Here is a 59,592-nt window from a genome sequence, read left to right as displayed (position 1 = left end):
TAGACAACCTGATGTTATCGTTTGATGTCGTGCGTATGCAATGGGAATCTTAGTTTAAATACAAGCAAGGAGTTCAGAATTGTCTGGTAAAACTAACATTATTTTAGTGCGGCGTAGCCTACCTGCAAAAAAATTAGTAATTCTTTTACCGGAACGCAATTCCGGACCGTTACACGAAAAGCAGCAACTTTATCCATTAAGAGGTTAAGTTTAAAATATATTTAGGTTTAATTTGTTGGCAGTTAATTGGCTGTATTAGATGGCAAATTAACTTGGTTTCGCCATCATAAGCAAAACGTTTGTATTTGAAATATTTAAATTTAAGTTTGATACTGTACCTAAAAATACGAAAAACTGATAGATTTAAAAAAAGAGCTGAATTGTCAGATTGCTCCACGTTTGTTTGATGTTTTAATACAATTTGTTGTTTTGTTCACGATTATAGGATTTTGCGCAAAATTGAAAGCAGCGTTCTGTAAATTCAAAACAACATGGTGGTATGTTTTTAATATTGATTTAAATATCAAAACCTTGTTGTATAACAGTATGTCATCATGTGATTTAATTCTTTATGTTTGTATAGTTCTATATATTTCTAAAGTTGGTCCAGTTGCATTGTGTGAAAATGCCTGCTCGATCTTTAAAACAAAAGTATTAATATAATAATACTTGACCCACCCGCACCCTAACCCAAATATTGTGCATTGTGGTAGGATTCTAGACCAGCACATTGTGTTCATACCTGAATTAGTCAATTGAACTAAACTTTAGAAATTCAAAAATGAAACTCCAAGAAAGATAGAAGGAAGCATAAATATGATATTAATACTTGACCCCCACTCTCAATTTTTTGTCAACAGACTAAACTTGCACCCCCCAAAATGGATCTGTACCCCGATTTATTATGTTTTACACTAGTTGGGTGCTTGACCTTAGTTGCACCAGGTCATCCTGATTTTACGGTGCTGCACCTACAAGATCTCATCTAGATTTGCCATACTTTTTTTCAGATGTGCCAAACGCTAACCCAAATTATGTTAGCAATATACACCCCTGGACGAAAATATGGAACTTGGATAGACCAGAACCCCAAATTTGTAAATTTAGCTTATGTAACTAATTTAGCATTTTGGGTTGCCATGGGTAAGGCTAAGTCTCTTCACGTTTCTTGTAGCTTTATCTGACTCAAAGAAGCAGACCGCTAAATAAATCTCATTAGTTGATATTGCTCAGTGAGTATATATATTCAAAAATCTCAGTACACACAATCCCGTTTGTAAAGTATGGCAGATCTCGACGAGATCTCGCGGCTGCACGGCCGAAAATGTTGGGGTGACCAGGTCCAACTGAGGTCAAAAGTAGGGTTCCTCTCCGGGAATGTTTCGACGGGAAATTCCCGGGATTTCCCGCAAATTAACAATCCCGAATCCCGGGAAATTTTTTTTATAATCCCGGGTATTCGGCAACCTAGCAAAACTTTAAAAATATTGCCGTTTTTGACTAATATAAAGAAAAAAATAGTACCAACCATGTTAACGTCGTTGACTGAGTTGTTTTATTTGCGCTTACCAGCGGAAAAACCTAATTAAATTTATTCTAACAAAAAAATGCATCACAAACAAGGGTCCTGACTCGTATTAGAGAAGGTCTGGCGCTCCTTCAGTTATGAACAGATAAATTAATAAAAAAAAACGGTCTTTAGATACTGCTTACCACAACGCAAATTATTTGGGTTGGAATGCGGGTTAGAGTTTGGGTGAGGGTGGGTCCAGCGGTATAATTAATAATAAACATAATAATACTTGACCCACCAACACCCAAACGCTAACCCTCACCTTAACCCAAACAATATGCATTGTGGTATGCGCTATTTCTTTCTTTTGTTTTTTTGCATAACTTTCTATGTACATAAGTGAAAGAACACCCATAAATGAGCTTAATAAAATGTTTGAAGCTAAAATAAAAAAAAATGCCAACATCAAAATGACGTAATTTTATGTATAAATTTTTCGTCGGGATCCCGGGATTCCTGGGAAGTTTCATTTTTCAATTCCGTTTCCCGGGAGTGAAAAAATCCGGGAAAAAGAGGAACCCTAGTCAAAAGTGCACCCCGCTTTTATAACATATAGGAAAACCGGGTGCATATTTAATTTCCAGGGGTGCAGATCTAGTCTGTTGAGAAAAAAATCGCGGGTGCACTTGCCATACTTTCAATAGTGGCACACAATAACGTAACACAGGGATTCAAGCCATTGGTATAAAGCTGTATCCAGTAGAATAGCTTAACATAGAATCCCTGTAAAGCGCCAAAACCGCTTGCTTGGGTGTTGGTCATAGTTGGTGCATCCCGGTTACGTCTATTATGACGTCATACTGATGTGAGTAGTGGATACTTAATAAAGCTACAGTAAATATATATACTTTATACATCTTGTACACAACCTACCATAAAATGACCTAATTTAAGTAATATTTGTTAAGCTTGTCTTGGTGGTTGGAGACCTTCACATCCCTTACCGAGCATCCGGTTTATCTCCTAAATTTAAAAAGCTTCTAGTCCCTGGAAAAATTCAACATATCTTGTGCACTGGCAACTTGTGCACCCGTGACTCATTTGATTACTTAAAAAGTTTGGCAAGTGATGTTCATGTTGTGAGAGGTGATTTTGATGAGGTAAGGTAATTTAGTTTAGCATTATGTTATTAAGTGTGCAACAAGCTTAAAATAAATGTGTTGAAGTTTTATTCATTTAATAATATATATATATACATGATTTTTATGTTAGTTTAGCTCAGGGATGTCCAACCTTTTAGCCGGATGGGCCGCATTGCCACTTTAAAAATTTCAATAAATGGGTGACGTCATAAGTTACGTCATATATTGACGTCATGAAATAACTTAACTCATAAACAGCCGCTCTCCGAGAGTGAACTTGTGCATAAATATGCAAGTAAATATCGCCATGCCGTATCATGTCATGGAACGACACCTTTGGGCTGATATATTTCCTTAAAAAGGTTCGCAAAAACACACATTCAGAAAAACACCAATCTTACTTAGCAATAATGCTGCACAAAAGTGTTCGACGAATGTTGAAATGCGACATTAGACTTGTTAATAGTCTTAAAATATAAGATTAGGCTTACATCAAACACTGCGAGTTCTACACATTTTGATGGTAGTGAAAACAATTGTTACTGAAAGTGAGAATAAGTGGTGGGCCGCACATAAACAACAGGCGGGCCGCGGGTTGGACATCCCTGGTTTAGCTTTACTTAAACCCAGGTATTTAACATGAGTCTGCATTTACCCAGTATATATATTTGCATATAATTTATAATGTAACGCAATTATATAAGGTTGTGAAAGCTACTTCAATTTTGTAAACTAATTCCTATAAGCAACTACCTACAATGTATAAACCTGATTCAATTTATTACCAACAAAATCCTTTTTAGAATGCTAACTATCCTGAGCAAAAGGTTGTCACTGTTGGTCAATTTCGAATAGGAATGTGTCATGGTCATCAAGTGAGTACTATATCACACATAGGTCAAACAAACAAAATTGCTCAAACATGTCATACAAACATTAATTTATATATTTAAAAAAAATTGTTCAAAAAAGTATTTTTTTCTCACTTTTATTTTACATTATCTAGTAGTTAGAGTGCAGTTTCTTGATACTTTGTGTTCTAAACTCAAGTTTTGACAATACTCTAATTTACATTTTTGGTTTTAAATATAAAATAAGTACCTTTATCTCCAATACCATTTATAAGTGGTTTTAAACTAAAGCAAAATGTTTATTACATGTTATTTGGATTGGATGGTACAACTAGAGGTATTTAAAGCAGAATATTGAATCCCAAGGGACCTAAGAATTACCCTGCATAGTCAAATCTTAATTTGTTGGGTAAATAAAAATGCTTTCTCAATTTATGCTATTAACACGGAAGGCTGCTGTCATTTACATGGGTTACAAGTTTAAATAATTGCCTATCGCCGTGGTAGCACAATTGTAATACTTGCTTTAAATGTGATCTCATTCAGTAATATTGTCAACATTCTTTGAGGTCACCAATTACAATTTATTATAAAGTGCAATAAATAGTTTTGGACATACTGTGTTACTTTTATTATGATTGTTTTGTTTTTCGTGGATTTTTGCATACAATTCCTGCTATATGGACAAAATATTGTTTTTTTTACAATATACATATGTTAGCATTGTTTTAAAATTAATTGTTGTTTGTCTTTAAATGGGTTAAAGTACAGTTCACCCCTAAATAATACAGTGGTTCAACGGTTATATAAAATTATTTTTTAATTTCATATTTTTGATTTGCTATTATAAAATCTACTATACCTAGGGATTCTACTTTGACATTTCAAGCTACCAATGTCTCCTCTCTAACAATATCTTACATACCTACAATGGCTTATTGGTGTTTTTATATGTTAGATATGTCCATGGGGTGACACAGAAAGCTTAGCAATGCTGCAACGTCAGCTAAATGTTGACATTGTGCTATTTGGTCATACCCATAAGTTTGAAGCATACGAGCATGAAAATCATTTCTACATAAACCCAGGAAGCATAACTGGAGCGTTTTCGCCAATTTCAAGGTTTGTTAACGACGAGAGCCCTTCTGTGCATGCTGCTACAATATAGAAACCTAAACAAGCCTTAAAAAAACTTTAAGATATATCTCTTAGCAACCTGGTTACATCTGTCAGTGGTGCTTTGTTTCTCAAAATATTTATTTATAATACTTAAATAAATAAAAAATCAGTTTTAGTCTGCTGAAATATGAATTTAATTAACATAGTTAACCTGGTTTTACATCTCTACAACAATTTTAAACAAGATTTTTTGTTAAATTTTTAATTGTTGAATAACTTTAATAGGGAAAATGTGAATTACTTAGATCTTAGATGTAATATATCTGATAAAATTTGAACTAAAGTCCTGTTTTGTTCAGTGAGGTTATTCCTTCGTTTGTGCTTATGGACATCCAAGCAAGCACTGTGGTAACTTATGTATATCAGCTGCAGAACAACGATGTGAAAGTTGAGAGGATAGAATACCAAAAACAAACGTGAAATATCGCCATTTTGGTGCAGCAAGTGATCATTTTCGTGCAATTATTATTACTTTTTATCCATTTCTGTTGGCCGTTGTGGTGTCGTTTATCATTCAATTCTTTCTCACCCCCCCAAAAAAATGATTTAATGATATAATAATTTGCATCGAGATTTTGTATTGATTTTTTTTACTACGAAATAAGGCAAAAGAGCTCGTGCTATATTTGAATATTAGCACTAATAAATATTAATTGAATATTAGCACTAATGCTATTGATGTGGAGAGGCACTAAATATATAATTGTTACCCAAAATAAGCGTTTTACCCAGATTACAAATTTTTTTTGTCGCACAGAGCTGTTTGATTACATACATTGCGTTTTCTAAGTTTCTATAACATTGCCGTAGTCATACTATGAGCCAGTCTTTATTTCCAAATATCTTGTTGATTTACTTTTAATATGGTTTGTCGTATAGTGACTAATGCTGCTGCTGTTTCGATTTAATTCCGTTTGTTACTTATATTTTAAATTGGGTAAATACGAAATATTTTCAAAGCACCTATCCGTCAGACCGCTTATGATAAGTGATTGTTTATACATATCATTACAGCATGAATTGCTTCAATGTTCATGTTCATGTTGCTCTTCACATAATAAAAATAAACTTTTTAATGAAATTAACTTCTCATTTTTTACTGTATTATACTGAAATGTTTTGCAATGTTCCATAAAGTATGTGTTATACCCGGGGTGAGCGTAAAAATAATTTTCTAACCGAAACGATAATTTTTTTTTCGGAACGCATAAAGATTTTCAAATATTAGTTCACGAATCTACATCACAACGGTACGTCTAAAGCTAAAGTAAATAAATCCAAGGTTACCGTTTGATGAAGTGCAAATTCGCAACTGCAAACCATAGTTTTAATACATTCAAGAAGGTGGCGGGAAGGCCTGGTACAAAAGAACATTTTTTACATAGTACCTGCAAAAATTATTTTAGCGGAATGCCGTTCCGGCTTACCATCACCGCTGCGTAATAAGGAGTTGTTAGAACGACTGTATGTACAAACAGGATGCGGACCTTCTGAGCCTGTGCAACTCAGTTGGTAGAGCGGCGGTCCGATTATGGCCGAAGTCGTGAGTTAGATAGGCCTACAATATGTCCTCTTTTAGGAGGATTTGTCCTCTTTTCTTCAGAAAAGTTAATGGTCCTCCGAGGACGCTCAAAAATGCCCAAATATATCCTCTTTTTTCGCATTTCGAGTTAGTTGCTTATACTTTCAACAAGACTTCTAGGCGAGACGTTGTATTTATTTCCCAAAATTTACTGTAGCCATGAAACATGCTGAATTGCTGGTTTAAAGGTTTTCCAACAAATTGCCCGCCAGCCCTATCTTCTTGATTGTGATTGCAAACATTGTGCCAGAAAAATTGCAACCGAACCTCAACATATTTCACCATTTGCTATTACACTTTTACAACTTACATTTTGCCGCCTTAACAGTTTTAAAATTTGATACTGCGCTTGCGCACGTCGGACTCGGGACTCGGGTAGTTTTACGCGGTCTTACCCGAGTCCCGAGTCCGACTCCGGCAAAACAAATCGACTCCGTCGAGTCCCGAGTCCGACTCCGCAGCCCTGCTGAAAAATACCCCTTGACAAAATTTGAAACAACCGCAACCGTGTTAAGTTAATTAGTTGCATTAAATGCTTTCGTATTAGGTCGACATTAAGTTTACGGTATTTGCAGTTTTTAATATGCGTCCCGGATTTACGATTCTAAAAGATGGCAAGCCTACATATCATCGAAGGTATAATGGCCCTATTTAATTACAGTTTTGCTAATTTATAGATAAACCATAAAAGTTATCCCCTTTTCGAACTATTTTTTATCCAATTTTATAACAGGCTAGCAACAGCTACTTATACTTTTTTGCGGGAATTCATAATATTTTTGCAATATTGCCGTTGTATTGTGTATCGTCACGTTTTTGGAACACAATAACGCACTGTTTAATTTATGCGCTCGACATCACAGCCTTACAACTGTGGAGTAAATGCCCTCACGTACACGTTTGTCTAAATCAGATCGTATCGAGCACAAGCAATTTGTTGTGTGCCCAATGCGAAAGCCTCCTAAATTATCATCAGTTTAGCCAATTCAACCAAATAAAACTAAACATTTTCGCGCGACCAACAATACGCTTCACTATTTTCATGTTGTCTCACTGATATTTTATTGAAAAATGTCGAATTCCTTTTTGTAAGGGGGCCCAAGGCTTAGGAAAATTACCAAAGAAGAGACGCGACTGAAAAAAGGTTAAGAACCACTGATTTGAAGTGACCCACTTTTTTTGTAAAGTCAGGAGACGAAGTTGCAGCTGCCGGAACCACCATGGCTTTTCATACAGTGAAGCACCATAGCTATAAATCTAACGACTGCACCTCTTTTACTTGCCGGCAAAAAAATGTCCCTTTTTTGGGTGTTGAAAATATGATAGCCCTAGAGTTAGAACCTCGCCACAAAATAGTTGTTCTTTTAGTATTGCCTTGCTTGCACCACAATCCTGATTAGCGATGCACTTTAAAGCATCAGGATCTTTTGTGGTAATTTTATGCACAGATGAAATTTCTGTTTATAAGTTATGGAAAAATAAATTGACTATTTAACTAGATCGCTCGGGTACGCATTCACTATTTGGCGATACCGATGGGAGTCGAACCGGAACTTTATGAACCGGTTTTGAGCAAATTTGTTCCGAACCGTAACCGAACCTGAACAGTTTTTTTGTAAAATTTTACGGAGCCGAACCGGAACTGAACCAAATTATTTAAGGATGATCGTAGGCTATATCGATTTTTATTACTTTATTTTTCGGGTAAATATAGTCTCTTTCTTTTACAAATCGTTACACGTTTTTAAACGCAATATTGACATCAAAATGTTAGATATAAACATTTTTATCTCAGGTTGCCGTGCCAAAAGGCATCTTTGCAAATAATTAAATATTCCTCGTTTTATGAATTTGTTTTACTTGAAAAGCTTCGTGATTCTCCTACGAGTTACATTGGTTTTATGGTGCTCCATTCGGTATTTAGTGATTCTTCTATAGGTTACGTCGGGTTATATTGTGTTCCATTGGGTACCATTCGGTATTTAGTGATTCTCCTTCGAATTCCATTGGGTTTTAATGTGCTCTATTTAGTACTATTCCGTATTTAGTGATTCTCCTACGAGTTACATTGGCTTCTATTTGGTTCCATTCGGTATTTAATGATGCTCCTACGAGCTACACTAGGTTCCATTCGAAACCATTCGCCATAGTGATTCCCTACGAGTTACATTGGGTTACATTTAAAACCATTCGGTATTTAGTGATTCTCCTACGAGTACCATTGTGTTCCATTCGATTTTTAGCATGGCTTTTACGGCCTACGTTTATTATTGGCTTATATTGTTCCGTTTTGTGATATTGCAACCCTTGTTAGGTCTCATACGTTTTTTAAACTGCTCTCATGCGTCATGATATGCTTCAGTGTATGATTGGGAACATACAATACATATAAAGCAACAAAACATAAGGCAGAAAAATGTATAAAACCATAGGATTAAGACCAACGACACAATAGAGAAATAAACTTGTCGGAATAAGTCCTAAATTGATGGACCCAAATCGGCAATATATCGCCTGGAACTGTAGGGAGTAGGGGGGCTCTTTCTATTTGGTATGTAGAAAGTAACGCCAAAAAAAAAAAAAAAAATAACGAAAAAGGTACGGTCTACAAATACCGCAACGCACATTAATTGTGTTAGAGGGGTCAAGCATTATTATTAATAATAAATATAATATTATTTGACCCACCCCTAACCCAAATAATGTGCGTTGCGGTATTTGTAGACCGTTTTTTTGTGTTACTTTCTACATACCAAATAAAAAGAGCCCCTGAGGGGATATGGGACATTTGGGGACCATGGGTCTGACATTGGTCATATTGATGTTGACGTTTGGGTGCCATAATTTGAATGGTGCCGCTATTTTGGCACTGGATTGTTGCCCCTGTTTGTGGTTATTAGTGTGTAATTGGGTGGGGTTAGAAAACGGGTTTGGGTTGAAGTTGTTAGGGGAGTTAGTGATGCAGTGAGCAAGTCTGGAAAGTATGGTAGATCTTGCGGGTGCACGGCCGAAAAAATTGGGTGATCGGGGGTAACAAAGGTAAAAAAAGTGCACCTGGGTTGCATTTTCAAATTTCCGGGTGTACTTTATGATTTTCCGATGCACTCTGTTGCAAACATTGCACTGTAAACATATGCTACACAAGCGTTTTACATGGGGTGCAGTTCAGATTTTTTTGGGGGTGCACCTTTAAAACGTTGAAAAAAACTTCTGGGTGCACTTGCCATACTTTCCACAATTCAGTGGCTCTCAACCTTTAATGTGTTGTGGCTCCTTTCTATGGTCAGAACGCTTAACATAATTAATTTTAAAACTACTTAATATTATTAGTTTAGACCGCTATAAAGTTTAATATTTTTTGACATTCTAATATATACTTTGTTTATGTCATTCAAAAACATCTTAGATAAAATCTACACATCCCAACTTCATTTTGTCACTGCTGACAACCTTGAATATTTCGACAATGTCTGCAGTAAAAAGACTTGCAAAGGTAAGTTTAGTACAATCCTTTCTGTGGTAAGGAATTTAATGCATAAATATTTAAAGGGTAGTAGTAGACTTCATTTGGGTGCTATGTGTTTAAAAAATGTTGTTTGTATATGTATAACTTAAATTTGTTTGCCCCTTTAACTGTGTGTTGAAACATGTTACCTATCAACATGTTAGAAGTTAACCATTGGAGTAAGCACAGCACACAAAATAACCCTACTGAGATATTATTTGAGTCGGATGGGATGTGGATTAAATCTTCCCCCATTTGATAGAACCTTAAGTTTGATGCTGAAAGTACATGTCTTGATTTACCACAAAAAATGGTAATTGTTTTGCTAACTTTGTAAGTTTTGTTATATATGTTTATGTGTTTGATTCTTTCAAGCTGGGCTATGCTAAACCGCTTATTGCCAAAGAGCCTTAAACTCATTAATGTAACAGCATAAAACCTCACAAACGATATAAGTAAACCTACACGAGGATGGTACAACTTAATACAAGGTTTTGTTAAAAAAGGCTGGTTTACTCAACCAATACAAAGCAGGCTATGTCACTCAGATTGCCATACAAAGCCATTGTGATTATTACATATTTTTACATCATCCTAAGTGTGCATTGGCCAACTATTAGTTGAGATGTGAAGTAGAATGGCGTTTGGTAATGCACAATGTATAGCACCTGGCATAGTTTCAATTAATAGATAGAGCAGTTCAACCTTTGATTTTACAACTGTTTTATTATTGAATACAATATTTATTAGTATTGTAATGAAAGTAGGAGGTTCTTCTCAAATTTAGAATAAAGGTTTATAAAATTGGGAAGCACATTTTGTTGGACTATGTAAAAAATGAGACAGTGGTGAATGCCCCTTACAACCAAAACTAACAATGTAAAAAATATATAAGTAAACAAGTGAAACCATCAGCTAATAATTTCAATAATAACATCTATATACTTCTTAGTGTAATCAAGTATGTGTTTATCAGGTGATCCCATTTTATTTTATTTTGTGTATATAGATCAAATATTTCCTTGATATTTTAGGAACTAGAATTATTGAAGAAACAACCTAAAACTTTCCAACTTGAAGTGTGCAGTTCAAACTTTCTATTGTGGAATGTACTTCTACTTCCAGTATGTGAAGGATGTTGTTTATATTTTAATTTGTAAATATAAAATATAGTAACAAATGTATATGTTCCACAGTACGAAATATTCCTTTGGTTTTAGTTTTCTGTAAATTAGTTACTAATTGCTTTATATGGATTAAACTTTTATTTGCTTGCATCTTCTATAAAATAATAATAATTAAAAAATACATATGTATTGTTTGGTTGCCTAATTGAAATAAGGTCTGCCTGCTTGTTCCAATAATATACTACACATACTCATACAATATACTGTAGAAAGAGTGAAGAAATTGTATTGGAACACATTCAACCAAAATCAACTGAATATGCCAAAATGCTTATTTAAATGAAAAGATTGCAAAACATTATTTACAGTAAACAAAAAAATATAATAAGCCTGAACATAAAAGCTTTTGTAATGTTGTTTACAAATATTTAGGAGTAATTTACTATTAAGTTAACAATGCTAAATGCAGTTAATAAACAAGATATTTTGTTTCAGGAATTACCACCATACAACAAAGGTGCATTTAAAATTGATTTGACATTTCCAACAGATTATCCATTTAAACCACCAAAAGTAACCTTTAAAACTAAAATCTACCACCCTAACATTGATGATAAAGGTCAAATGTGCCTTCCCTTAATAAGCCCTGAAAACTGGAAACCAGCAACAAAGGCTGACCAAGGTTTGTGTAGGAAAACAAAACAAAACAAACTGTCAATTGTGTTTTCTTATTTAAAGTAGAGTTGTTAAACAAATATTTTGCATTTGCGTAGTGAAACTTGGTTTGATTTACCAGAAATTGACAAACTTAATTGTATTACTATTAGGAAAATTGATTTATTTTTTATTGTTAGTGCTAAATGCTGTGTTGGCCCTTCTCTCTGATCCTGAACCTGAACACCCTCTCAGAGGAGAGTTGGCTGAGGAGTACACAAAAGACAAGCAAAAATTTATGAAATCTGCAGAGGACTATACCAAAAAACATGCAGAAAAGAGACCTCGCTAAGAGTTGGCAGTTTACATTGGCTTTGCTTCTGCAACCTTTTTTGTTACATTTCCAAATGTAATATTGTTCTTGGCTTGTGAAGTCAACTGATTCTTATGTCTTACCGAATTTTTATCCTACTGTCTTGTACCTTTAATTAGGTTTATGTTTTTTGTTGTCTAGGTTAATGATTTTTGAAAAGGTAAAATCAATCACGTCAAATTCTGTTTTCGTAAAAAGTCAAACAATGGCCGCTTAAATTTCTGTAAGAAATATTGTAAACTTTGTAGCATATTTTTTATAAACTGTATCATAGTTTAATAGAAAATTGGAAATATTTTAAAATGGTATAAATATAAATTCTTTAGTTTTCGAAAGATACTATTTATTCAACATTACAACTTATTAGTACAAATTATTGCATATTTTAATACAGTTATAATGCTTAATGGTAAAATGCCATTGAATTTTATTTGTTGAAGATAACTTGCTCTATATTGCAAGACTGAATAGGGGTGATTTTTTCATGCACTAACCAAAAATACAAATCCACAAGTAAACTAGACGGGGTTGCGATTGTTGTTTATTTTGTCAGGGGGTATTTTTTAGGCCCTTTTCTTCAGTGGTTCAATAATTGGGTCATTATAAATAGAGTTGTTTACCAGGTTAATTCTTGTAAGTTGTAATATTATATATTAAACTTTTGTTGTTTTTTTAATTTAAGGCTTTATATTAAGTTGTAGTTTCCCTTGACATGTTTCTGCAAGCAAAAACAGATATGGGCCAAACAAGATCGACAGATTCGGCGAGTCTGCGATGGCTTTTCGGTGTACTATGGGCCAAACAATTCGCTTTTTTTTAACTTATGACTTCGATGCAAAAGGGGTCATTTACCAAGGGATACATTTTCAGTGTTGATCGTGTGGTAAAGAAAATACAATTTTGTTGATTTTTTTAAACAACATATATATTCAAAGATCAATTTAATTTTTTTAGTATATACTCTTAAAAAGTATGCCTAACAATTATTGCCTGTATTTACAACACCAAAATATTTATTATTTTAACAATTTTCTTAAAAAAATTTTATTTCTTAAATAAAAATTTAAACCTCCTTTTTAGACTTCATTTAAAATTATTGTAAAATTTATTGTTTTTTGTTTACAACAACTAAATATTTCATTTAACAATAAAAATTCTCAATCCAACCTATTAATAAAAAAGGTGCTATCGACTAAAAAATGTTTGACCCCCAACAACCATAAAACCTAGCAGCTTGCTTCCCAACAAAAAATTAATAAATAGATAAACAATAAGCAGTAAACACATTTTTAACCCCGAGTAAATATTTCATCAACAAAACAATACCCATGGGCGCAACCACAAAAATGTATAACCTCCTTTCGATTTTTTAAATCTAACTTTGAAATAGTACAACAAACAGTTATCTCATAAATCAACTTTTTGTAATAATTTGCATAAAACCACTCAATATTTTGGGTTATTTACCCTTAAAAACAAATAAGGGATTTGCAGTGTCATTTTTTTATGTTTACTAGCGATTAATTTTCAACAAAGAGTAGATTGACAACCAAAAAAAGATATATTAAAAAACGAAATCCTGTATTGCAGATATTGCAACCGCTAGATAGGGGTAGAGAAAACAACTAAGTCAGTGGGAAGAAGAGCAATGAGTGAAGCGATTTCCACCCATGATATCAGGTTATGTCACTCCTCTAAGTCAAATGCTGTATATCCACCATATTTTAGTTACATGGACGGGTGGAATATAGGGCTGTTACAGGATTCGACAAGTCGGTTAATTAGCTGGAGTCGGACTCGGGACTTGGGGAGTTAGACTCGAGGTTACTCTTTCCGTCGGAGTCGGTTTATTTTTCCTTTAAACCGACTCCTCAGAGACCGTTTCGGTCCCTCAAAACACCCTAATAAGTAGGGCCATTTTTATTTTAAACTAAAAAAAAATTTTAATTTTATTTTGATCAAATTTTAACTTTATTTTTAACCTAACGAAATTGCTTGTTTGTAGAGGCCACAGTCCTTGAATTGATGCCAGTTACCCAAACATAACATTTTGTCGATTTCAGACCCACAGGTAATATTTTGTCGCAAAGTCAAGGTGTTTTATGGATTATAAAAAAGTGCGTCGGGTTTTTTGACGATAGATTTAGCTTGCTTAGGCATTTTTGTATTACAGAATGTCAGTAGGCTATTCTTAAAATCCAAATGTTGATCTTTGAAAAGACTACGTTTATGAAGATAGTATTTTATGAGAATTATTTAAATACGTACATAAAAGTTACTCTGATCCAAGTGGGCATTGTGACATTTTTTCTGCTTTTATGGGTTAATATGGTTTAATTTTGTCGCAGTTCCTGATTTATAATGCTTCCACGACGATTTTTACAAAAATTACTCCCAAGAAACACAAAAACTTTGTCAAAAGTCATAATTTGACAAATTTTGACTTTATTAAAACAAATTAGGGGAAGGTTGCCCCAGATGGGACGTTGCCTGAGTCGGGACTTGGCGATTACATCGACGTGCCATTAAGTAGCGCCAGTTCTTAATTATTTTTTGAAGCGACCAAAAATTTTGAAGCGACCAAAACCACAACAACATTTCAGTAGGCTGACGGCGTTTTTACAACATATCCATCCAAAGAAAATAGGGGTGTTTTTTTGCTAATTTTATTGTTTTTATATCTATGTTATTTCATATTTGTTGAAGTTGTATAAAATTCATTTTTAACTGATATATGGTTAACTTACTAGGCTTTCTTATACAAGTAAGTTTTTTATATTATCTTGTTCCTATAAGCAGTCAGTATATCTTCTTTATATGGTAGTGTGGGGTGCGTAAGATGGGACAGGCTGTTCCCAAGTGAGGAGCTCATTTGTTACAACCTACATTTTGGGTTATTGTGACAAAAAATGGACTAGCCATTAACTCTTTTTAAGAAGCTAACATTTTGTTATCGTTCAAAAATTTTTAACTAACAAATTTTAATATAGTTAGTTTTAAATTTTTGATGTATGACGTAAAACATTTTACACATATTCCCTATCCATAAAGTACGTTAAGAAATGCACCTGGTTAAATGGATCACCGTATCAACATGTTTGTAAGAAATATTGCAAATGCAGGTAAAACTTCAGTAAACAAAAACCATACCTGTTCTAATTAAAACAAAATTATTGTTTAAAAGTCCACTAAAAAACAAACGAGCAAACAGACAAGATTTGGCCTAGGTCGTGTTTATTGAGAGATATCAAAACAGGCAGAATATTTGTATAATTTATTCAATGTAAAAATATAGACACAACACAACTAAAGTTCCGAGACAGTCACTCTTTGCCACGCACTTGTCCTAAAATATTAAATTTTGCTTACCACAGCAAATTCGTTGTAAGATTCTGTCAAATTGTTCTTAACAGGCTAGTTTTAAACTTATGTAAGTGTATCAGATGGAGTTAAAGTTGTTTTTAATGTTGGTGGTACAAATTGATCAATTCAAAACAACTGATTCTTCCTGTCCCATCTTGCGAATCACACTGTCTCATCATATGAAACTCTGGTTTACAAAGACGGGACACAACAACGTTTTTTCTAAGATGATTTAATAAAAAAGTTGAAACTCTAGAGGCAAAGTTTTAAGTGTATTTTAAGCGTTTATGGCAGAGGTATCAAGTAGGCACGATATTATTTAAAATTATTGTTATAACTCAGAGCTACAATCATTTGAAAAAACGTGTCCCATCACTGGCAACCTTCCCCTAACTTTACTTTATTGTAAATTTTAACTTTATTTTGACCTATAAACTTTTTAGAAACAAACCCCTAAGTGCTGAAAACAACTTTATTCTTTAATTCGTGGACAGACAAGGTCCTTAAATTTTTTTAACTTGATTGACTTTTTCGGGCCCTACTAATAAGTTAAACCCTAGGTATGATATGTTAATTAGATGATACTGCCCAACTGACTTATCCATGTTGTGGCAGTATGTCCCCGGAAAATGTTGGCAAAATTAGGTTGGTCGACATGTCAGCTATACTCGGAATAGTTTTATCATCAATTTAAGTAGGCCTATATGTTTTTGATAAACTCAAATGAAGTAACTTTGATCTTATTGTTGGTACCTAGTAATAAACTTATCTTTTCAAAAAAAAAAAACTTTATTAGGCCTACATTGTAGATATATATGCCTATAAATAGTTTCAATAGTTAGTTGTTGATAATTAATAAACATTCAGAAACTGGATGTTCCACTTTAAACCAAAAATACTAGGCCTGCGACGTCGGAAATATGGACGGTATAGTAAATCACAATTAGTCAAAAGCTTTTCATTTTGTCAACCCGCAATTGACCTACAACGCTATCATAATTAGAGTGTTTTTAACTATAGTGTCCCTTAGAAATTATACTCTTTTATTACTGATATAACGTTTTGACAAAGCAGGCAAACTACATCTTGCTTGTTGCATTCCCACCTTTCATAATCAACCTTTCTTTTTTGCAAGCAAAACAAGGCAGTTTTACTACAATGCAGACTATGACGCAATAATGGAGGTTCGGAGAGTGTGACGTAATACAAATTGATAAATGCCAATGATTCCGTTACAAATAACTTCTTAAACAGTGAAAATTAAAAAAAAAAAGGGGGGCTACTTGACGAAGTCTATGCGGGCCACGTAAATAGGTCTCGCGGGCCGTGCTGTGGCCCGCGGGCCGTATGTTGCACGCCTCTGAGTTAACTGATTGCTATTGACTATTGTACATTCAAGTCTCACGCTTGCTCGCATGTCTGTTTGAAATAAAAGGTTATTGGTCAAAATTACCAAAACGTTCCGCAGTTATCAAACGAGACAAATTGGTGTGCCGCGTTGCGCTGTGGAAAACTCCGGTAGAAGGTAATTAAGCTTGTTAAGACGTACAACTAAACCTCGCTGCGTAACTGCATAACGATGTGCACAACTGGGAAATATCCGTGTGGGAAGCATGGTTTGTAGCACACGCTACCATTGCATGTGGTCTATGCAAACATTATTTTCCAAGAAATGTTTAACCTTCATCCCAGTGGCATGGACTGATAATAATATATTACAATGTTGCCGTTAATGTTTTGTACTTGTAGGCTCATGCAATTTGTCTAAATGTTTTCACCTTGCTTAGTCGCTTATCAGAGACGGTTGCGTTTTACTATTAGGCCTATATTCAAAATATTTTGCGGTTTTTGTGTAATAGAGTCCATGAGACCATTTTATAGCGTAGTACGTATTGTCTAATCGAAATAACTACTGTGCTGGTTCAAACGCAGCCGGCGTTAGCATTTTTTCGGGCGGTCAATTACTGGCCAATGAGATTCGCCATATCATTAAGTGTCTGAAATATGTTTTGGCAACAACCTGGTGTTTCCACCATGTTTTATGTTCTTTTTTAGTTTTTGGTGCAGTTGTGCACCCGATTTAAACAACTTTAAGTGACAGTTTAATCATTTGTTTCTTTTAGATTAGAATATATGTTATCAATTATTGCTGTTTTTTCAATATATTATCAATTATTGCTGTTTTTTCAATCCCCCACCCCCAAATAAAAGTTAAATAATTGTTTCAAAACTTATTAGGATTTGAAGGTGTGGATACGTTATTCTTTTTGTGAATACTATTATTGTAGAATACCGTACCTTTGGATTACACTTTGGAGATACCCACTAGCCAAATAAACTATTTAGAATTTTTGCTAAGAGTAAGATTATTGGTAGCTTATCCGCGGTACAAACCTTTGATCGGCGTGAAAACGTCAGGTGGAAAACACAAACTTTCACTTTTACGACTGCAATGAAGCTGCCACATGATAACAAAAGTGATTGGTGGCTTGTGTCTCTTTGAGATTCGTACTCACTACTCAGCAAGAATTAAAGGCCGTCGTAAAATGCGTTTAAAACTATAACTATCTTTGCAAAGCTGAATTTTCTGATCTTGCGTGCATAAAAGGAAATTCACAAATCGTCTCGACGTATGTAATGACATTCGCTTGGTTCAATACAAAACAGAGCCGAATAAAAACAAACACCTTGGCGGAGTACAAAAATGAGCTTTGCAATGTCTACTAGTACTAAGTTACTTCATTTCAAAGTAAAATCACAGATTTATTAGAAAAGCATTTATTCGTGGACTTCATTAATGGCTGTATTTGTTACTAACGGTGAAGAAGTAAAACAAATGAAAACACGTAAATACAATTCAGGTATTTTTTACAAGCAGGGAGTCACGAGGGTTGAGAGCCTTTCAAAGTGAGCCACGAAACTTAAAAGGTTAGGAATTGATGATAAAAATAGATATTTGACAGCAGAAACAAAAAGTGTACAGGCTTACAGAAAGTTTTCATAATTGAATTTAACAAAGATGTCCCGGAGAGATGTTTAAGTTTCGGCTGTATGTGTTAGCATACTGGCGTCTGGCGTTGGAAAGCAGAAAGGCCTCCTTCGGGTTTGACACTGACAGTGCGATTTTTTCACGTATTAACGCGAGACTGCGACTGGTTCCTTTCAACCAAGTCCTGTATAGGAAATATTTCTACCGCTAGATAGGAATATAAGGCTAAAATTTGTTTTACGACAAGTTGCATTTTGTTTACAATTTCAACTGCCAGTTGAAGGCCCCTAGGTTGGCAGACCCCTAACAGCATCTACAAACCAGCCTCCTTTGTGTCTAAAATTAGACGTCTCTACAGTTTGTACTTTTTCAATAAAACTCTGGACAAAAAACGGTCTGGAACAAAAAAAACAATCAATAAAATAATTCGGGTAAAAACAAGATATGTACCAAAAACAAATTTTCAAGACAATTAAATTGACTTTAGCATGTTTATAAATAAGCTTGGGGGACAATCTAATGCACCTATGTGAAAAATCTCAACATTTATGAAGCCATAGATAGACACATTTAAAGTTAAATTTTGATAAATTTACAAACACATTTACTGCTTCTATGATTTCGATTGAGATTTATGTAACACTTGAATTGGTTATGTAATAGCAGTTGTAGCCTACATAAAGATCTAGTACAGCGTTGACATTAATTGTTTTGAATCCCCTTAAATACTTATATTGCATACTCATATTTATGACTTTTAAGGAGTCCTTGTTCTGGCTGAGTGGAACATAATTTGCATTTCCTCTGCAATGTCGTTTCTGCCAGAATGATGTAAAGCCCAAAGTACAGATTCCAATGACACATTCGAACCATTTCTGTTTTAAAAAAAGTATATACTAATTTACTCTTTAAGATTCTCTAAAATGTCAATATAATATGATAGTGCTGAAGTGTGTAGCTTAAAAAACAAAGATAAGGATACAAACCTAGCCCAATATTCCAAAGTTTCCAAAATTTGCCTTCTTAAATTACGTGGCCAGTTGTAACCTGCTGCCACAATGACATCATCTGGTATCCCTAAGTTTCGGATTGTAGTCTGCCAGTTGTGAGTTAAATGTTGGGACAAGTACTCAATCAACAACCTTATTGGCGTAGGAATAGTTGCATCTGCACCCACAAATTCTGAAGGTTGTGAAGGAACTGATGCCTCTGTTTGGTTAATGGATACAAAAGGTATGGCCAAAACAGTTGCATTTGAATTTGCTACTTGAGTACTAAAAGATGTTGTTACTTTGCCAACATCACAATTGGCAAATCCAGAAAATGCCTTTGCATATGAAGGATTTATTTCCAATTCAGCTCTTTTAATGTCATTATTGTCACTATATTCTTTCAAAAACTCTTGTTTGTACTCTTTTGCCATCCGCACTAAATCTTTCCTTCCAATATTTGACAGCATTTTAGCCATAAAGTCGACATTCTCATTACTAATAACATCCCTTTCCTCCAAAACATGAAACAGTTCCAAGGTTGTGGTAATTTTTTCCAATTTACCCTGTCCGATGTAATCGTTACATTGGTATTTTAGTTCATCAAGTTGGCTTATGTTTGAGCTAATTGTGGTAACTAAACATCGATAGGCTTCCTGGGCCGTGTTGCATCTATTGTACCATTTTCCAACATTCATGACTTCGAATTAAACAATTGTCAGAGATGGTCGAGTAACATAACATTTACTGCACATAACTTATTTTTGTTTGCACACAGTTTAAAATGTTACAAGAAACAGACAGTCAAGCTTGTGCTTTATGCAAAGATCTGACATCAAAACAAAAAAATAAATTTAGTTCTGTAAAATCGTCAAAACATAGTTTTGATACCATTTTAATTTCGTCGAAATTTGTTATTTTCATTACGGCATACCACAAATTAATTTACAACGGAGCTTGTGACTATAGTAGGCCTATATTAAAATATACTATAGTATATTAAAAACTGTTTTAATATAGGTTCGGTTCGGGTTCAACGATTTTTTCGGAATCCGGTTCAGTTCCGGTTTCGGTTCGGAGGAATTTAAAAGTTCCGGTTCAGCTCCGGTTCGACCATCGCTATTTAAAAACCGGTTCATAAAGTTCCGGTTCAGATACAATATAATTTGCGTTAAACATAAAATGTGGGTCAATAAATGTAGAGAATAATGTTTGAATTGTAAGTCATTTAATCTAAGTTACGTGTTAAAAAAACAGCAACTGATTATTGAAATATCTAAAACATAAAAAATCAGCGATTTTTTCATTCAATATTCATATTTTTTTCATAAAATTTCGAACATGGCGTAACTTGACTCTGTAAAATAGAAGTTGTGACGTCATGCAGAAGCGAACCGCCTTTATTTACAGGTTCGGGTTCGGTTAAGGTTCAGGTACATTATTCGGTTCAGTTCCGGTTCGGCTCTTTAAAATCTTATAAAAATCGGTTCAGGTTCGGTTACGGTTCGGATAAAATTGACTCAAAACCGGTTCATAATGTTCCGGTTCGGTTCCGGTTCGACTCCCTGATTGTGACTGACGTGCTTTTTTCGCAATTTATTGGTAAAATTGTGGTAAGCGGTTTCACGACATGAATCATTTTACCTAATTGGAGTTCTATTAAGATGAAAGGTGTCGATTGCAACGATTGCTTGTGATCAAGTTTTCCGAAAGTTAAATCAGAAAATACATTTAGTCATACGATTTAAGTCAAAAAAATGCCAAGGTCGTCTACTACTTTTTTAGTATGATAAATAAACAATGTAATAAAACGTTTGGTTAAATTCCTGACTTTCAAAACATTGACGATTTAAACCATTTATTTAGTTTACTTTCACAATTTTTAATACCGTAAAATAACAACAAGGGTTGTGACTTTTTACTGACCAACTGTCAGTGTCACCGAATTGCTGACACCTGTCATCAATTCGGTGTCACCTGTCACCTATTCGGTGACACCTGTCACCCATTTGGTGACATCCTGTCATCTATTCGGTGACACCTGTCACCTATTTGGTGACACCTGTCACCGATTCCGTGACACCTTGTGACCAATTCTGGACACCCTGTCATTGATTCTGTGACACCCTGTCATTGATTCGGTGACACCCTGTCACTGGTGTGGTGACACCCTGTCACCGAATCGGTGACATCGGTGACACCCTGTCACCAATTCGGTGACACCTTGTCTCTGTTTTGGTGTTGGAATTAGCAAATGATTTAGAACCAGGTACACCAGTGCAGTTTAGGTCATTTGCGCCCTCTCTAGTTGGCCCAAGGCAAACATGCTGATACTGTTACAACGCATTCCGTATTTTTTATAAAATTTCGGCAAAACTCATACCAACCTTATCCCAGTTCTTAATTAGCTATAGCGACAAGAGGTCAGTTTTATTTTTATATAAGGATTCTGATTGGAAAGGTGTTGTGTTTAGTCTTTAGGGCAGGGATGTCCAACATTTTATTTTGGTGGTCCGTATTGACACTTGAAATAATTTAATGGGCCGCAGAACCTATCAAGTTTCAATATTAAGTATTGGCCTTTAGAGTTATATATATATATATATATTTACCTATACTATACTATTAGTGCGCCCCTAAAAGCTGACTGGTGCATTTTAATTAGGCTAATATTGAAGGTTTAAAATACTACTTGGGAGTGAAAATGACTAGCGGGCCGCACGAAAATTTCAGGCGGGCCGCAGGTTAGACATCCCTGCTTTAGGGGCTTGATTTTTGTTAATTTAAACACCCCATTTTCTTTTTTTTTTTATCTAAGCTGGTGTAACATCCCGATTTTTTTCTGCGTATAATGAGAATAGTGTATCTTGTTTAAAAATACACTGGTTTGAGCCATGTTTGCATTACTTTGGTTTAAGTATGTTGGTTTTGTAATCAATCGGTATAACATGCAGAATATCTTATTTCTCTAACCGTTGTAAGAAAGCACTGTGTTATTTGTTGCAATCTACGCTGCTATCACTGCTGGAAAGTATGGCAGATCTCGACGAGATCTCGCGAGTGCACGGCCGAAAAAATCCGGGTGACCGGGTGCTGGTAATACTAATTTACGGAATAATGAATGGTCGGAATGGTCGGAACGCTCACTAATTGAAGTGTTACCCTGTTAAAACAATTATTAAACCAACGCACAATATTTGAGAAGGGTGGGGGTTAGCGTTTGGGTGAAGGTGGGTCAAGTGTTATTATATTTAATAATAATAATGTGAGCATTCCGACCATTCATCATTCCGTAAATTAGTGTTACCCACCGGGTGCAACTAAGGTAAAAAAAAGTGCACCTCGAGTGCACATTCCGATTTTCCGATGCACTCTGTATTGCATACATTGCGCCGTAAACGTATTTGGCATAAGCGTTTTACATATTTGGGGTGCATTTCACATTTTTTTTGGGGTGCATTTCACATTTTTTTTGGGGTGCACTTTTGAAAGGTTTAAAAAATCTCGCGGGTGCACTTGCCATACTTTCCAGAGTGGCCTGGTATTGTCAACTGAGAAAATTATGCAAAGTACACTAGAGATATTTTTAAGAAACTAAACCAACCGTACAAAAAAAAAAATTTTTAGGCCCTGGTCTAGAATCCTAACACAACAAACATTATTTTGGTTAGGGTGCGGGTTGGCGTTTTGTTATAGGTTAGGCAATATTATTAAATAATAATACTTGACCCACCCTCACCTAAACAATAACCGACACCCTAACCCAAATATTGTGCGTTGCTTTAATAACTGTTTCAACGCTGTGGTAGGATTCTAGACCAGGGCCGAATTTTCTCATATGTTAAGTTCATTTTTTTAGAATTACTTAAAACAACTTACAGCATTATTATTCTATTAGTGCAGAATAAAAATTCTGTGTTCAACCTAAAGTATTTGTAACTACTCAAAGAAATTAAGTTTTGTAAGGACCTACCATTGCAGTTTTAGGTGGTTCAGCTTCAGTTATTGTTTTAAATTTATTGTATAGATTAATTAAAACTCATAATTTTTTTGCTTTTATAGAGTCTAGCAAAAAATGTGAGAAACAATGTTTTATCACGTTTGGAATTCATCATTTTAGCTTACCAATTATTGTTGGGGTGATTTAATCCAGCGTGGTCCAACTACAGGCCACTTTTGGCCTGTGGACTCTTTTTATTGGCCCATGATCTTATTTTAATGGGCCCGTAACGAAATCAAAAAAATATGCCACACATAGATGCACTTGCTCCCTTTACTTTGCCTGACGGCCAAACTTTATTTTTTGAAATATGTAAACGCCAATTTTATCGTGCTTTGCATGAATGTTCTACGATAACTTGGTAGGTTTTGAATTATGTCATGTCAATGCATGAAGGCCTGTAATATTTTTACATTTTCTATGTATCCACAGCCGAGCGCTGTATGACCTCTGTACAAACTGAAATGTCTGTCAAATTATCTGGTTATTGCACCTTTCTTAAACCTTCGCAATATGTCCATTGTATCATAAGTAACACCTATTCAACTTTTCAAACGAGTTAAACGCAATCGATATATTCTGCGTTTCGTGCGAACTTTTATGTGTTTACGGTTCAGCCTTTAGGTGTGGAGATAATATAGTGTTAATCTTTTTAGGTTTGTTCAAGTAAAATTGTATGATAAACGTTTGGTGATCGAAAACTAAAAAATGAATTTACTTAGGTTGCATAATTACACATCAGTTTTTTTAAAACGGGACGTTTCTAAAGAATACATAAATTATGATGTAGTTGTGACGTTATATGTCCCCCGCCAACTAAAATCGGATGCGACATTACTTCTTTGGCCCGCCATATGAAACGAATTGCTTCTGTTGGCCTGCGACAAAATATAGTTAAACGCTGATTTAACCAATGATCCCACAAATCTGGATTGACCCAGATAATCCGCAAATGGCTTTTTACCTGGTTTTATGTGGCTGTTCCACTAATATTGTATTAAAGTTTCGAAAGTTTAGGTTTAAACACATTACAAAGGCAATAAAGATTTACGCGAACTTTATTTTTTTGCATTTTGGTAGATTAAATGGGCTAATAACATAATTTGACCCCTTTTGCCCCAGGATCACCCCCTATCAGCAAGCCATACGAGGTTATACAAATCTGAACCATTTTTAACAGTGACAACAACATTTTGAAATTAAAAGACTATAATTCAAACACACTTGCATTTTATTTGTCACATTTTAAACAAAAACCAAACAAAATTGAATGGGCCACAGATAATGATGTCATGGGTTGAGACTACCCTAATTTGCAGTGTGCACATAATATCGACCTTCAGCAAATCAACACCTGGAGTCAGTAGGTCTGATAACAGCAATGATTTTTTTGAGTGTGTGCTAATCAGCACCTGCCTAAAGAGAATTGCACTAGCATTTGCAAATGCACAGGTGCAACATCTCAACCTTGGTTCTGCCTTGACAAAGTTAAATGTAAACCATTGGTCTAGGATTTGTCGCAATATTGAAACCAAAATACGTTTTACCATTTAAACTCAGCGGTATATTAAATAATACTTGTTTTTTATATACAGTTATGGCGTTGATGCGCTTTTTAAGTTTTAACTTTCCGAAACAGGCTGCTTCAGTGGCAGGTTACGGTGGCCAATGCAGGTCATTCTCCAATGCACCTCTCAAGGATGAGGACCGCATATTTACAAACTTGTATGGACGGCATGACTGGAAGTTGAAGGGAGCCTTGCAAAGAGGCGACTGGTATAAGACAAAAGAAATTGTTCTTAAAGGCCATGAGTGGATCTTGCAGCAAATTAAGGAGTCTGGATTAAGAGGAAGAGGTGGTGCTGGTTTTCCAACTGGGTTAAAATGGAGCTTCATGAATGGTCCACCTGACAGCAGGCCAAAATATCTTGTTGTCAATGCTGACGAGGGGGAGCCAGGAACCTGTAAAGATAGGGAGATCATGCGACATGATCCACACAAATTGATTGAAGGTTGTTTGGTAGCTGGCCGTTCAATGGGTGCAAGAGCGGCATATATTTATATCCGTGGAGAGTTCTACAATGAGGCCTCAAATCTCAACCAAGCTATAAAGGAATGCTATGATGCCGGTTTAATTGGAAAGAATGCTTGTGGATCTGGTTATGATTTTGATGTGTTTGTGCATCGTGGAGCAGGAGCATATATCTGTGGCGAAGAAACATCACTAATTGAAAGCCTAGAAGGAAAACAAGGAAAGCCACGACTCAAGCCACCTTTCCCTGCTGCAGTTGGAGTTTTTGGTTGCCCGACAACAGTTGCTAATGTGGAAACTGTTGCAGTTGCCCCAGTAATCTGTCGCCGAGGTCCGGAATGGTTTGCAGGTTTTGGGCGTGAGAGAAACACAGGAACAAAGCTTTTTAACATTTCTGGACATGTCAACAATCCTTGTACAGTAGAGGAATCCATGAGCATTCCAATGAGAGAATTGATTGAAAAGCATTGTGGTGGAGTTACCGGGGGTTGGGACAACCTGCTCTGTGTCATTCCAGGGGGTTCTTCAACACCACTCATTCCCAAACATGTTTGTGATGATGTTCTGATGGATTTTGATGCATTGGTGGAAGCTCAAAGTGCTCTTGGCACAGCTGCCCTCATAGTTATGGATAAGAGTGCTGATGTAATTCGTGGAATTTCCAGACTTATGGAGTTCTACAAGCATGAATCTTGTGGGCAGTGCACACCATGCCGAGAAGGAGTTACATGGATGAATGACACCCTCCAGCGTTTTACCTCTGGCGATGCTGATCCAGAAGAAATTGATTCTCTCTGGGAAATATCAAAACAAGTTGAAGGCCATACAATTTGTGCCCTTGGTGATGGAGCAGCTTGGCCTGCTCAAGGACTTATCAGGCACATGCGACCTGTTTTGGAGGAAAGAATGAAGAGTTACCGTGAAAACAAGCAGAAGAAAGTTGAAAGTTAACTTATTGCTAATCTGTTTTGTTTGCATCTAAATATTTTGTCATTATTAGTCTGAAAACATTTTCATGCCTGTACTGTATTTAACTCTTTGACAATTATTGCGAATTTAACAATATTTTTCTGGTTTTTTAATGTTTGCATAGAATTTAGTTTAAAAAAAATAAACATATGGTTTCCTTACATTTATAACTCAATGGAAAATTCCTGATAACAGTAAAGAAATGTGAGTTTCATGGTATGTTTCATTCAAAATGTTCTAATATATTCTTTATATTTTATTTTTTTGGCGCAACCAATAGGCTAAACAGGTAATTAGCTGTGTTGTAAGAAAGAGAAAATGTCAACTGAAAGCTCATCAAAGAGTGGCTCTAGTAATTTCACGGAAGATGAACAACATGTTGCTGGTAATGCACATAACTTTTTTAAGGCTGGTCAATATGATGCTGCAATTGGGACTTTAAAAAAAATCCAAAAGCTCCACTCAAGCGACCCCCGACTCATGCATAATCGAGCACTGACTGAGTTTTGTAAATCCCACCAAACCAAAGTAACAGATTTTAGAAAAAACTTGTTCAAGGTATGTAGTTTTGAAATTCGTTTTTTTCCAGATTTATAACTAAGTTTATTTTTCTGAAGTGTCACTGTTGTAATTATCACTTGTATATTTTATATATTTCAATCAAAATATTGAGAAATTCGTCAAAATGCAGATCAAATTGTTTGTTAACACAACAATGTCAAATTATTATAGAATAGCTAAAATTATATCTACTTCTGTTAGATTCACAAACTAGTTCAACAAACTCACAAGGAGGATGAGGATTTTGTGGGAAGTGCTGAAAAAAATAATTTTATGGCACTGCATTTCAACCAGGCTCTACTTCATTTTAATATGCATCAATACAGGTAAAACCTACTGGATATACAAACTTAGCTCCAAGTTGTAACAGTTCTATAAAATTCCTTTAAACCAATTACAGTGAATGTGAGGATATATTAGAAGGTCTCTATGAAAACTGTGAAGTTTCTGAAGACAGCTTTTTCCTTAAAACTTGCTTGCTTTTGGTTGATGCTCACTTGGCCATGTATAATGCTAGCAAAGCAGGTTAGTCATATTTCACTGGAAGTTTCAATGATTCTGTTTATTTTCGCATGTTTAATTTAAAATATAATCTTCCTTAGATGGTTACACACATTAGGTATCACTATATTCACTTATATAATTGTGACAACAGAGGAAATGGTAGCTTATCTTCGTTTGTAATCATCCGTTACATCCTAATAATATCCAAAGATGACATTCCACACTTACCAGGGTGTGTATTAGGGTTGCGGAGTTAATTGAAAATAACCAAAGTCTGACTCTCCATTCAGACTCCAGCTAAAAAAAGAAACTCGAGTCCCGAGAACGACTTCGGCTAAATTTGTGATTTCGCCGAGTTCCGAGTCTGGCTGGCTCAACTAAAATGAGGTGGATATTAAGCAATCCACTCATAGGGGTGTCATATAATTTATCCATCCACAGTTCCTGGTAAAGAAATATTCCACCATTTACTATGACATTTTTACAATTTACAGTTTGCTTCTTTTATTAGGTTTCCAATTTGGTAATGCGAAAGTCGGACTCTGGACTCTAGTAGTTTTACATGGTCTTAATATTCTTTAAGCCACTTATATTTTTTTGAAGTTAATAACATGTTTGGTAATTATATCCGTATGTTGTGTCTACTGTTTTATATTTAGGAACTTTGATATCTGTCATTGAAAACGTGTTTTTAATTGGTGAAGAAACGAGTACAAACCAGAAAACTGGAAACAATGAAGATAAATGTAAGTCTAATTTGAACACTGCTATAAACTGCGCTGACTACTAGTGACACTACGTGTAATATTAGTAATAGAAATGAGAAAGTAACTTTTACTATACATCATTTTTTACTTATACAGACAAATGCACTGCAATACTCACTCCTAATGAGGTTGAGTCACTGCAATGTTACTTAAAGTATCTGAAAGCACGCTGTCACTTGCAGCAAAAGTCAATCAAGGCTTGTAAACGAGAGATTAAAAGTCTAGCTCCAGGAGTTGGTGGGAATAGTTCTTCTTCCTCTTTATCACAATCATCAATCGCACAAATTGCCTCAGTGTTTCTCAAAAGCAATTTTGAATTTGTGGTGTGTGTTTTTTTGCCTTGTTGGTTTTTTTTTATTTATTTAATTGTGAATTTAGCAAAAGTATATTTTTTATATTTCTGTAGCTTTTGATGACTTTTTCTTTTTTTGGATTTTTGTCTTAAAATAATTTCCCACTATTCCAGAGGTGCAATTATCACAAAGCCTACAAGCTGCTCGCCAGTTGTCCACCTACGATCGGCTCCACTGCCAACTCTCAAAGCAATGCTTTTAACGACTCAGTGCCAGCAATGTATTACAACAACCTGGGTATGTGCACTACAACCTGCAGTTTGTGCTGCTCAAGTTATAGGTTAACGGCTTTGACATCGCCAGTACAATATATTAAATTTTGGCAAAATAATTTTTTGAAGATGATTTTTATATTGCGTCGTTCTGTGCTCTTTCCTAGTTTGTGGGAAATTTCCGGCAACTCAATATTAAACCGATTTGCGTTATCATAAATTAACCTCTGGTTCGAATGGTTTTCTCAGCCTTGTTTATCCATTTTAATTTCTTATGCATCGAAGTGTAATTGCGCCCAATTTAAGTCCGAGGTGTTAATGCGCCAAAGTAATGCCTGAAGTGTTAACGTGACTGACTTACCGACTAGCTATCAACGCAATTTTGTCGTCCATATCGCGCAGCCGTCATCCACTTTCACATGTCAAAGTACAACCTAGCGACCTTCTACATGCAAAAAGCTTTGCACGAAAATGAAAAGTACTTTAGCGAAGCATTTAAGCAGCACCAGCAACATAACTCCAGTGGAAGACACCAGCAGCAGTCCTCTCTTAAACCGCTTTCCCTCATGCACTGCAACAAGCGGTAAGCGTATTTAAGTTATAAACCTACATTTCAGGCATTTTTTAGGCTTTGGTAAGCTGCCAACTAGCTTTTAATACATTTTTTCGAGTCATTTTTGTAGGCCAACTCTTCAAAACTACTGCGGAAAAACATAAATAGCATGCTTAAAAAGTTTGTTTGACGATCCTTGAAGTGACTTATCCGAAATTTGTCGATTTTCATTTTTCTACCTTCTACAAACATTTAAAACCCACTTTTATGTCCAGATACGAACTACTTTACAACTGCGGACTCCAGCTATTGCACGCAGGTAAATCATCATCGGCCTTCGAATGTCTCGTTGCCGCTGTACCAGCATACCACTCCAACCCGCGACTGTGGTTGCGACTAGCCGAGTGCTGCGTGCAAAAGTGTACCAGCCAAAATGCTGATCAAGGTCAGTTGGAGAAATGCTGAGTTTATAAATTCCGATTTTATTGTTCTTAAATTACTATATTACACTGCTTTTAAAGACGCCAAGATTAAATGTTGAAGCAATAGTTTGTTGCGATTTCTTGTTGATTTTGTCAATACGTGCTATGCTAAACTAAACAGCATAGCATGTTGATAGTTTGTAATTTTACATTCAACCGAATCCCATACAACAAGCCAACATTTAAAGCGTTCCCTAGTTAGAATTTTTCCATCAGGTATTTTATCTTTGCTGTTTGCTTTTGCTTCGAACTGCTAACACAGGATTTCCACAAAGTCTTTGAATTCATTTTGCATAGTTTTAGCCGAGGTCCTGATACGCATGTACACAATTTTTTCATGTACGGTTCATTGGGTTAAATATTTTTTAATATTGTGCATGCAACATGTCTCTAAAGCAGTGGTGGGCAACTTTTTCTAGTCGCGGGACAAAACCAAATTAGAAAGGTGTCTGTGGGGCGTGGGCTGTTAAATTTTATCTGCCTAGAGCCGTAGACCTTACACATCTTATTATAACAATCGCAACGATGCTGTTTTGCATTTGAAAAGGGGTCTAAACTACACTTTACATTCGACGCTAGAACAAGATTTGCACAAAGCGCCAAAAAAATTCCTTTTACCTAGTTATAAAAGCCAAAAAATATAATGGTCTCGTGGCCAGTTTGTGAAATAGGTCACGGGCCGGATGATTTGCTTTGACGGACCGGATCTGGCCGGGGGCCGTAGGTTGCCCACCCCTGCTCTAAAGCATAGTCAGAATTTTTGTTTATTGCCCAATTCAAAGGTGTATTATGGACCGCGGTCCGAGCTCTGGCTTACAAGATTGACTCACTTCATGTGTTTTTTTATTTGCAGACGTTTCTGCGAGATCGTCCAAGAAAAGTAGTCAGTCTCTTTTTACATTGGTTGGTGGTGGTTCGCAAAGAAAAGTGGTTGTCAACAATATACACGCGTTAAAAGGTACAATCGGACCATTTACTATATCAAACCAGCTTGGTAAATATTTTGGAGTAAAATATATGTGGATATTTAAGACTAAACATGGTGATTGATGAGATAGTCATACATCAGTGAAGGATACCTTATTTTTTATGTTATGTTAATAAATTATCCGCGGTTTAATTTAAAATCACCATTAAAAAGTCGCTGCGGGTTACATCAAGCTGTTCATTTTCCTTAAACAGGTTTTAGTAATATATATTTGTTATGCATACAGGGGCCAAGAGCAATAATGTTGCAATGCCCGGTCCTACGCTGGAATTTGCATCCTTGTGTCTTAACAACGCCTTAAGTATCTTGCAATTTGCTATTGACAGAAGCAAAGAGGGTGTCAATACGGTGAGATAAACAACAGAATAGAATGGGCGACCTTAAAATTACATTGGATAAAAGTTAAGCATTTAAGGCTGCTTTATGTAATGTTTGACGTTTATAAATTGAATCTCAACTCGAATAAAAGCGTTGCTATATTATGTAAGATTTTGTGTTCATTTCGTAAAACATTTAACTATTTAATCAGATCAGTTAAACCAGGGGTTCTTAACCCTTTCCCCCTTATAACCCATGTCTGGCCAGATTAAAGTCCCATTACACAAAATCTAATTTTATCTATTTTGCTATTTTGCCATACTAAAAATATAAAATAGCGTTATTTAACAAAAACAACATTTAAAAGAACGACATCAATAAGGTCAGTGAGACATTTTCTCTTGTTTTTTGTATGCAATCGATGCAATATTGGGCACGATTTTACTGCACAACGCAAATCTTACTCCAGATCTAACAGCTTGTTTCATTTTTTATTTCAAAGCAACATTATGACGAAACAATTCTAAAAATGATAAAATATTACTGTGCTTGTTTGGTTGTTTTAAACGGACCCAAAACATAAAAAAAATGTTTGGTACATGTATAATTCTAAAATTCTGGTTCGGCTGATTACCCACCTGCTATCCTGAAATTACCAACATGTGGTGTCTTTGTTCTGCTTCTGTAGGAACAAAATTCGGAAAACGGAGTGAAGGCAGATGGAACCAAAGAGTCCCCGCCTTTGGTCCTTTGCCCTCCCGGCCCACATGTAAGCGGCGACCAGTTAATGCACTTATATGCATCTGTACTCGCCAACAGCGCTTTCGTGGCCCTTCAGCTTGGCAATGGTCTCCAGGCTCTCATCTACTCACAAACCCTCATCGATCTACCCAAAATTTCTGCATGTCACAGGTAGGCTGATGGTATGTCTCGGTATAATCGAAGTGCGTCATAATGTATTACTCCTAACTGGATATGTACTGTTTTTTTCGTCGTTTTATCACCCTATTTAGCGCGTGTGGCGAATGTGTGACCTATTTATGTCGATATGCGATCACCAATTATAAATAACAGGCACGAGTTCTACTTATGAAGGTGTCTGGTCGTGGCTTATATGCATAGATCAAAAAACAAATGTAAAACTAAAAGCCATACTTGAAAATAGGGATTTTTCGATAATATCAATACCCGATATCAAGTGGCAGTATCGGTACTGGTCCCGTACAAGGGTTATATCGGTGCCGATTTGATACCAAATTGGTAGGTACATTTTAGCCGTAGTTTGATCGAACGCAGCGTTAGCTTGAAGGATAAATTTATTAACAATTAGTAAATTAACAACTTGAGATCACTTAATTTCCTAACAACTAATCAAATTATAGCTTAACTGAAAAAAAACTACCTTTTTTTAAAAAAGAACAATTTTACAAGGTTTCAATTCCATCTACTTTGCTTGTTTAAGCATAGTAATGGCGTCGTTTCGTAATGGATCGGATCGCGTTAACTTTGGTCAAAAATATCGTATATCGGTGTTGAAATAAAACGCCAAGTATCGGACAATCACCAACTTGCAAAACAAGATTTTATTTTAAGGTAGATAGTAATATCTTTTTTTTGTGGATCTTAGTTAGATTGCAAAAACGAAAATAATATACAACACGTCAATAAACCATAATCCTGCACAATCATTAAAAAGGGTCACACTATGTTACGAAAAAGGCCTCCATAAGGTCAATCATAGGGTGGTCTTAAAATACCGCTATTTCGGTGCTTCGAGCAACTAGCAACAAAAATCAACATAAAAAAATGATTTAGTTCAGTATCCGTTTTTGCCCGCTCTGGAGTTTCTCGAGTTCGTAAATTTGCACGGCAACCAAACTTGGGTTTTTTAAACTGTGACAGATTGTTAGCAACATATGCGCATGTGCTTTACTCAGGTATCTGGGACGCACATATGCGGCCGAAGCGTTCGTGAAGCTCGACCGAATATCTGAAGCCATTCAGCTTTTGTCGGCCGAGAAAGTCTCTTCGGTTTCTTGTAACCTAAACGACAACGGCAAGAAGTCGCCAACTTCAGGTAAAGTGACATTTTTTAAATTTGGGCTTTAAGTATCACGCTGTCCATTCAACCGGTTGTACGTGTACGTTTTGCAATTGGAGGAATCTGAGATTTAATGTATAAACAATGACAATTTGTAAGTTTACTACGTTTTGTAATAAAATACTATGTTTTTTAAACATCGTTTTTGGTTGTAAAGCCGCACATAAAAGTGGTATACAACTAAATAAAGAACTTATTTAGATGATTGTCAGGCTTTTAAAACTTGGTTTTTATTCAGAAACTGTTCAGCTACAACACTTATTAAGTTAACTTGTATGTTTATTATTAGACGACGGAAAATCGGGAGCGGACAACAGCGACGCTAACTTGCACCATCACAAGTGTAAGTATTGGGCAAATGTAATTATGTGTCATTAACTCACCAGGTGAAGCGTTTGACAGCAGTGCTTCGCAACGTTTTTGTGACTTGCGGCACACTAACCGACGTATAAAATTTGGCTGTCGAAGCATTGTTTTACAGGGCTAACATATGCCTCAATGGTTACACCTAAACGACCTTTGTGTGGCACGAATGAAAAACTATAACAGCAAATCATTAGAAAGTTACTGCAAAATGAGCGCTACTGTCGCGCCCTGGGTGTGAACACAGACAGTCAGACACGCTAACAAATGTGTCGTGCTCGTGCAGCGCTGCAGTCCCGTCTCGAGGCGATCTCACCCTGGCACTTTCCGCCGACGGCCGCTTGTGCGCAGGCTTACATGCTGCTCAACCTTGCCACGTCGCATTGCTTGCGGAGCGAATTCGAGAAAGCGCAGCGTCTGTTGCGTCACGCCACTGGTGCGCTGCCTCCCAGACAAGCGCCGCCGCAAGCTATCCTCCTTGCTGTTTACTTGAGTTTGCACGCTAACAACGGAGCTTCAGCTGCAATACAGGTGAGCATAATGTACAGCTATAAGGTTGTTGTTGGTGCAAAAAGGTTGTTGTTGGTGTTGTTGCTTGATATAGCCCACCGAACAGGTTAGAGTTCCGATATCAAGATGGACACCTAAAAACAGCGTAAATTTTTGTAGAATTGTGCACGAAAGGATGTTGACATTCTCCCAATCATTTAACTGTATGAAGAGATATTGGTTTTTGGACCACCCTTCATATCAACAGTTGTGTGCAAATTTATTTGCCCAAGGGTATTAACTCCGCAATATTTTCCAGCATTTAAGGCGAAATACGTTAACGTTACCGCGAGCAACCGCAGCGAACAACCACCAAAACCAGCAGTCGCAGCAAAACAACGCTTCAGCGGGACCCCGTCCCTTCGCCAGCGTTGTTGCGGTGAACTCCTCCGCGAATCATGGCGGAACCGATTCGTCGGCCTCGTCGACATCAAGCAACGGGGCCGGTCGGTCTAAGGCGGGTACACCTCAGCCTGTCGCAGGGGGAATCACCCCTGAAAGAGTGGTTAAGGGCAAAAGTGAAAGCAAGTCGAAGCGCAATCGCCGTTAAGTTTTGAAAATCGTTTTCGCTCACAATCATTATATACTTCATGATATTATACCCGAGTTTTGTTTTCCAGATTTAGCCTATATTGTTGAAATTTTAATTTCTAACCAGCTTTTTAACGTGAAAAGCCTATTTTCCGTTTAACGTTCCGCCTTGCATGTAACGTTTAGCGTCTAGTGAGCGTTTACCATTAATAAAGTGAATAACTATACATGAATATTCGAGTCCTAATTTGTTTATTTGCAGAAAAACGTTTTCTGATATGTTTGGTTTTATATATGCGGTACTCGTTCTGAGTTTGTACGCTGCGAAATAATAGGGTTTATTCGTCGAAGCATCGGAAGACGTTTTTTACTATTAGGTAACTACTTAAGTCGCCACCGCTTCCACAAATAATAATTTCGTTCGCGGTCAAAAAGGCTAAAAACAAATGACCTATAGCCATTTAGAAAAGGAAAACAATAGGGTAGTTTTGTTTTTTGCAGTGTTGTAAACAAGTCATATGAAAACGACTTTGGTCCCAAGTGTTTTAGGAAAAAGTATGTGTGGGCATTTTTTTAATTAGGCCATTTAACGGATTCGTAACCTACGGACATACACGCATTAGGGAACGGTCTCGTTGCAGGTCGCACTATAAATCAATGCATTAAAAAGACATAATATTTGATTTACGTTTTTGTTGGGACAACATAATTAACGCCGAACAATAGTTACAAGGAGACCCGTCTTTTAACGCATCTCTGACGACCAACCAGGGCTACGGAGTCGCTCAAAAATAACCCGGGTGAGACTACGGCCAAATGTGCGGCTCTGACTCAGCCTATATTCCGCCAATTTACATAACTAAATACAGTGGATATTCAGCAATCCACTTATAGGGGTGTAATATACATCAGCGCTTTTCAACCAGGGGAATCGTACACCCCAGGGTGTACCATAGTTTTTTAAGGGTGTACCACTTTAAAGGGGTGTACCAGATAACATTACAATAGGACGATGACTAGCTATCTGATAGCAGTTGCGTTACTTTGCCGCCTCTCACTGACCATTTTGAGGTAATAGTCCTATTATTATATCGTCCGACCAGTTTGACCTGTCGTTGACACCACAAAATAGTAACTTAAGGATATCTGAATTAAAAGTTTGTAACACACTACTTAAGAGCAAAATATGGTTGCAATGATGCACTGAAGTAATTTCCAAAGCCTGCAACTGAATGTTCGTGGTGCGGGTTAACAACCAAAGCACACCGCGGGCCGGCCACATATTTTGGTTTCGCAGGCCGCATTTGGAAGAGTAACTTGGGCTACTTAACCAGTGAACTTATTGAACTACGATCACATTTGGTTCAAAAGGCAGAGTTTAAACAGTTAAAAAACTGTAGTGACTTTTGGGTATCGCTTCTCAACATAAATACCGAAATCTCAGTGAAAAGGCGATTTTCATCCTTGTTCGCATGCCACGACATACCTTTGCGAGCAAAGATGTTCTGCTCTTGTTAAAAGTAAAACCCAAAAAGAAATTATATTAAGGATGTTTATACGCTTATGATAGGAGCACTTGACACAAGGCTACTGCCTCGGTTCGCACAACTAACTCAAAAAATTCAACCCCGCGCATTAAGTTTCGCAGCCCTGCTTATATTTATTCCGATTAGGATTACTACAGATTAGGTGTACTGCGTTGACTGGGGTGTATAAGTTTTGAGTAAACATAAAAAGGGTGTACCATTCCGAAAAAGGTTGACAAGCACTGATATACATCATCCAATAACAATACATCGTTCGAAAACATACACCATATGCTATTACACTTTTACAATTTACAGTTGGCGATCATTTCAATTTCAAAATATGGTACTGCGCATGCGCACGTCGGACTCGGGACTCGGGTAATTTTACGTGGTCTTACTCGAATCCCGAGTCCGACTCCGCAGCCATGCGACCAACTGAAGAGAATAATTAAATCACGAAAGTCTATTTTGTTTAAAAAGGTTGCCCAGCTCTCCGGTATCAAAATCTTCTGCCGTGTTACAAGTGAACGGTAATTATCTAATGTCGAGAGCTGTAAAGCGATTTGCTTTGCTTTTAAAATCGCCAAAGCTGGGACCGGAAGACTTGCTCGGCGCATTTTATCAACTCAAAGATACAGCCTATATATCTGATTGCTCAGAAAATCGACCAACAGATGCTCGAAGTTACTTTCTTTTGACATCTGATCGTTTTCGAATGGCTTCTCTATTTTCCCAAATCTCCTGAATATATTTTTCACCTACATCGTAATTTGCAAGGCTTCGCTTTCTAGGGTGACCTGGGTCACTTAATTTACTAGCGTAGGACCTTAAATTCACGCGTTATAGGATTTAATGGGGCAACACCGATGCGCTTGTTGATAAAGCTTTTCCTCGCCTTTTGAGTATGCGTCTTGAAGCAGCGTTACGTATCACACAGTTAATTAGTTAATTAATGTCAAGTTTGGCATAAATCTCTAAGACGTGTTAAAAATTAAAATGTCCATTAGCACAATGTGATTTATAATTTTCAAAGATGTATAAACACGCCGTAATGATTATGACTAACAAGAGTTTATTGTGCTGAGAAGTAGCCTATTTTCTTTGTGCTATCCACTGGACTGTATGTACCCAAAAAAATAACTAAAAATGGTTCCTCACCTACCGGGTAAGTCCGCACAAGCCTATAGGATTCAGTTTGCGGACTTAACCGGGAGATTACTGTAGTCAATTTTATTTTTTACCTAGAATTTGACCAATATAATATTTTTGTGTGTTGTTTTTCATAGCGTGGGGAGTCTGATTGTCATATGAAGCGCACGTATATTCTGTTCTGTAATTAGTACGCGACACTTGAAATTGGTACGCGACAGCAGAAATTGTTTACGAACTAACGGTGTGCTTTTCGCCGTTAGTGCACTGCTTGAATTTAAATGACACTATGACTTCTCAAAGAAATATCGCAGTCAGTCAAAAAATGATTAATCAGAAAACAAGACAACGTTCCAAAAAGTGTACCAAATTTAAAGAAAGCTCTTAAATGGGGAACACACAATAAGAACTAAAAAACAATAGCATCTAAAACAAGTTTATTTATAGCCTAATGCCATAGTATTAGGCCCAACGATGTATATCAAAAATCAAATACGCAGTAATATCCACGACAGAATAAGATCTAATGTCGAAACCTTTCGGAATATGTCTTAAATTTATCGGAACAAGGCCTCAATAGACAAAAGAACACCTTGTTAGCGTAGTTAGCAATAAAGTTATTTGAATGGCTTAAATCTGACAGGTTTAGGGCTTATTCCGATATAGACGGTATTACGTCTATTAGTTTTTAATACTATTTTGTCTTATTTCGAATTGTGTTTTATTCCGACGTTAAAGTTTTTCTAATTTCGGTCTAACGGGCGGAGTAATTTTTATTTTTTTGCATAATGTGGTCAACATCACACGGAAATGGGTGCACTGCACATTTTGGGATGGAGCATGGGCGCCTATTTAAAAAAAGGAAAGTAGGATTTTCGATTAAATAATTAAATCACGGACTTACGCAACATCATAAAACCTGCATGTAACTATAGCCTAATAAACCGAGTTGTTTTTTGTCACCTATTATTCGAACCAAATGTTTTTGTTCTAAGCCAAAACAAAGCTAAATCAGTTAAACCTGCCGGTTGACCTAAACATTTCCTTAGCCAAAAACTTAAAACCCTAATCGGCTGATATTACTTTCATGCCCAAGGTATGATCAATGAAGAAAGTAAAATTGCTTTAAGACCTCGTCGTATGCAACTTGAAGGAAAAGTTTTCCAGTCCAAAGGCGCTGTGCACCCTTCGAATAATTATGTTGTTTTGTGAAAATTCTTATTTTACGGAATGACAATAAATTTAAAGCAAATTGTAGCAAATGTGCAACTCACCGTCGTAAAATTTGTAGTTGTGACATAATAAACAATCTTAAAAGTGCTATAGAAACTGATATAACATTTCCAAACTCACGTTTATTTTAGCTAATTATAAGGACATGTGTCAAATAACTTTCACACATTTTGCAGGTTTTACGTTTAAGCGCCTCTTTGAACTACCTGTGCAATGTTTCTATTTACCTGAAAATACTGTCTGTATAATGCTGACCAAAGTTCATAGAAATTATACAGACATTTCTATGGAGACTTTGATGCTGACCATTGTGGCTATGCCTATCAAACATATTTATCACGTAGTGGGCGTAAGATTTAATAAATTGAAGGGGGCGCGACCCATAATGTTTGAGAATCCTTGCTCTAAATTTTTTTTTTCGGCAGCTTAAACAGGGCAAAGGCGTTTTTTGCTTTGCGCGAATGATTTTAGCCACCTTTCCATAACTTCTATGTTATAGAGTTCTTAAACCGATCTATACGGAGCACTCTCTCCAGGAGAACAAATGTTGCATCAACTTCACAGCTATCAGATTTAACATTCTTGAGGCATCCGTTCAAAGACAGAACAACAATTTAAAGTTAAATTTCGTTCTTTATATCAACATTCCTGGTTGTAATCGTTTTCACAAAGACTACGCCATTTTCAATATAAATAAACTTTATTTTTTGTAAGGATCAGTGCGCGTTACAGTTTACAGTTTGACAATATATGACAAGGAAGAAAATTACATTGAGCTTCACTTATAACATGTGTAAGGCTTCATCAAATTTCAAGGTGTACACAATGAGTTTTAAAGTCAATACATAACACTTGTTATTTGGTATGACTGAAAAAAAAAATGAAATTGTTGCACCGATTTGTGTGCGCAGCGTGTAATTTTTTTTAGTAAACGAACGTTTGGAGTTTGATGCACGTTAAATTTTAGCTACCATATCATCATGTTGTAGTATATCACCACAAAAGGAAAACAACCAGTTTATAAAATCACACAAATTGCCTGTTTTTTGTGTAACCGAAAGAGTCTTAAACCTAGAGAAACGTCTTACAGGCAAATGGAACGGCATAATTTGGCATCGGACTGTCTACGTCTTTTGTGACGTCACATAGGCTATCACGTTGTTATAGCTCCTCCTTGCCTGGTTTGGCAGTAGCGAGCTGCTCGTTGACGTATTTCTCGAGGTCTTCAAGTTCGCGGCCCCCGTCGTACTTCTTGGGGTTATTTTTGTCACCCTTAGGGGCCCAGTACAAAGTAGGGAATCCCTCAACTTTGTAAGCAGAGTGGGGAATGTCGTTGGCTGTCGCATCCATTTTTGCGATGGTTACCTTGTCGTTATCCTACATCAAGCCAAAACAAAAGTTTAAATAACGACACTTAGTGGATGAACTTTGTCTCGACAAAATCATGTCTTTGTTTTAAAACTCCTGCCCAGTTCCAACTGAAATAAGTAAATGTTTTTTACCTTTAGTTTCTTTCCGAGTTTTTTAAAGATAGGCTCAAGCTTCTTGCAATGTCCACACCAGGGGGCGTAAAACTCAACGAGCACGTCTTTGTCGTCGTTGAGCACCAGCGAATCGAAAGTGTCGGCAACTACCACCTTCACTGGTCCCTTGTTCTTCTTTGGCTTTGGAGCAGACTTGAATTTTGCCTTGATATTTCCTGTACATGTGTGAATAAGGTAAAATGCTGATTTAAACAATTATATGTTTTCGAGAAACAGGACACATTACACTAAGAATAGATTCAATATCATTTGATTGTTTTACGCTTGGTTCGAAAGTTTAGAAAATTGTTAACACATAAACATAAAGGGACGAGTTGTTAAACAAATTTACCCAACCTGCTTGGAACTCTTGGACAAAATCGCGCAGAGCGTCTTCGTCAAATTCGTCGGTCGGTTCCATGGGGTATTTTCGACCATTGTCATCATACGCAATCACGTTTATTTCCTCGCCAGAGTCTTCGAGGCCCACAGCCTTCAAGTCGGCTGCAAATCAAAAACAAGCGTTTACGCAAAGCTATTTCTGAAAAGTATTTAGAAATATATCATTTCACGACTTTTACATGTAAAAAACACGCATTCAGTGCAGAACGAAAATGCGAAATCCGTTTGTTGCTATTTAGTTTAAAAGTGGTAAAATAATTCCACAAAACACCCAATCATAGTTTTTTTATAAACGTCAAAAAGGTTGCGGTGGCTATTTTCGTTCTCAGTTATTTTCTCGCTTTATGCGGGGAGCTTTGGAACAAGAAGTTGTTCCTAGTTGGGCTAAAATTTCCAAAATTGTTCAGCAGGAAACGAGTCATTAATCAAGTACATTAATGACAGCTAATTCTCAGCTTAAGCTATCTATTTCATATCAGTTAATGATCACGGTTTTAATACACAAACCCTTTAGGTTGTTATTTCACAAATGGAAAAAATATCGCAAACTTATGTGCTCGTTTTGCGCAGAGGAAAATTTTCCAAAATTATAAAGTGCGAACGGTTGTTTTTTCATGCGATAAATGGTCTAACGCTTTTACTAGTGTTTGAACTGGATGAACCTATACCAAGACTTTAAAATAAGTTGCTGTGATGCCAGCTTGGTTAAAGTATAAGACGGAGCAAAGTTTTAGGTTAAAACAGCAACAGCAAGTTGGAATTCAAGTGATTGTCCGAACATATAACGTAAAAGCTGTACCTCTACACCGCATACATTTAAACGATTGCAAATAAAAAGACGCTTCTAACAATTTTGAAAATAATTTTTGTCACTTTGGCTAAAGCTGGACTATGTGAATTACGCAAACTAATAAAAGCAATGTTGATTAACTAACCTTGAAAGTCGTCTTCGTTGGAGATCGCGAAGGTAATCTTTGACTTAAATTCGTTCGCAACTTCCAAGATTTTGTTTCGCCACACTTGAGTTGCTTTTCTGTCGGTAGAAATGCAGTGTTTCAATCTTACGATGGCGATATGCAGAACAACACGCGCAAAAAAAACAAAGGCCACCAGAACAGAAGTGTTCCGTCTAATGTAGCGGTTCTCAACCAGTGGGCCATAAAAACATTACAAGTGGGCCACAGACCAATTTAAAAAAGCTAGATTTAGTTTCATTTGTGTCACTATATTTAATTTTACATGAATAATGGCTTGGGGAGGAATTAAAAAGGAATGTAAATTTATTGTTCAGCCGCAAGTATCTCACTAATGCACGGTTGAATAAATAATCTGTTTTAAAATATGTTCTGCTGTGTTTTGTTCTAAACCTATTTAACAGTTTTTTTGCATAAAAAATTATTGGGCCATAGAATTTTTTTTGCAACGTAAATGGGCCACGAAAGATAAAAGGTTGAGATCCTCTGGTCTAATGTTTTGTAAAGATAAACAAACAAACAAGACAAACATTTTGGCTTAATTTAAAGTGAATTAAAGTATATTTTTTTAACCTGTAATCAAAGCTGAAGTCGACTGTGTAGTAAACAACAATCATAGGTCGTCGGCTCTCGTATCGCATTTTAAAGTTATCCTTGGTTCGCTGACCAACGAGCGGAACTGCGTGATCATCGTAGTATTTCTCAAGGTCTGACTTCGCGGTTTCTTCCTGTTGTTAAAAGTAACAAGTTTTTGTTAGTGTTAATAACACAATCATACAAAAATGCGTGCATGCATTACATATAAATGTGATGTGTGTAGTACTGTGTAAACATTTTAAACATATTACTTACATTGAGATTTATATTTTTATCTAGCCATAACTATTTTTGCGACGCGACTATAATTTTTTGCATTGTGTGGTATATATATTATAATTATTTTGGGGACTAAAAAATAATGGGTTGTAGTAGATCGCAAAATAACTAGAGAGTATGCGCAAAAGATGAACTAAAAAAGTTAGTGTCCTTAGATGGTTATACTTTGCAACAAATTTTACGTTGATTTGAAATTTGTAGCTTTTTTCTTCATATTTAGAATGGAATCGTTCCGGATGAAACAGAACGACTTCGCCTTCGGAAGCCGCCATTTGTTTCATTACATCATTGTCGAAAGTGTGGTAGAAGTTGTAGTTAGCTCGCAGACTGTTGCCTAAATATTAAAATAGTTTATTTGAACTTTGGCGCGCCGTTGTTTTTAAACTGACATATCGACTCGTAAATATTTAACATAACTAATAACTATCTTCAATAAGTTTTTCTTTACCTGCGTCTTGGTATTTTTCTAACAAAGGATCTTTTTGTCCGGTAAAGCAGCCCACAATAGTGACGTCTGATGAGTGATGAAGAATATTTTTCAAGTTCTTTACTGATGTTACAGCGGTTGACGGCGGCTTGTTTTGTTCCTCCATATAAGAGACGATTCCTAACAAAGGGTTACATTTAAAACTGTTTAGGTCGAGATATGGGTTTAACTGTAAAACGCAGTTATGCAAATCATGCGCAAGCAAAAACGAGAGATTATACAGCAAAACGAGAATTGATTATTGTTAGATAACGTAAGTAAGATCGTCGGTAAAGTTTATATTTTTGTGATACCTGCTTTGTCCCTTCCACCACCGTACTCATAAGCTCGACCGCGACGAAACATTTTAAGCGTTGGATATCCGCTCACGTCAAATCTCTCGCCAAGCTTGCCTTCTTGAGTGGCGTCAACCTACGTTAAGTTACGAAGGCAAATTGGTTAAAATGGTGCAAACACGACGATATGATGCACACCAAAACGTAAATCTACCAAATAATATCAAGCTACTTATTTTAAAAGACTTTGGTTCGTAGCAAACTTTCAACAACTAAAATTTACGCTTCTAAATTAGATTAAAATTAAAATTAGAGCTTTTCATTTTTTTTTCCAAATGAGAAGTAGATCTTCATGTTCGTTTTCTTGAATTAGATTGGAATTACTGAATTTTTGTTTTAATTATTCACAGTTAACTTAGTGTAAATCACAATTTATTCTTATAGCAAAGTGAATGGCCAATATTACAGTAATTCTACATTTTAGCATAGCATATTCTTCCCAGACTGTAAAAATCACCCACCAGTAGTTAACACAAATTGAAATTCTTTGTTTCGGCTGAGAAACTAAAATGCTGTTGGACAAAGCAGCATTTTTGAAAAAGCAGAAAAACTAGAAATTATCTAATGTTAGAAAAATAGAATTATCTAATGTAGTTGTCCAAGTTGGTTTATAATCTCATAGATCATATATAAACTACTGAAAAAAGCACCAACCTTTGCCAGTGGAATGGGAGGGTCGAGCTTCTTCAGTTCTTGAGCTGCCGACTCATATTCAGGAGCCAGCTTTTTACAATGTCCGCACCACGGAGCATAAAATTCAACCAGGATAAGGTTTGCATTGTCAACTGTTTCATCAAAGTTTTCCTCTGTAAGTGTGATAACTGCCTCGGGGGGAGGTTTCCAATCTGGATCTGCATACTCGTTTACTTTTTTGATCACCTCTGTAAAAACAGAAAAGAGTTGCTTTTATATTTTTGAATATTAAAAAAAAATGTTTAAACATTACTTATTTCATTAAAGAGCAAGATTGGAATTTCCTTATAAGCCAAACAATATTGCTTTGGGGGAAACAATATAATCCACAACTTTGCCAAGAATTATCCTATCCTAGTGAGTTAACAGTGCAAACATAATTTCAAATAAAAGCAATGGATTTATTCTGCAAGGGAAATGGTGCAGCTATTTCTTCACTATTCTAGTAATAATATTTCCATGGAACAAACTGGGACATTAAAAAAAATGTTACTTATTTTTTTTTTGTTTCCCTATTTTTTTCCGTATTTTAAATGCAAAATGTGGCTTAAGTTTAAGAGTTATTTTGGATGTCAGGTATTTGACTTGTTGACCTGGCAATGACTTGGGCTGGGACTAGGACTTTACTTTTAAACAAATGACTTGGATTTAGGTCTTAAAGTGAACTGTTTACAACACTGCCAAGGCATTTAAGTTTAAAAATGACTAAAACTATTTTAGATATACTGCTATTCCTTAAATATATTGGGTATAAACTGGTTTGTTTGCGTTATTATGGTAAATTTTAACATTTGAATATTTTTTATTACATAACATTTTGACCCCTTAAAGATACTAAAATCCTTTCTTTTAATAATGAAAATAATTATTTTATAATTTTAAAAGGTTTAAAATAAACAAGAATTTAGTAAATCTTAAAGCCTACATGTTGTTTGGAATAAATATTTAATATTTTGGTTGATTTACAGATTTAAACAAATATTGTGATCTACAAGATAAATATATTTGGTTTTGTAATACCTTCTTTCGACCTTCCACCATCATATGCGATAGGCTCTCCTTTCCGCAGAATTTTAATAGTTGGATAGCCACTAATCTCAAAACGAGTTCCCAGCTCTTTATTGATAGTAGCATCAATTTTACCAACATCTACTTTACCTTCCAATTCCTAAAAAAAAAAATTAATCAGGTAAGTGAATAACAGGTTGCACAAAAAAATATGTAAGTCTTCATTGCAACTAAAAAATAGTTGCAGTAAGAAACTAAACTTTGGAATATCTATTAAAATACATTGCACAATTGATAATAATGCCAGATACATTAAACATTTAGCGTATGTTTTACCTGGGCAATTGTCTCATAGGTTGGTGCAAAAGTCTTGCAGTGGCCACACCATGGTGCATAGAACTCTAAAAGGACAACATCTTTTCCCTCAACAAATGAATCAAAGTTTTCATCAGTTAAAACATAGACTCCATTTTCTTGCTCTGGTTTGGAAGATCCAGTGTCATCTGGCTCTACTTCTGGTACAAAGAGGGTTGTTTTTTAGGATTTACAAAAAACTCTTCAGCATTTATGGATGTATGATGGTTCTTAAAAGCACTTACCACCTTCATCATCCTCATCTTGAGCAAAAGACACAGACATAATTAAACCCAAGAAAATTAACTGCATAAACCACCGCCTCAACATCATAATGTCTTTTGGAGTCGAAATCTAACGTACGAGGTGTCTTAACCCTATAACTATAAAGAAAAAGTATACAAATTGTGTAATAAATAATTACAAAAAGTATACAAATTGTGTAATTATTTATTGGCTTACACATATTTAAGGTGCATTTATCTATACAAAGCGTTCATAACATTCCTTAACAAATTAGCCAAAAGACGAATTCGCTTAGTTAAAACTACATCTTGTGGCCTAAAGATTTTTAAACGTGATCTGCGTACCAGCAAGTAGCAACAAGAATTTCATTGATACGTAGGCACCGCCGTGCCGGTAACAGTATTAGCACTGGAGCGAATCCGTACATTCGGAGTATCGCAAACAGCCAATAAGAAATCAAAACGTTAAACACACGTGTACTTACGAGTGTATCATCTGTACGCACTCAAGCAAAACCCAGGTGACGAACTAGCTTATAAGATTTCTATAGCAGCACGATGTTATAAAATAAACCATTGTATCCAAGCCTTTTTGTAGTGCAACCTTGAAAAACGCACTCATGCAACCTTTTATTTGAAAAGCGAAATAAAAATCACCGTGAAATGCGCATGTTATAGTACAATAAAGAAAATTTTGTTCAATGACTTATTTGTTGTTGCACTCTGTTTTTTTCGATGAAACAGCTTGTCTCGTTGAATCTCTCATTCAGTCTGACCGGTTATGACGTCATGACGCAAGCCCATGCGTTTTTATTAAATCGTTAGCCTGTTGCTGGAAGCGCTTTTGTCAATTGTTTAGAATTTCCTGTTTTTTATTATTTGTGTTGAAGCGTGTTGACACGAAATTTAATTACTGCCAGCTGGAATATGTTATTTAAGTGTTTTGCATTTATGTCAAAAAAGAGCCTCACTGTTCACTCGTGGAGTACAGATCGCGAACGTTACGAGGTAAATTATTGTACGTATATCGGAAGTATCTGTAAATATCGTTTCACGGTTGTTTGTACGCAATAAATATACTTTCATTGTGGTCCGCACACACACCCTCATCAATGGATCTATGTGTGTGATTTAATTTCTCTTTCTAGATTTGATTTCACAAAAAAAAGAAAAACACACTTTTACATAAATACGTTGTTGGTATTTAAATAAGTATGGAAATCGTTTTTTCATGCTATGTTTTTGTATTCTGGTATATTGAATATATTAATATGCAGGTTGCCATACAGTCCTTATTTCTAAGATTTGTCCTTCTTTTAAAAGGTAATGTCTTGGCAAAAAAAAAAATAGTCCTCATGTTTGTGCCCCCTATCCTTCATTAAATCTTTCATGTCAAAATGTGATTCGAAATCAATTAAATCTCCGTGTTCTATAGTAGCCTAATCTTTCCTTAGCAAAAAATGTGTTGAGAACTTTACCCTTTATAGAAAGCGACTGTACTTCCGTATGCAAGAGTAATTCGGTAAACCACGCTTCCGTTTGTTCACACAACTTGGTAAATACCCTTCGCTCGTTTGCGCGGCTTCGTATGTACAGTAGTTATATACTTACAACTTTTTCAAGTAGACTTACGAAAGTGGTATCACCTTCGCAATTATACCCCCTTTTTCAATTTCTTTGCGACAGGAGATTCAGGATGACAATGAATAGAAGCGCATTCAACAGAAAATTTTTAATCTAATAATAATAAAGGAGAAAGTTTGTGAGATGTTTGTGTGTGTCATGTGTTCGCCCGGTCGGTCGCTGGCAGAGCAACGTTGTTGTCGACTAACAAAGGGTCCGGCTACTCCCCGTCGTAGCCTACGCTCGATGTTAACAAACTTGTGCAACGTACCAAGTAAAGACTTAAGTTTAACAATGCCAAATTTAGGCAGAGTTCGTAAAATATCGCGTTTGTTGTCGCAGTTTGAACAGTCAGCAATTTATATTTCAACGGGTTACGGGTTTGTCTGACGTTGGACGCAGCTTAATTTGACGTTTAGTTTAAAGGTTTAGCAATTTTCACTTTTTAAACATACTTTGAATAAACATCAGGAAACCTAGACGGACGTAGTACAACAAACCGTGTTTAACCACGCAATACTTGGCAGAGTTATCGCGTTTAAAAATATTGCGTTTATTGCAGCAGTTTAACAGTAAGCATTTGTTTTTTTAATGAGGATTTATCTCCCGTTTGACGAAGTTTAGCACCGTGATTAGGTATATCACGCTATCAAGCAGGTCTAAACAATTTCTGCTACAACCTAAAGTTTTACGTCTGATAGTTATTCTCAGTTGACACGGAGTTTCGTTACTTAAAAGATGTGTGACATGCCTATAGCCAGTGACGTGTGATATAGTCGATTATTTAGTCGTACCATTTTAAAAACATCCCGCAGCATTGTACTTTGTTTGCATGTTAAATCCAAAGGTCGCGCACGTGCGACTTCTCGCAAAACCTCTTGACGTATAAGGGTAAAACGTTTCCAACATTTATAGGGAAATAACCTGCGTGACCGTAAAAATCAAGTCGAGTACATTGGCTTGGTAAAAATAAAATTTCAAGTGGAAAAATTTCTACTTTAATGTTTAATAGCTTTTTGCAGTTTGTTTACCCACGTAAATGGAGGAGTCTAGGTTCGCAAAATATTGCGTTTATTGCAGCGTTTTCCTTAACATTCTTTCATGAGGTATTAAGAAATTTACACAGACAACGTACAGCAACCCTAACCGAGTATAAACGCAACACAGACTGAGTTTGCAAAATATCGCGTTTATTGCAGCGGTTTGAACACTAAGCAGATTTACATTTCAAACTGGATGCAGTAGGGCAGGGGTCGCCAACTTTTTTTGCAATGCGGACCGGTTTAAAACTGAAATTTTGTCGCGGACCGGCCTTAAATATAAACAAATGTTCATAAATGAAATTTATTACAACTTTTTCAATGCGATCTTTAAGCTTGTTTTGCCGCAACGAGATGCTCCCTCTAGGAATTATTGAACTTAATGAAACCTGCGGGCGGCATCAGGCCCTCCAAGCAATTAAACCCAGTCCGCGGCTTATTTCAAGCCGCCTTTTTTAGGCCATTATTTTGTAGGAAGTCAAGTCAGAAAATACATTCAGCTTTTTTGGCTTTTTCCTGTCATTTTCATAGAGGCTTGCAAAAACTAATTAAAATTCATGGCTATAGTCTACGTTTTTTGAAACCTTTCCTGCTTAAATATCAAAAAAAAATAAATCAGTTCATTATGGAACGTTGTTTATATATGTACCGTAACTAAAAAAAATATGGCCAAAGCGCTGTTTGAACATTACAAGAGCATGGAGTATATTTAAACGATAGTTAATGTGTTTTAAATATAAAAACACTTTTAATATTTTTGTACTTTTGCCCCACGTACAGTTTGGGTTTAAATCAAAATTTAATCTGGCAACCCTGCTACGGACCGGTAACGAACTCCTCGCGGACCGGCGGTTGCCGACCACTGCAGTAGGGTACCTACCGGGATTACGCATTTGCTTGAATTTCGCGCAATTTGAACAATTGGTGCTACCACTTTTTTACGTTTGTTAGTGAATTTTGATAGACATATGTCACGGGTTTTCGTTACGTAAAATATCCGAGACGTGTTTGGCCAAGGTTGTGTGTTTAGCAACTCCATTTAAAAAAACACACAACGTTGCAATTTGGTTTGATGTTAAATATATATGTTTTAAAATTATCTGCTATAACATGCGGCTTCATGAAGAAGGTTATACAACGCTGGTAACACTCGATTAGTGATTAAATGGTCACAGTGCGTTCGCGCCTTTCCTTTAGTGACCTATTCAAAACTGCTTTTTATACGTTAATTTTTAATTCTAACCCTGTTTAAACCAAATGCAAAAAATAATAGTAATTTACGGAGACCAAGAATTTAGAGCCACGCAATTAAGTGACATAATTAAACACGCCATTCCGTTTTCACATTAATGTCGCTTTCACACAGGCTGTGGAGTGTTACTCTGATTGTGGGGAAGCATTAGGTTAGCCCATTCTAGACACACGATATGACATGATTTGAAATTTCTATTTAGTGACACGCAGTGTAAACGTTTAGGAATAAGCAAATTTGGTATGACATTACAAAAATATGTTTGCATTATTTATGCCTCTTACGAAGTTCTTACGTTGTCCGTAACATTACTTTTTGGGTATATTCTGATTACCACATTTATATTTCATAATCATGGGCTATAACGTGTGGCCAGCAGTTTAATGTAACAACGCAAAGTACAATAGTGATAAAGAGCCCACGATATGTTGGATTGTTTCATTTTGTTTAACAAAACAAAATTCAGATAGACTTCGTACATTATGGTGATTATTGTGGTGTAATTAACTTATAACCAGTTAAAATAACTTGTGCAACGCCGGGCATTTCGTCTAGTTCTTTTATAAAAGGGCGTATCTTTATGCTAATTTTTGTTTTATTTTTGTTACAATTATCTACATTTTTTTTAAATCGATTTGGCAGTTGTAGCCTATTCACTCCCAAAGGTTTACGTAATAAGTAGCCTAATGCTCTATAATGATTTACGCGCAATATCAGCAACTCTACAAAACACAATAAGTTGAGCTTCTGAAGATACAACAGTTGTTTCGTTTAACAGTTAACTGAATAGCGAAAGAAAAGTACCACAGAGAAATATTTGAAACTTTATAACTACTTCGTTGCCTCCATGAATCTAAGCTGCTGCTACTTTAAGACATGGCAAAACTATGATTCCAGCTCCTTAAAAGGACGTTAATCATCATTAGGGCGATTATTGTTTGACTTGTCAAAAAAAAGTCAAACTTTGTATGTTATGTCAAAATTTGTGAAAATTACTTCCAGTCAAAATCGTTTGCAATTTAACCAAAAACTGTGGAAAGCATTTTAAAATTGTTGTTCAGTGTTTAGTTTTAAATTAGGTTTAACAAAAATAATTTTGGTAAGTTAATTTACTATGTGAATACGTTTATGTTTGTTGTTTAGCAGTTGACTTTCTTGTTTAGAAACCGTGCTTCGTCCTATCGTTCTGTCATCGTGCTACATGAAAGTACTTTGTTGCCGTGTTACTTGTTTCGCTGCTACTTGTGTGAACTGTATGAATTTAGCGTCATTACACCAGGATTTGGAAAATATCGTCATTGTACATTAGGGCAAGGTGCGTGTTTCAAAGTGACAATCGCCTTTGTGAGACTTAACCTGCAGGTCGGTAGTTCTGAGTCTACATAAAGAAGTTTCAATTATTGCAAGTTAAAATTGGTTTCAACAATACTTATAAGTCGAAAACTAAATTTTTGCTTTCGTTTGTACGAAGCGCAACTCCTGCAAGTCAGTTTACCTTTCGCTGGTTAATTTTACCCCTTTTCAATGGACAGCGCTACTAAGGAGAAGTTCTGTTCGCTTCAAACTTTATTTAAAAAAATGCCTAAACATTCTTACCGAGCGTTTGTTGGTTCGTACGACAAGTTTAGACGTTGTACAAGCAACAGTGCGAATTGTTCAAAGAAAATATAGTGATCTCGTGGAGTCCATAATTGCAAATGAATTTATGGTCGAGGAAGAAGAGGATCCGGCTACGACAATCCTGGAGCGGTGCTCGAATGAAAAGCAAGAGTTCATGTTAAGAATTGCGGAGTGAACAGCAATGGCTCACACGGACACGCTTCTATTCCGGGAAGCTTCACGAAATGCCGACAGGACTTCGCTTCTATACCTGTCCGTCCACTGCAAGCACGAGCTCCAGCGTGAAGCGCACAGAGGCCCGGATAAGGGCTGAAATGGCTTGTGCGAAGGTTAGTCAAGCCTTGGAAAGGCAGAAGGAACAAGAACAGGGACATAAGGTCCTTGATATGGATCGAAAAATGGCCTCAGATGCAGAAATTCGTGAGGCAAATCGTGAAGCTGAATTAGCGGAAATGGAAGCCCGAGGCTGGGAAGGAAATTGCGATTCCGATGTTTAGTGTCTCGTGTTTAGTGTCTCGTGCGACTGCCAAAAGCTGTCACAAAGCCGCCCGAGAGATCACCATCACCTTCACCCCCTTCGTAGAGCATAATGTTGATTCTCTGCATGGATAGTTGGCAGTCAGCTTCTCGGCCATGTAATAACCGAAATGAAGAAACCCCAACTGCGCCAGGCGAATCGCGCTACACGTTCTGTCATGATGAACGTTTCTGCCACGTCCAAAAATCATGACGTTCTATGGTGATCCAATGGAGTACTGGACGTTCATTCGTAACTTCGAAGCCCATGTTGCAACCAAGGTTATCCGAGGATTTGCTTTTTTTACCTCCTACCAGTGTTGTAATGACTTAAGTCAATGACTTGACTTAAGTGCACTTAAGTAACTGTTTTTAAATGACTTGACTTGACTTGACTTAAGTCTTTTGGGCAAAATGACTTGACTTGACTTAAGTCTTTTGGGCAAATGACTTGACTTGACTTAAGTCATTTGGACAAATGACTTGGGTTAAAATAACTTGTTTTAATTAAGCAATTATTTATAAAATTGCGTTATTTATCCCAATCTTTGCACATAAAAGAATTTGCTTCTAATATGTTGCTTTTATTCTATTTTTTACTTGAGTTGCTCATAATAATCGGAGTAATTTAACGGTTTTCATAATTTAAAGTTATATTTTTTTAACAAGGGCTGGACTTGAAGTTGACTTGCTCTAATTATGACTTGACTGGGACTTGACTTGGGCAACCGATGACTTGAACTGGGACTTGACTTGTTATTTATGCAAAAAGACTTAACTTGGACTTAAGTTATTTTACGAATGACTTGACTGGGACTAAAGTCGTTTCAAAATGACTTGTTTACAACACTGCCTCCTACAGACCTACAGGATAGTGATGGCAAAGTTCGACTTAAGATCTATCACTTGACCAAGAGACCTGGTGTGGGCTACCGCCAGGCACGTCAAAAGCTATTTTAGGAATAAGACTCATATAATCGCCAACCCGTGCGAACAGCATCTGAAGAAGTTTTCTCGGCTTAAGGGAGATCATCCCGAAAGGTGGATGCAGTTCGCAGACCTGCTGGAAAAGTGCCTTACTACGTTAGAGGACATCAGGCAATATGACGGTCTAACCACCTTGGATTCCATGATGCAGCTCATAATAGATTAGTGGAAGTGTTACATAAAACAAATCTCGAGGCTGGATTTGCCGACTTCGTGCATTTCGTATCGGAGCATGCTGAGGTGGAAAATTGCAAAGTGCCCAATATTTTCAACAAAAAAGTGCCCAAATTGGATAGGCGGGAGACCTTTTTTTTTCAGTCTGTTAATATCCGCGAAGTTGCCAATTTACTAAGTCCTTAATAATAATTAGTTCGGTAGTTATATAATCTGTAATTATAAATATAATCTGTAATTATTTTTTGCTAGCTTTGTCGAACGGATGCATTCGTTGCAATGGAGAGGAGCAATATGCGCGGGGGAGCACGAGAGGCGTCGCAATAATCTTAATTAGTTTTCCCAGACCTAAAAATGAGTCTCTTTATTTGGAGAATTGCGCTCGCTTGAGACGTGATTTCGCTTGGACTTAGTCAAGCGTAGCGCGATGTAACCGCCTAATGCTCGAGGTAATTATCGCGCGTGGTGCAGCGGTTTTAGCAGTAGTATTTTTAACTTTTAAACGGGTTACGCATTTTTTTGAAGTGATAACTTTGATTAGAAACAAATTTGGCCTTCACGTATTTCCTGCTCATATTGACATAAATTTAACCTACTCCTTTAGTTGACACAACACGCAACTTTGCTTTTTCGGGGTACATTGTAATTTGCATTGTAAAAAAAAAAGTTTAAAGCTATTACGACGCCAGGTTTTTATATAAAGCAAGTACTTTCCTATAACACAAAACATACAGTGCAAAACACAGATACCTTGAACTAAAAATATCTTCAAATTAGGAATAAAATAAAGTTGTAAAACGAAAGATTTGCGCGTATCGCAAAAAAATTCCAGTTACTGAGAACCATGGCCTGGTGTGTAACCTCTATGCAAAACTTAAATTCCAGTCAACTGCACTACCTTGTTTAGACAAAGTAAGCCCAAATCCGTCGTAAAAGATTTAAATATGAGTTAAGTGAGCCTATTAGAGACACGGAGAACTAAAATTAGTAGTTCAAAAACAAGCCAATCACAAAACCACGAACCAAATTTTACAGTTACTAAACTACCACCCGATCCGCCAGGAATTAGTGCAGTTTTAAGTAAAGGTATACGGCAATTAGGGCATCCAAAGGATGGAAAAGTCTAACTTTTAGACTTTGAAGTCTTGGGACAATGTACTAATTTGACTTAACAAATATGCTTAAGAAGATTAAATTTAATAATACCTGCCAGCCGATAGTTGCCATTTTTTTCTTAGGGTAAACATCTAGAATTACAATAAATTTAATCTAGAAACATCTAGATTTTTTATAGAGAAATCTAAAAAATAATCTAAAAAGGATTTTTGAAAATTTTCAATACATTTTGACCAAAAAATCAACATTTAAAGCTTAATGCTGTATAAAATTGCATAAAGGGTCTTGCTTGAAGCTTTATATCTAAGATTTTCTGTTTTAAAAAATATTTTACTGAACATGACCAGTTAATGAAATTTTGATTTCATACCTCATTATTTATTTTTCAATTCGCCAAAAATTTAAACTTTTTAAATTCCTAAAATATTCAACCTGGATAGCGAATCTGTCACTAATTTAGATTATATAATATTTTTTTACAATAATCTAAAAAAACATATAACATCTAGATTGCATTATCCTACATCTAGAATCCAATCAAAACATCTAAATCTAGATTAAAATAATCTAGAATGGCAACTATAGCCAGCCGAGCCCAAACGCTAACGAGCACCCTAACCCAAATAATGTGCATTGATTTAGTAATAATATAAACACTTTCGGTCCGAATACATCAATGTGTGTCGTAACAATCCTATATAACCTGGAATATAAATTTTCTTATGCCCACCCGAGTTTGGGCTTTTTTACAGCGTTTAAATAATTATTAAATTAACGCACATTATTTGAGTTAGGGAACTGGTTCTCGTTTGGGTTCGGGTGGATCAAGTATTATTAAATCTATCTCATAGTTTTTTGTAAGTTTTTAGCCAATATTTTTTATTTATATCTGCCGGAAGTTTACCTAAAGATCCAATTAGAGCAAATTGCCGCTACCTCAAGGTCTAAAAGTCAGACTCTCCTGCCTTTGGATGCCCTAATTGTCGTAGACCTTTTTAATTTTTGAACAGATCGGCTGAAACTACACATGCGTGTAATTTCAAAGTAAAACATACGAATATAGGCAGAAATCATACCAGGCGTAACATGTAACCATAAAAATTACTGCACAAATTATAAAATATTTATAGCAGAACTTGAAACGCCCTGAGAATTTGCCGGCGCTCCACATTTGGGTGTGAGCGCCTCCCCTAATTAAGAACCACTTTTTTCGCACGTATATCTCAAAGTAAACTAATTAGGACACTTTTTTGGCCGTACGTAGCTCAAATAAAACTAATTTTGGCATTTTTTTGTCCGTACGTAGCTATAGGATAAAACTAATTTGGACACCTTTTTGTCCGTACGTAATTCGAACAAAACTAATTTGTGCACTTTTTTAAACGTACGTAGCATAAATAAAACTTATTTGGGCACTTTTAGTTCCGTACGTAGCTCGAATAAAACTAATTTGGGCACTTTTTGTTCCCTACGTCGCTGGAGTAAAACTAATTTTGGCATTTTTTTGTCCGTACGTAGCTAGGATAAAACTAATTTGGACACCTTTTTGTCCGTACGTAGTTCGAACAAAACTGATTTGTGCACTTTATTACCCGTTCGTAGCATAAATTAAACTAATTTGGGCATTTTTTGTTCCGTACGTAGCTCAAATAAAACTAATTTGAGCACTTTTTTGTCCGTACGTAGCTCGGATAAAACTAATTTGGGCACTTTTCTGTCCGTTCGTACCTTAAATAAAACTGATTTGGGCACTTTTTGTTCCATACGTAGCTCGAATAAAACTAATTTGGGCACTTTTTTGTCCGTACGTAGCTCAAATAAAACTAATTTGGGCACTTTTTTGGTCGTGATACGTAGCTCAAATAAAACTATTTTGGGCACTTTTTGTTCCGAACGTCGCTCGAGTAAAACTAATTTAGGCACTTTTTTGGTCGTACGTAGCTCAAATAAAACTATTTTGGGCACTTTTTGTTCCGTACGTCGCTCGAATAAACTAATTTGGGCACTTTTTTGTCCGTACGTAGCTCGGATAAAACTAATTTGGGCACTTGTTTGGACGTACGTAGCTTAAATAAAACTAATTTGGGCACTTTTTATTCCATACGTAGCTCGAATAAAACTAATTTGGGAACTTTTTTGTCGTACGTAGCTTGAAAAAAACTAATTTAGGCCCTCTTTTGGTCGTATGTAGCTCAAATAAAACTAATTGGGGCACTTTTTGTTACGTATCTAGCTCAAATAAAACTAATTGGAGCACTTTTGTTCGGTACCTAGCTCAAAAAATACTAATTTGGGCACTTTTTTGGTCGTACAAAGCTCAAACAAAACTAATGTGGGCACTTTTTTGTGCCGTACGTAGCTCGAATAAAACTAATTTGGGCACTTTTTTGTGCCGTACGTAGCTCGAATAAAACTAATTTGGGCACTTTATGGTCCGTACGTAGCTCGAATAAAATTAATTTGGGCACTTTTTTGGTCGTACAAAGCTCAAACAAAACTAATGTGGGCACTTTTTTGTGCCGTACGTAGCTCGAATAAAACTAATTTGGGCACTTTATTGTCCATACCTAGCTTAAATAAAACTAATTTGGGCACTTTATGGTCCGTCGTAGCTCGAATAAAATTAATTTGGGCACTTTTTTGTCCATACGTATCTTAACTAAAACTGATTTGGGCATTTTTGGTCGTACGTAGCTCGAATAAAATTAATTTGGGCACTTTTTTGTCCATACGTAGCTTAAATAAAACTGATTTGGGCATACTTTTTGTTCCGTACGTAGCTCGAATAAAATTAATGTGGGCACTTTTTTGTCCATACGTAGCTTAAATAAAAGTAATTTGGGCACTTTTTTGTCCGTACGTAGCTCGGATAAAACTAATTTGGGCACTTTTCTGTCCGTTCGTACCTTAAATAAAACTGATTTGGGCACTTTTTGTTCCGTACGTAGCTCGAATAAAACTAATTTGGGCACTTTTTCGAAACTTTTGTGAACAAAATGGGGTACATTATATGCAATAATCTTTGCAAAATAGTGATAATGTGGGCTTCAGGAGACGACTGGAGGTCGAATTTAAGTAGAAAAACAACTTTTAATTTTTTTTTGCTTGCACACTTCCGTGAAAAAAAGCAAATGCGCAAAAAAAGTGCGCTTAGCGGGAACACTGCTCTACGGAAGTCGAACTTTTGGATTACGACATGAGAAGGAAGCTGTTCCGCAGACGATAAAACCCAGAACGTCAATGTACGTCGTTAACCCAGTCGAGGTCCGACAGCGACCAAGTACGTCTACTTTGCGGTTGTTTTGTGATAAACCGCAGTATCTGTCAAGGTGCTTTGCGTTTAAACGAAAAACGTACTCTGAACGTGTACAGTTTGTCAGACAGAAGAGGCTTTGCTTCAGGTGTCTTGCTCCAGATCATGTTGTAAGTAAATGCAAGGAACAAACCGCTTGCGAGGAAACTGGCTGACCAACTACCAACATACGCTGCTACACGAGCCTGTTGAAGGTGCGAGGGAAGAAGTTACTGCCGCACCTGTCGTACCAGAAAACTTGCTTCGTGTTCAATTGCCATACCCGCTAAAAGAATAGGAGGCACTGAATGTTGTTTTGATAACGTTTACCAGTATGTTGTGCCTATCCTGGTAAAATACAAAGAACGACGGGTGCAAATATTCGCCTCTCTGGATATCGGATCTACTGGGCCTTCCGGCAGCCAAAGGCTTAGGAACGCTTGAATATAAAAGGCGAAACCAAAATTATTTTACAAACACTTACTGATGAGGCAAAGGAGCGAGCACCTCGGCGTTTCGGTAAGTTTTTCGATATCCTCAGTATACAGCGGAGAAGATATAATTATCCCGAGGGTGGAGGAAATCCCAGTTCGTCCTAACCCTGTACTTTCCAATAAGGTTCTAAATGAAAATCCTCACTACGAAGTTACGAGGATTAGAGTTTCCGCATATGGAAGACGGAACGGTCACTCTTTTAATTGGCCTGGACAATCCGGATGCACTGTTCTTGAAGGAGATGCGACGTGGTCCGAAGGTTGCCACGTCGCAGTTCCGTGTAAATTTTATCACCAACCAAAAAGGATACTTGCAGGGGCAAATCGCCTGCCTGTGGGAGACTGATTTCGGAAACGAAACGGCTGTGCTCGATTTTTCCACATCGCGGGAAGACAGAAGGCATTTGTCACAATGCAAAGCCAAGTAAAATTGTTTTTGTCGCATCACCCTGTGTAACATCCGTGTAAGTCAGACAAGATCCGCGCTTTTTTATTGCTCTGCTAAGCATAAGGATACTTTCATGCACGACGAACTAATGCTGAACCCTGATCTTGTAAACAGCTTAATCGGCGTCCTAACTCAGTTTCGTAAGGAACTATTTGCCTTAGTGGCCGATATAGAATCTATGTTTCATCAGGTTCGCGTTACACCAAAGGACATGGGTACTATACAATTTCTTTTGGGGCCGGGTGGAGGTTTGAGGAAGGATCCCACCACGCACCAAATGACTGTTCACCTGTTCGGAGCTACGTCATCCCCAAACTGTGCGAGCTTTTGCTTAAACAGACAGCTGAAGATTTCGGTGACAAGTTTGATTTTCAAACGTCTGCTGTGGTAAAGATAAATTTTTACGTTGATGACTGCTTAATGTCAGTTGCATCCGTAGAGGAAGAAATCGGTTGTCGAAGCAGCTATCAGAGTTGCTGTCCCGTTGAGGATTAAACTTGACGAAATGGTTAAGCAACAACCAAGAGATTCCATCCGAAATTCCGTAAGAAAAAAAGTCTAAGGCTGTACGAAATCGAGCCTTTAATGACGACGTGAGCCATCGAGTTCTTGGAGTGCCCTGGAACCTGCAAGAAGATACATTTGGGTTTAATGTAAGTCTTCCCGTTACCCCGTCAACTCGTCGTGGAATTCTGTCGGCATTAAGCTTACTTTACGACTCACTATATAGGCTTTGCAGCATCATGTACACTCGGTGCTAAACTTGTGCTTCATAGCCTGTGTAAGAGAGGTCTTGGATGGGACGATAGCATTTCTGATTCAGAGTTGGCACAATGGAAAGAGTGGCTCTCGTGCTTACATAATATCCATGAATTGCGCGTCTCGCGTTGCGTCAAGCTATATGAAAAAAATGAAGTGAAAAGCTGGGAATTGCACTAGTTCGCAGAGGCAACTTTGGTGGCATACGGTGCCGTGGGTTACCTCAGACTAATCGATGGCGATTTTCGTGTTAACTGCGTGTTTTTTGTTGGGAAATGTCGACTCGCGCCATTAAAGACTGTGTTGATTCATCGGTTAAAATTGACAGCCGCTGTTCTCTCTGTAAACTTCTGTAATTCCATATAAAATGCGGCAGCATTTATTAACTATTTAGGTTCTCAATATTCGTGGGAATTCGAACTTAAAAATCGTCCAAAAACCTTGAATTACCAACACACAATAACACTTGAAATGACGCAGCAGCGAAGTATCGCATAAAATTAGCAAATAATTAAATTGTGTGAATTAAATATGTGATTAAGGTCGTGTTTGTAACCCGCGCGATGAAAAGGTTCGCCATCCCTGGGCCCTGGTCGTTCCTTTTGGTATGGGACATATGCCTTCGTTACGGGAGAAGATCTGGATAATTAAAGGCAGCGTTGCTGTACGCCGTGTAATTGGCAATTGTCTGTTCTGTAAGCGACGGAATGCTGCTGTTGGAGTGCAAACAATGGCAGACTTGCCCTCGGCGCAATTGCATACGTACGAGCCGGCGTGGACTATATCGGGCCCTTCCCGGTGAAACTATAGGGCGAAACATTGTCAAGCGATACGGAGCGGTGTCCACCTGTTTGACTGTTCGCGCCGTTCTCATCGAAGTCGCCCACAGCCTATCGACAGACTCGTTTATTGA

General features: G+C 36.4%; 6 protein-coding genes and 1 pseudogene across 9 annotated transcripts; 5 read left to right on the top strand and 2 right to left on the bottom strand.

The window, feature by feature from the left end:
• Nucleotides 1-377: 377 nt before the first annotated feature.
• On the top strand, nucleotides 378-5,754 carry LOC146168385 (vacuolar protein sorting-associated protein 29-like). Its single transcript, XM_083389339.1, has 5 exons — nucleotides 378-497; nucleotides 2,482-2,673; nucleotides 3,459-3,530; nucleotides 4,465-4,628; nucleotides 4,985-5,754. Exons 1-5 carry the CDS (start codon nucleotides 492-494, stop codon nucleotides 5,103-5,105), a joined length of 555 nt encoding a protein of 184 aa, XP_083245465.1. The 5' UTR covers nucleotides 378-491; the 3' UTR covers nucleotides 5,106-5,754.
• A 3,665-nt stretch (nucleotides 5,755-9,419) lies between these two features.
• LOC146168384 (ubiquitin-conjugating enzyme E2 L3-like) lies at nucleotides 9,420-12,449 on the top strand. Its single transcript, XM_083382366.1, has 4 exons — nucleotides 9,420-9,760; nucleotides 10,807-10,896; nucleotides 11,395-11,581; nucleotides 11,754-12,449. The coding sequence occupies exons 1-4, from the start codon at nucleotides 9,734-9,736 to the stop codon at nucleotides 11,903-11,905; spliced, it is 456 nt and encodes a 151-aa protein (XP_083238492.1). The 5' UTR covers nucleotides 9,420-9,733; the 3' UTR covers nucleotides 11,906-12,449.
• A 5,460-nt stretch (nucleotides 12,450-17,909) lies between these two features.
• On the bottom strand, nucleotides 17,910-20,132 carry LOC146168383 (FAS-associated death domain protein-like). 2 transcript variants are annotated; one of them, XM_083389020.1, is made up of 3 exons: nucleotides 19,265-20,132; nucleotides 19,021-19,153; nucleotides 17,910-18,462 (listed from the first exon to the last, which is right to left on the bottom strand). In XM_083389020.1, exons 1-2 carry the CDS (start codon nucleotides 19,963-19,965, stop codon nucleotides 19,036-19,038), a joined length of 819 nt encoding a protein of 272 aa, XP_083245146.1. In that variant the 5' UTR covers nucleotides 19,966-20,132; the 3' UTR covers nucleotides 17,910-18,462; nucleotides 19,021-19,035. The 2 variants fall into 2 exon arrangements, with proteins under 2 accessions (XP_083245146.1, XP_083245145.1); XM_083389019.1 differs by having other exon boundaries at nucleotides 17,910-19,153.
• A 4,732-nt stretch (nucleotides 20,133-24,864) lies between these two features.
• LOC146168382 (NADH dehydrogenase [ubiquinone] flavoprotein 1, mitochondrial-like) lies at nucleotides 24,865-26,548 on the top strand. Its single transcript, XM_083392316.1, has one exon. It carries the CDS (start codon nucleotides 24,865-24,867, stop codon nucleotides 26,248-26,250), a length of 1,386 nt encoding a protein of 461 aa, XP_083248442.1. The 3' UTR covers nucleotides 26,251-26,548.
• LOC146168381 (CCR4-NOT transcription complex subunit 10-like) lies at nucleotides 26,548-34,771 on the top strand. Its single transcript, XM_083392305.1, has 15 exons — nucleotides 26,548-26,826; nucleotides 27,031-27,155; nucleotides 27,230-27,354; nucleotides 27,993-28,079; nucleotides 28,197-28,423; nucleotides 28,567-28,690; nucleotides 29,068-29,248; nucleotides 29,494-29,663; nucleotides 30,554-30,658; nucleotides 30,915-31,036; nucleotides 31,695-31,918; nucleotides 32,944-33,083; nucleotides 33,397-33,450; nucleotides 33,757-34,001; nucleotides 34,279-34,771. Exons 1-15 carry the CDS (start codon nucleotides 26,587-26,589, stop codon nucleotides 34,567-34,569), a joined length of 2,460 nt encoding a protein of 819 aa, XP_083248431.1. The 5' UTR covers nucleotides 26,548-26,586; the 3' UTR covers nucleotides 34,570-34,771.
• Nucleotides 34,772-39,142: 4,371 nt separating this feature from the next.
• On the bottom strand, nucleotides 39,143-45,642 carry LOC146168380 (protein disulfide-isomerase A4-like). 3 transcript variants are annotated; one of them, XM_083391003.1, is made up of 12 exons: nucleotides 45,362-45,642; nucleotides 45,096-45,274; nucleotides 44,772-44,919; nucleotides 43,713-43,939; nucleotides 43,017-43,134; nucleotides 42,685-42,843; nucleotides 42,419-42,570; nucleotides 41,934-42,088; nucleotides 41,322-41,419; nucleotides 40,342-40,488; nucleotides 39,964-40,160; nucleotides 39,143-39,838 (listed from the first exon to the last, which is right to left on the bottom strand). In XM_083391003.1, exons 1-12 carry the CDS (start codon nucleotides 45,444-45,446, stop codon nucleotides 39,623-39,625), a joined length of 1,881 nt encoding a protein of 626 aa, XP_083247129.1. In that variant the 5' UTR covers nucleotides 45,447-45,642; the 3' UTR covers nucleotides 39,143-39,622. The 3 variants fall into 3 exon arrangements, with proteins under 3 accessions (XP_083247129.1, XP_083247128.1, XP_083247127.1); XM_083391002.1 differs by having other exon boundaries at nucleotides 45,096-45,271; nucleotides 45,359-45,641; XM_083391001.1 differs by having other exon boundaries at nucleotides 45,359-45,639.
• Nucleotides 45,643-51,117: 5,475 nt separating this feature from the next.
• On the top strand, nucleotides 51,118-57,154 carry LOC146168379 (uncharacterized; annotated as a pseudogene).
• Nucleotides 57,155-59,592: the final 2,438 nt, after the last annotated feature.

This window comes from Ascidiella aspersa, chromosome 1, assembly GCF_963924565.1.
Source record: "Ascidiella aspersa chromosome 1, kaAscAspe10.2, whole genome shotgun sequence".
Taxonomy (NCBI): Eukaryota; Metazoa; Chordata; class Ascidiacea; order Phlebobranchia; family Ascidiidae; genus Ascidiella; species Ascidiella aspersa.
This window is presented reverse-complemented; position numbering and strand designations above follow the sequence as displayed.

Bases quoted from the DNA above. Each gene is read 5' to 3' on its own strand.
- LOC146168380 (XM_083391001.1), bottom strand. From the start codon at position 45,446: ATGATGTTGAGGCGGTGGTTTATGCAGTTAATTTTCTTGGGTTTAATT. The intron at 42,844-43,016 runs GTATCACAAAAA...ACCCTTTGTTAG, and splicing joins TGGTGGAAGGGACAAAGCAG to GAATCGTCTCTTATATGGAG. The intron at 40,489-41,321 runs GTTAGTTAATCA...TTTGATTTGCAG, and splicing joins CAACGAAGACGACTTTCAAG to CCGACTTGAAGGCTGTGGGC.
- LOC146168384 (XM_083382366.1), top strand. From the start codon at position 9,734: ATGTCTGCAGTAAAAAGACTTGCAAAG. The intron at 10,897-11,394 runs GTATGTGAAGGA...ATTTTGTTTCAG, and splicing joins GGAATGTACTTCTACTTCCA to GAATTACCACCATACAACAA. The intron at 11,582-11,753 runs GTTTGTGTAGGA...TTTTATTGTTAG, and splicing joins AGCAACAAAGGCTGACCAAG to TGCTAAATGCTGTGTTGGCC.
- LOC146168385 (XM_083389339.1), top strand. The intron at 3,531-4,464 runs GTGAGTACTATA...TTTATATGTTAG, and splicing joins GAATGTGTCATGGTCATCAA to ATATGTCCATGGGGTGACAC. The intron at 4,629-4,984 runs GTTTGTTAACGA...TGTTTTGTTCAG, and splicing joins GCGTTTTCGCCAATTTCAAG to TGAGGTTATTCCTTCGTTTG.
- LOC146168382 (XM_083392316.1), top strand. From the start codon at position 24,865: ATGGCGTTGATGCGCTTTTTAAGTTTTAACTTTCCGAAACAGGCTGCT.
- LOC146168381 (XM_083392305.1), top strand. From the start codon at position 26,587: ATGTCAACTGAAAGCTCATCAAAGAGTGGCTCTAGTAATTTCACGGAA. The intron at 28,080-28,196 runs GTAAGTCTAATT...TTACTTATACAG, and splicing joins TGGAAACAATGAAGATAAAT to ACAAATGCACTGCAATACTC. The intron at 31,919-32,943 runs GTAGGCTGATGG...TGCTTTACTCAG, and splicing joins AAAATTTCTGCATGTCACAG to GTATCTGGGACGCACATATG.
- LOC146168383 (XM_083389019.1), bottom strand. From the start codon at position 19,965: ATGAATGTTGGAAAATGGTACAATAGATGCAACACGGCCCAGGAAGCC. The intron at 19,154-19,264 runs GTTTGTATCCTT...TTTTTAAAACAG, and splicing joins ACTTTGGAATATTGGGCTAG to AAATGGTTCGAATGTGTCAT.